General features: G+C 31.3%; 7 protein-coding genes and 2 non-coding genes across 10 annotated transcripts in view; 3 read left to right on the top strand and 6 right to left on the bottom strand.

Annotated features, from left to right (window-relative positions):
* Positions 1-830: 830 nt before the first annotated feature.
* Positions 831-7,495, bottom strand: LOC106771033 (F-box protein At3g58530). 2 transcript variants are annotated; one of them, XM_014656913.2, is made up of 12 exons: positions 7,202-7,493; positions 7,040-7,099; positions 6,444-6,527; positions 5,492-5,622; positions 5,310-5,385; positions 2,400-2,470; positions 2,138-2,224; positions 1,986-2,058; positions 1,835-1,902; positions 1,690-1,758; positions 1,262-1,367; positions 831-1,056 (listed from the first exon to the last, which is right to left on the bottom strand). In XM_014656913.2, exons 1-12 carry the CDS (start codon positions 7,382-7,384, stop codon positions 991-993), a joined length of 1,074 nt encoding a protein of 357 aa, XP_014512399.1. In that variant the 5' UTR covers positions 7,385-7,493; the 3' UTR covers positions 831-990. The 2 variants fall into 2 exon arrangements, with proteins under 2 accessions (XP_014512399.1, XP_014512400.1); XM_014656914.2 differs by lacking the exon at positions 831-1,056 and having other exon boundaries at positions 1,262-1,377; positions 7,202-7,495.
* Positions 7,496-15,440: 7,945 nt separating this feature from the next.
* On the bottom strand, positions 15,441-23,230 carry LOC106772566 (DEAD-box ATP-dependent RNA helicase 37). Its single transcript, XM_014659055.2, has 7 exons — positions 22,960-23,230; positions 21,751-22,622; positions 21,573-21,656; positions 20,944-21,186; positions 19,764-19,931; positions 19,450-19,563; positions 15,441-16,747 (listed from the first exon to the last, which is right to left on the bottom strand). Exons 2-7 carry the CDS (start codon positions 22,477-22,479, stop codon positions 16,253-16,255), a joined length of 1,833 nt encoding a protein of 610 aa, XP_014514541.1. The 5' UTR covers positions 22,480-22,622; positions 22,960-23,230; the 3' UTR covers positions 15,441-16,252.
* Positions 23,231-31,097: 7,867 nt separating this feature from the next.
* LOC106772162 (serine/threonine-protein phosphatase PP2A-4 catalytic subunit-like) lies at positions 31,098-38,302 on the top strand. The gene is made up of 11 exons (XM_014658374.2): positions 31,098-31,433; positions 32,804-32,860; positions 33,213-33,296; positions 33,619-33,690; positions 34,517-34,588; positions 34,826-34,866; positions 36,429-36,495; positions 37,126-37,317; positions 37,430-37,519; positions 37,613-37,720; positions 37,826-38,302. The coding sequence occupies exons 1-11, from the start codon at positions 31,338-31,340 to the stop codon at positions 37,889-37,891; spliced, it is 945 nt and encodes a 314-aa protein (XP_014513860.1). The 5' UTR covers positions 31,098-31,337; the 3' UTR covers positions 37,892-38,302.
* Positions 38,303-42,618: 4,316 nt separating this feature from the next.
* LOC106771543 (fatty acyl-CoA reductase 2) lies at positions 42,619-46,643 on the bottom strand. The gene is made up of 9 exons (XM_014657539.2): positions 45,791-46,643; positions 45,570-45,673; positions 45,064-45,263; positions 44,887-44,987; positions 44,578-44,788; positions 44,098-44,259; positions 43,706-43,787; positions 43,201-43,592; positions 42,619-42,971 (listed from the first exon to the last, which is right to left on the bottom strand). The coding sequence occupies exons 1-9, from the start codon at positions 46,188-46,190 to the stop codon at positions 42,800-42,802; spliced, it is 1,824 nt and encodes a 607-aa protein (XP_014513025.1). The 5' UTR covers positions 46,191-46,643; the 3' UTR covers positions 42,619-42,799.
* Positions 46,644-47,058: 415 nt separating this feature from the next.
* TRNAG-UCC lies at positions 47,059-47,130 on the top strand. The gene has a single exon. It is a non-coding gene; the product is annotated as a tRNA-Gly (tRNA).
* Positions 47,131-58,802: 11,672 nt separating this feature from the next.
* On the top strand, positions 58,803-58,874 carry TRNAG-UCC. The gene has a single exon. It is a non-coding gene; the product is annotated as a tRNA-Gly (tRNA).
* An 872-nt stretch (positions 58,875-59,746) lies between these two features.
* LOC106771211 (histone-lysine N-methyltransferase ATXR4) lies at positions 59,747-64,526 on the bottom strand. Its single transcript, XM_014657148.2, has 7 exons — positions 64,128-64,526; positions 62,436-62,491; positions 61,742-61,868; positions 61,348-61,417; positions 61,077-61,256; positions 60,761-60,832; positions 59,747-60,182 (listed from the first exon to the last, which is right to left on the bottom strand). The coding sequence occupies exons 1-7, from the start codon at positions 64,434-64,436 to the stop codon at positions 60,064-60,066; spliced, it is 933 nt and encodes a 310-aa protein (XP_014512634.1). The 5' UTR covers positions 64,437-64,526; the 3' UTR covers positions 59,747-60,063.
* Positions 64,527-64,762: 236 nt separating this feature from the next.
* On the bottom strand, positions 64,763-67,731 carry LOC106771255. Its single transcript, XM_014657205.2, has 3 exons — positions 67,227-67,731; positions 66,340-66,669; positions 64,763-65,439 (listed from the first exon to the last, which is right to left on the bottom strand). Exons 1-3 carry the CDS (start codon positions 67,443-67,445, stop codon positions 64,918-64,920), a joined length of 1,071 nt encoding a protein of 356 aa, XP_014512691.1. The 5' UTR covers positions 67,446-67,731; the 3' UTR covers positions 64,763-64,917.
* Positions 67,732-71,141: 3,410 nt separating this feature from the next.
* The window catches only part of LOC106770055 (MATH domain and coiled-coil domain-containing protein At3g58250-like), a 1,281-nt gene continuing 838 nt past the window's right edge, over positions 71,142-71,584 (bottom strand). The window contains exon 3 of the mRNA XM_022784553.1: positions 71,142-71,584. This exon is cut by the window's right edge and continues 237 nt beyond it. Coding sequence (XP_022640274.1) covers positions 71,142-71,584 — 443 coding nt within the window.

Genomic DNA, 71,584 nt, shown 5'->3' with positions numbered 1-71,584 from the left:
CCCTTACGTAGGGGAGACAAACATCCTTCAACTGATGTCCTTTTTTTTTTTTCAAATTCTAAACAAAACGAAACACTCTCCAAGTATAAAATAGCAACAAATATAAAAGAACATTAAGAAAAAATATAGAAGAAAACAAAAGTGAGAGTTCAATAGGCTGCATAGTCTGAATCATGGTTCTTGTTTGGTCAGAATTAATTAGAAAATTACGTTGACGCTTAATAACAAGTATTTCAGTGTCTTATATATATATATATATATATATATATATATATATATATATAATATGATAAAATTAATAATTAATAAATAAAATTATTCTTAACAAAAGAAATTATGTAAGTATATATTTATTCCTTCTATCTCTCGTCCGATTTTACTTTTCTTTTTCCTTTCTTTTCCTTTAGTTTCTCATTTTCCATTAGAACATCAAACAAAAGATTTTCTCATCTCCATTACACAATCCAAAGAAAGGATTAGGAAGGACTCAATCATTCCACTACATTTTCAAAAGGTCAAAGTTTTATCTTTATTTCATAATAAACACTTATAGAATAAATAAATCAAATTGTTTCATAAATTAACCTCAACTTTCACTTTTCAATTTTAGGAGAAGTTACATATAAGACTTATAAAAAACGGTTAAAACTCGTAGGTTGATTTATAGGTAGAAAAACTTTTCACTTAATCTTGTCATTTTCTTATCGAGAACTCGGTTTTGTTGTTTGCTTACATTCGGGCTTCTTGTGTTAATATTGTAGCTGTAGAATAAGGCATACTCATTCAAATGAACAAAAATTACTTGTACACGGTTTTTTAACACCCCAAAATACACAAATTTACTACCGTAAATTGATAAACTAAAAAAGGCACCATGAAAAAAGAAATAGCAAAAGAATTGTGATTAAATTTGCAAATTTCAAGGTTAGTATGTCCTAATTGTCCAAAGGACTGTTTCCAGTACCAAATTTTCTTTTCTCTATCACCTCATTAGCTATGCACTTTAAAGCATTTCAAATAGGGAAATAATTGTAGCAAGTATTCACGGCTTCGGTTCTGCAAGGGAATAAAGAAACTGTTAGAAAAAACATTCCAGCAAATAATTGGAATTTTTCACTAGAGGAATGCTACCAATATACTCTTTTGAACAAGCTATCATTGGTTAAAATTTATTGAAAATCGCAATTTTTTATGAGAAATAGTGTGTTAAAGAGTATGTTGCTAGCATTCCTTTTATACAGAAATAGTGCTAGGAATTTGCCTTGATGCCAATACATCCATACACGTCAAGGGTCGTAATTTTGTTAGAACAGGACTTTGAGAGTTCCTCCAGACTTTTGTCAGTCACACCAACTATTCCAAACAAGCTACATATGCCTTTCAACAAATCAGTAAGAGAAGTGATTTTTGGATAACACAAAGCATATTGTGAAAGAAGTAAATCTACACCATATAATAGAAATTTTAGTTGAGATTAATTAAAAAATGTCATGTACAAGTGTTGCAAAAGTGAATGTCATAGTCCTCACTGGAACAAAAAAAAATGAACATTCAAACCCCTTATCCAACCATATATCATGAGAAGTATTTATGTTCATAGTATGACAAGAACAAAAAAATTTCGGAAGTCAAGACTGCACCATCCAGTACTGTATATTCAAGTGCTACAAATTTCTCAAATTAATATACCTTAGAAACTGAAGAGAGGTGCAACCCTTTGCAATGGATATGACCCCTTCATCAGTCACACCTGTGCACCTATCATGCAAAATTATGAATACGAGCATTTTACTTTAATATGACAGATAGATATTCAGATTGAAGATTCATTTACCATGTCAGATTGAGGGATTCAAGGTTCTTGCACTTAGAAATACAGGAGAGTCCTTCATCTGAAAGATTCTGCGAGTCAAAATTGTATCCATTAGTTGTCTGCATCAGATTGGGTTGCCCAGAGATAACAGAAGAAACCCAATACTTTTTACCTGGGCACCACAGAGATCCAAAAACTTCAGACGTGATAGAAGACCTAAGTTCCTGTAAGCTGCATCTGTGAAACTGAATAATAGTAATGATATGAATTAAAGAAATTCCAGGGCAGTACAACTTGAATTTAGCGTCAAGTTTCAATGCCAACCTTGACAGTGCATAGAGATTCAAACTCCGAAGAGAAAGACATTTTGGCAACAAACTCATCAAACCTTCATCTGTTAATTTAACGCACCTAAACATCAAATTATGAGACAAGCATCAGAAGATAGGTTTAATTGACCCCAGTGTTCATCATAATCCTCCCACCCCAAGCTATCACTTTACTGATCCATGATCTGGGAAATAATATTTACAATCTCATAGCATGCAAGATATGTTACAAAATCTGTTATAATTTACTGGCATACCTTGTCAAATTTAGTGACTCTAGTTCTGGATAATTGTCAGCAATAAGTTGTACACCTTGGTCTGAAATATTCTGCAATTATCATAAAAGTGCTTTTTTCAGACATCAGAGGATACAAGTGCCAACTTTCAATAGATAATTTTCAATTTATTATAAACTATAAATCTGAAGTTGCATTAAGGCACTAAATACCATTTCTTATCGAGATAACGCAAAGAGAACAAGGGTTTGTCGTGTTAGAATAATTACATCTATCATTAAGTCTAAGTATAGGGGTTAGAGTGTTGGGAACATCTATCAGTTGTACCTACAGTTCTGCACCTAGGTATCTAGTGTAGTCCCTTACTCTTCCATAGATTCTTGTATATGTTTTTCATTATAAATAGAAGATTGAGAGAGGGGTCTTTTAAAAATCCCTCTAAACATATATCTTCTATCAAGTTGGTATCAGAGCGGGTCAATCATGCTCTAGTGTTTGTCTTGTCTTGTTCATCAACACTAGTCACAACTGTCCGAGGCTGTCCATTCCCATTGTTGTTCACCACTGTCTGCAACTGTCCACCATTGTTCAACATTGTCAACCACTATTCACTATCGATTTGTCACCATCTACACCCGACGACCACCAGATTTGGATAGCCACTCTGAGCAACGAACAACCCCACCGGTCTCGAAGCCTACATCAGTCCCATATGCCACACGCACCATGTCTATCCTCATTGACATTCTGCATGTGAAGCTCACGTGCCACCTTCCTCTCACTGGAGCAAGCAGGTCGCTTTGGTTGTGTTCCTCGACCCTTCCTCAATTGTTCTGGTTCTTGGTTGCCTTTTACAAGCAAGGTTTAAGGGGCTATCTAGGGTTTCCTAGTTAAAACCTTCTTTTGTTCATGAGTGGCTGTTTTGCTACTGTTGTCTCAATCTCTGGAAGTCCTTCCATTTCCTCTTAAAAATTAAATGCAAAAGATTACCTCTCTTGGTCTGCAACTATTCAAATGTGGTTTCTTGACCAAGGTCATCATGACCACCTTGAGCAAGATGGAAACCATGTGCCTCCCAAAAAAGCTGAACAGTGGAAACAAACTAATTTCCAACTGTGTGCTCTATTGCGGCAGTATGTAGAACCAAGACTTCTAATGTCCCTTCTTAGAGCTTTCACAACATGCCACTCCTTTTGGAAGAAAACTCAACATTTATATCAATGATATCCAATGCCTCTATGATTTTGCAAACAAGCTTGCACTCTCAAAATGACCGACCATGATATGGTCTCCTTCTTGACTGACGCCCTATCTACAATGGAAACTAAAGATGTCCTTGGAAGCCAAATCTTTTGAGGAAATCAAGAAGAAACTTAACAAATATTTATATGGTGACAAATATTATAGAGGTAGTTCAATCAAAAGAGGTACACTATTGACATACTACAAGAGACAAGTATGCTTGATTGTAAGCTAGTAGATAGTCCTATGGACCAAAATCATAAACTAATAATGGAAGAAGGTGAATCTTTCCCTGACCCAGAAAGAAATAGGTGGCTGGTTGGAAAGCTAATTTATCTTACTATTAAGAAGCCTGATCTATCTTTTGTAATCTTTTACAGGTGGAGTGGTTAGTCAGTTTATGCAAGCACCATGTATTGGCCATTGGAATGCATCATTAGTAATTTAAGGTACCTCAAAAAGGCTCCAGGACAAGGTTTTCTATATGAAGATAAAGGAAATATTCAAGTCTCTAGGTATTTGATGTGATTGGGCAAGCTCCTCTACTGACAAATGCTCTACTACAAGATAATGTCTTCCTCAAGGAAATATTATCTCAGAAAAATAAGAAACAAAATGTAGTGGTCCGATTAACTGTTGAAGTTGAATATTGAGCAATGGCGTCTCTTACTTGTGAACTTATATGGTAGAAATTTGTCAACCCAACCCAGCTTACTTTTTGGTGAGCCGGAAATTTTATAACCTAGCTCGACCCATCACAAGTTGATGGGTTAGTGAGTTGTCTCATTTAAGAATGTTTCATTTTATCAATTTATTTTATATATTTAATGCAATACAATCAAAGTGGATTGACCCAACTCATTTCTTTATAGCAATACAATCAAAGTCTTCACCTATTTCACCAAACTTATTATAAAAGCAGTGAGTGGAAATTAAAGTGTCAACCTACATAACTTGACAAACAAATAAATTAAACATCCAAACTATTCAAAAATCATTAGATAACATTATAGTATTTAAAAAGATCAAATTGTCAACTAACATGATCAGAAGTAACAAATAATTATAATAAGAAACTTATGAAAAAATGGTAAAAAACTAATAAAGGGTTTTTATTAGTGGGTTATGAGTCAACCAACCTTCAATCCGGCTTGAATACATTTAACACAGGTTAAGTGAGTTGGGTTAAGTTTGATTCCCATTTAAAAAAACTACTTTTTTTCCAGCCGTGGTGAGCAAAACTAATATTTTGACATCTCTACATTTCATCCCTGACCGGGAATAGATATACCCATACCTAGCCCTTTACGGTTTCAAATATTAATTAAATATTTTTTTTTACAAAAAATAAAAATCACAGTAAATGAAACATGATATTATCAAGTTTTCAATATCAAAAGAAAACACATTTTCTTTTCTCCAATATTAAATATCAAGAAAGAAATTATAACTATATAAATATCTAATAAGTGTTTCAAATAACAGTTGGATAAACTTCAACTAATTATATAAATGAGTAAAAATAATAAGATATCTGCCTTAGAAATACGTTACACAACTAAAGACCAAAGAAAAATTAATATAAACTAGCAACAAGAATATAAAATGAAGGAATGCATCAAGTAAATTACATATATGCAAAACTAAATCAATAACACTGAATAAATTAATTACAAAACCAAGGCATACCTTACATCCACTTATGTTCAAGTCAACTATATGTTTGCAGTTCTTCACTATATATTGTAGTCCTAGGTCTGACACCCTGCAATTCGTATTTCAGTACTAATGATAAGGATTGACTTTTGAATGCAAATAAAGATTACCAGCCGCAAACATAAACATCAAGCATTAAGAAAAGTTTAAAGCACCTGATATTCCAGTAGATCGAAAAGCTTTTGAGCTGGGGGCAACAACTGGTTATTGCTTCAATTCCTGTATCTGATATTTTTTGGCAGGCATTCAGATTTAAAGACTCCAAGCTTTGAAGAGAACTAAAACACTAGAAATGCTTCAAAATATTTGGTTAGAAACGCAGACAACATATATTCTATAGCATAAAGTAGATGTTATTATGAGAGGATAATCAGATAAGACTTTTACATTTTAACTGCAACCAGGTAGATTAAGCCCAGCAATAAGCAATCAGTTATTGGTAGCCAATTCACAATCCAGGACACTGGTTTCAGTTCGATGGTACCCATATCTTAATGTTTTTTTTTTCTCTTAGATACAATAAATTCTTATTTCTTCAATCCATGATCTGCACTCCCATTACCAGAATATAGCTGTAAATTTATGCTATCGTCTTTCTATTTATTATCCAACAAATTCACAATGACACAAGTTATATTTGGGACATGTGATATCTCAACATGATATAAAAACCAAAATTTTAAAGAGAAAGAAATACTAAAACTAGACTATACCATATTAGTTTCATCCTTCATGCTCTTTAATTTTATCAAGCTCGATGAGGTTAGAAAATTTTCCACTTTCAAATATATTAGCAACTGTTTGAAGCAAAATTCAGTTGGTGAAGTTAGAAAATATAAGAATACAAGATTTTGCAAATTGATTGGTGGACACTCCGCACTGTAGACACTTTTCGATCTCTATCATATCAAATCACCAAACATTCCCACACGTTTCTCTCTTTCTCTCTTAGTTGAGGCATCACACTAATCAATCTTGCTGTACACAACAGAGTAACAAATTTATATGACGATATTTCGGTTAAACCGGCAGGCTACTTCCATCCTTAACATTCAAAGGTAAACATACAAAAAAGTATAATATAGTAAAAATAAATACACGTGTTACCTTATCCTTAATAAGCATAAGATGCGTGTCTTCAACATCTCTCGCAAACTCAAGGTTAATCTGCTTCACATGGCGATATCTAGGCTACAAGAATTCATCAAGTTCCACCCAAAATAACCACAAAATGTTAAACAAAAAGCCATAAAATAACAAATTTTAAAAACAAGCCTTTATTTTTAAAATTCATCACCCAACATACGTTTTTTCATACATATGGATCAAGGATCAACAAGTTCAATAGAAAATGTTTATTATTGACTCTCACAACCAAGACACACTATACATAATGGTAATAAAGCCTTGTGTTATTGATCTTGACACCTTAACAAACTCTTGCACTCACTTGACATCCATTATTTCGGCCTTACTCCTCTCTATTACTTTACAATTACAAAAGTTTAATTTTTTCGATGACCAGATTACCCTTAAAGCATGTTATCAAGTAGGTATTTCGGCGTCAAAAAAGATCATTTTTTTATTATTACATAGTTAACATACTTCACCATTTAGGTAATTGAACAGAAGAACACTAAAAATTCTTCAACCCAAACCAAACACAAGTTAAACAAATAAAAAAGAAAAGAAAAAGTACTAACCAAAGAAAGAGCAGCTATAAGGCGATTCCCCGCATTCTTTAACTCGCGCAAATTGAGAACCTAATTACAACCGAAAATAAATAAATAAATAAATAATTGATGCCAAGAAATGAAAATATAATTTAATAAAAAAAAAAAAAACAATTGCTTAGAAGTAGATACCTCCCAAAGGGGTTGACAAGAGAGAAGGGTTCGGTGAACTGAAGGCGATGCAAGAAGGAGCGAAACGAGGTCTGTGTTAGAAAGAGGTAATGTGCAGCATACGATTTTGAAAACCTTCGGCACTGTTTCTCTGCACCAAATATTCTCCTTCGATTCTGCCTCTGCTGCGCCGTATTCCTCCATTCGCGTAAACTCAAGTTCCTGCTTCTGCTTTTTCAAATTCGAAACGTTTCATTCCTAATGCACAACTAAACTATGTTTTCTGATAAATCCAGAAACGGTGATACTTTAATCCTTCGTAACTATACATACCACAAATAAAATTTTAAATTTAATTTTATAATTTTATACCTCTCTTAAGTAAATTCGAGCCATGTCCAATAAATTTTTTACTATTAAAATGAGTTAAATTTTAATTTTGTTGTTGAATCATTGAGATTATTTTAAATGGAAGAGAGAAACTGAAACTAAAACCTAATAAATGAATTAATTTTGACGGACATTTTTTTTTATTACAAAACATCTAACCAAATGAATGTTTTTTTTGAGTTTGTATGTTTTGATGAGCTTCTACCCACTTTACTATTTAAAAATGCATATTCTATTATGGCTTTTATGAATTTTATAGGAAATTCAAAATTCATTCCAAAATCTTTATATAATTTCTTTCTTAAACCTTAAATATTTATATTTATCATCTTCGTCCATTAATTCTTCACCATATAATTTTTCATTCATATGATCATCATTTATCGTACAATTTTCATAATTTCGATAATTATATTTGTTTTTTTCTTTTTTATTGATAGTTTATAAATTCAATATTTTTTCTATTCAAAAAATCTCTTTTAATAATTTTTTTTATAATGTATACATAATAATAGTTTGTGATTATTTCATTTTAAATAAACAGACCAATAAAATAGTGATATATAATTTATTATAAAAAATTATTATAAAAATGTTATTAATATGTCAAATCCTTTCTATTTATCTTTTGAGACCTTTTTTCTACATTTCTATAACTTCTGTCTCACACTTTAAAATAAATGAGAATTATGATTGAGTAATAATAGGGTTAATTTTTACCAATGAAATAAATAAACTTGTAAACATATACATGCAGCCTTCATGTTTTTAAATTCACTTGTCCACTTTTGTTTTTCTTACTTCCTTATTCTCTATGTTTCCATAGTGCATTTTGATTGTAGTCCTATTGGTGGTTGTTTCGGATATGAGATCAGAGATTAAACACAACCCCTGCTGCTCCTTCTCCTCTCCTCTCCGAACTTCCCTGCTTCACCACCGATCGGACGTGACCTGCAAGTTAGCATTCCGACGCTCAAGTCAGCAAAGTCACCTTCAGATTAACCACAATACGTATTACTTAAGGAAATTATACCTGGCATATCTCTGTATTTATAGGTCTCAGCCAGTTAAAAGTCATTAACTACCTATAACAACTGATTTATCAATCCCGGATTTCTCGCCAACTAATTAGCGTCGTTACGATCATGGCCGAGAAATCCGCATCCGTGATATATATGAGATCCCTCCAGGTGCTTGCCTTGTCAACTGACACTCCCGTTCGTCCCAACGTCCATACCGACCGGCTTCATAAACTTCCCGGTCGTTTATCTGCATTCCCCACAGGCTACTCACTTACTTTCCTCCCTTTGCCATCCCTTCCTCTTATGGCTTCACTCCCTTCCAAACTTGTCCGACCGACCTTCCCCTTACCTTACATAAGCCCCCCAAGCCCCAAACGTTACGATAAGCGAAGGGGTTTAAGTGCCACCGACCAGCTTTGGCGTATCGAGACCTTACGATTACCTTTCGATCTAACGATCCAGATTAATTCATCAAATCCGAAGGGTGACATGAAACGACACTCTTTCTCCGCCTTAGGATCCAAGGGTAATGGACGGCCACGATGACCTCATGAAACCGTTTTTCAAGGCTATAAATAGATGAAGGGCCCTTGTCATTCTGTGTCTTCCTTCCCGCCTGTGCAGTGCCTTATCGATCGTTCACCACTCACACCCGATCATCCGTAGTGTTTTTCTTTAACAAGGTAATGTCAGTTTCTTCTCGATCGAGTCGTGGATCACGGGATGAAGGTCGGGGGTACAATGACAATGAGGCAGCCGAATTGTCTTCATCAAGGTCTTCTTCGGTGTCTTCGTCTAGCTCGTCCGGCTATTCCATAGAAGTAGAGTTTAACGTTGATAACTCTCGTATGTGGACTTCCCCTGACCCCTCTCCTCTTGTACAAGGATATGAGTGGACCCATTTCGAGGTGCGAAATTGTCTTCCTTACTATGTTTCCACCGCTTCCCTTCGGTACATGCTAGAACAGGTAGGTATTTTACGTAGTTTCAATGATGTTGATGATTATTCTTTTGTCGTATGCCGTTTAAACGAGCGAGCATGCCACGGTCGCGAGGGATATGAACTAGATTTTTTCTATACATATGTCACATTGTTTCGTGATCTAGGGGTAAGACTTCTCTTTTCTGACTTCCAAATGGGTGTGTTGAGAGAGTTAAACATTTGCCCTGCCTAGCTGCATCTGAACGGCTGGGCATTTATGCAGGCCTTCTACATAATATGTGCCGGCCTACAACTAACTCCAACTCCTGCTGCCTTTTTATATTTTTTCCGGGCATTTCCGCATTCTAACCGATCTTGGATATCGTTGCTACCCGTAAAAGATAAGCAATTGTTTACTTCTTTCAACTCCTCGTACAAAGACTTCAAAAACAAATTCTGTAAGATAGCCCTTCTAGAGCTGGCTCGGCCGAAATACTTCTTTGATGATGATACCCCCAAATTCCCTTTCTATTGGACCGAAGAGCCCAATCGGATTGACTCTTGGGCTACAACAGAGATGACCGAAGAGGAATTGGAGGTGGTCCGCCTAATTGACATTCTACCCCGAAAGACCTCATCCCGCCAAATTATAAATTTGCTTGGACAAGACACTCTACCGGACAGAGTGTTTGGTAAGTCTACTTCTCTTCCTTTGGCCATTGTTCAATGAATATTAACATGTCTAAATTTGTGTTTTCTTTTCAGATCTCTTCAACGGGATGGAGCAACATGAAGCATTCTCCAGTTTGATGGCTCGCCGAAAGCTGCTTACTGCCACCGGAATGAGTACCTCCTCCGTCGTTCCCCAACCCAAATCCCCCCTCACGATCGTCCCCCCAGCGTCAACAAAATCTGCCATGAAAATTACTGACAACGTGGAATCTACGATTGACGCTAAGCCGATGGATCCACCGGTTGGCAAAAGTAAACCAAAAAGAAAGACTCAAGAGAAGAGTCCTTCCCCAACCAAAAGACAGAAGGCCAACTATCCCCTTCTCACTGGGCCCCTGGATCCTAATGTTCACGTGGCCGACCGGCTACAATTCAACTTATCTGCTGAAGAGAAAAAACCCTTCAAAGGCATGACGCCTAGTGAATCCTTGAACATGGCTTATGAACTTTTAGCTCGAGCCAGTGTGTGCCTGAACTATACTGCAGGGACAACTAAGCCCCTTCTTGTATCCGAGCTGGAATCTGCCACCAAAAGTCTAGAAGCTATAAAAAAGGAGAACGTTGCTCTCACTCTTTGTATAGAAGAATTAAACAAAGTCGCTGAAGATGCCCGAGCTGTAGCGGACAAGAAACTTAACCAATCCCAGAAGGATGTTTCCTCTCTTAAGCAATCCCAGAAGGATGTTTCGGATATGAGACCAGAGATTAAACACAACCCCTGCTGCTCCTTCTCCTCTCCTCTCCGAACTTCCCTGCTTCACCACCGATCGGACTTGACCTGCAAGTTAGCACTCCGACGCTCAAGTCAGCAAAGTCACCTTCAGATTAACCACAATACATATTACTTAAGGAAATTATACCTAGCATATCTCTGTATTTATAGGCCTCAGCCAGTTAAAAGTCATTAACTACCTGTAACAGTTGATTCGTCAATCCCGGATTTCTCGCCCACTAATTAGCGTCGTTACGATCATGGCCGAGAAATCTGCATCCCTGATATATCTGAGATCCCTCCACGTGCTTGCCTTGTCAACTGACACTCGCGTTCGTCCCAACGTCCATACCAACCGGCTTCATAAACTTCCCGGTCGTTTATCTGCATTCCCCACAAGCTACTCACTTACTTTCCTCCCTATGCCATCCCTTCCCTTTGCCATCCCTTCCTCTTATGGCTTCACTCCCTTCCAAACTTGTCCGACCGACCTTCCCCTTACCTTACAGTGGTAGTTGTCATCATGCTGTAGTTTTTTTGTTTGTGATTGTTTTTCGTTGAGGTTGCCTTTCAAAGTAAGATTTACATTTATAAAACTTTTAATCGGCTTTCGAATTGGTTAAGGGCTTTTCAAATGTCAATTAAAGGCTTGTTAGTTTTTGAAAGTCAACGAGGTCTTAATAGTATTTCGAAGTACTATTAAAATTTATTAGTTACTTAAAATATAGTTAACTAAAAGAATTTAAGTTTATTAATTGAGGATGTACTGTGTAAGGAACAAAAAAAAATTATATTTATAATTTATATTAAAGAAAGGGGGTAAAAATTGAATTAAGTAAAAGGGAGGAACCATTTAATTAAAAGAAGAACCAATTCTTTATTTTCTGTTGGGTTCTTTCTAAAAAGTTAAGTTCAGTTTATTTCTTAAAGAAAGTTTCTCTCTCTAAAAACCCTCATTCCCCTTCTTTACCTTCTTTCTAGCCTCCACCCCCATTGCATGTTTGATTTGGAGGTGCTTAAGTGACCGCGACGTCGAGAGCTTCACAACCATCCGATTAGACTTTCGTTCTTCATCGGTAAGTATGCTCTGCCCTCTTCCTCCGTTGTTTGGAACCTAGGGCAAGTTGAACGTGCTTAGTGTTCCATTACTTCCATTTTTCCTCCGTTCATTCTAGCTCTGAGAGTTGTTTCTGTCACCACTTTGGTGGCCTGTAGGATTTGGCTACACCCGTATAGTGTGAGGTGCTACAGAAAGTGTTACTATAAATTGTGCTGTGAGAAATCCAGGTAAGGGGAACTAATTATTTTTGGTTGAATTTGTTTTCATATTTCATGTATGATTAAATTCAAAATATGATGTTCTGTTGGGACTGTTTTGTTACTGTCTTATGTAATTGGCTTGGTATGAACTTGATTGCGTTAGGAGGAGCTTGTGATTTATTTCCTATGCACTGTTTGATGAATATAATCCGTTTTTGAATGAGTTAGTGACTGTGATTGATCATGTTTTTGGAAAGGCCTCGGGTGAGATTTTAATTAGCATTATTTGGGTAGTATTTGAATGCACAGGCACTGTTTCAGGTCACTGTGAGAAGAAGTGAAATGATAAAAGTGGGCATGTGAGGTCTAGAGAACTGTAAACCAGTTTGGGTAACTTAAATAAATCAATTTTAACTTGTTGAAATTGTTTTGTTGGTAGGATAAAGGAGTCTTAAAAACTTGAGTCAACACATCCCTGATCATAGAGCAGCCCTGGTCTGATCCAGTCAGTTGTGACTAGTCATATGTATTGGCGCCAAAGGTGAGTTCGATGCTTTCAAACATCTGATTCCTCTTCGATGACCAATTGGGATGTAAGGAGGGTTGGGAAGGTAAAATCTCTACTGTAATAACAATTAAATAAACAATTTAGTAATTGGGAAACATTTTAGGTTGGTTAAGAAGAAGTGAGGGAGTGATTTTGAGCATTTGGGGTTTTGAGTGCACTTGGGCGATTGGGGCAGTTTTAGCAAGTGGATTGGGACTTGTTTGAGTCACCAAATTGGTCAAAATAGGTACAAAGTGTTAGAATTGGGTTTGGGGTCCTCTAACTATTGAGTTGGATGTTTTGTAGTAGAATGAGTTGGTTTAGTACATCTAATTCTTATCCAATGACCAATGCAATACTTTACTTTCATCTATAAATATGTTTCATATCAATATTAGTGTTATAGATTTTAAATTGTTCATTTGGATATGTCTCAGATGCACCAAAACTAGAAAAATCAGTTTACTGTTAAAAACTGATAAGAATAATCGATTATCTCACTTGATAATCGATTATTCTAGTCAGAGAGTCGTATTTTTTTCAAAGCTCTCGTAAATAATCGATTATCATACGTAATAATCGATTATTGTCATCGAAAAATCATCTAGGACAATTTTTGATGGTTTTTGGAGTTTCGGGTATCATTTTTGGACGTTCTTTAGGTCGTTTTGGGGGATTTGGACCTTTTCAAAACTGTTGGTGATGGTTTCAAAGTTGTTTTCCTTGTCTAATTATGATTTTTAGGGGTATTGGATTTTTTAGTGGTTCTCCTTGGACTATTATTGTCTGTTAATGTATATGGAATGGTTTCATTCAATTTTTGACGACTTGTTGGGTTGTTTATGGTCTTTTGAAGTATAATTAATATTATATATATGTTTGTATGCAATGTAAAGTGCAAGGGTTATATGTACATGGTTTTATATGGATTCAAATGGTTCACAGTTGGTAAAATGGGTTTCATGGAGGAACCTCTTGGTGTTGATTTTAAGTATGTTTTAGAATGAAAGTAGGAGCTCAGTCTTAGGGGTCTTCCTGACGCTCCAATGGTCTTTCTTCTCACGTAGAGAGGATTGAACCATGTGGTGAGGAGTAGCAGGAGGTCTTAGTCTTTGAGGCTTCCATCATGCTCTAGGGTGCGAAACAGACTAACCTCGTGAGTGTGGCAGGACGGGGGAGCCCAAGGCGGGGGAGCCTAAGTATCACAAGCCACCACGGGTGCATGACCCACCATGGCTCGACTACCATTCTAAAGTCCGAACGAGTCAAGTCTAGAAGATAACATGCTAGGATCTGTGTTGTATATATATTGCCTTGCTTGTATATACTTTACTTGGGTTGAATCCAGTATGTTTGTGTTGGTATAGTTGCATGTTTTTTTATATAATTAGTTCACCCTTGCATTTGCTTGTGTTTGTGCCATGTTTGTGTATGTTTTCTTTTACGATGATCATCCACTTGGATGAGAGCAGATGAGAGGAGGTTACTTTGGAAATAACCTTGGATGGGAATGACGACGCTGCAGTCTAGTCTTCTTAGGACTTTCATTTGTTCTATGTTATTTTGAAGAACTTTGTTATGGTTAAAGTTTTATATTCCTCCCCCTTTCAGGAGGATTCTAGTACTCCAAGCGTTTAAATTCTAGTTTCCCTTCCAATGTTATTTTGAGGATGATTGTAATCCTAATTATTCTCTAACTACTTTCAATTATTACGCATGATGAAGTCTTGATTATGTATGTTTTCCTATATAATTGGGATGTCACATACTGCATGCAAGTTCTTTTAAAATAATTTTAAACACATTTGATTTGGGAAAAAAAAATGTCCAATTTTAGTATATAAAAAATATATCATATCTTTTAGATACAATTTTATTTGCATTATTGTAATTATTTACTTATGTAAAATGCGTGTTAAACGAGGAAAATTAGAAAGTATAATAAGTTCCATTATAATTGCATTAAGTTTATTAAAACGTTTATAATAGACTAAATTATTTCATACTAATTGGTGAAAAAATTATTTTATGAAATTATTAGGAAAACATAGTAAATTTAAAAACATAAATTATAATACAATAAATTCGTCTTTGTAATTTACATGTATAGTGATGTTTGGGTATGTATGTTCCCTGTTTCTGACCCAAGGTAAATATGTTATTATTTTAAGGTATATACTATTCATGTTTATATCTTAATAGACTTGATTAATTATATTTTTATGTGCTTTAATGAGATATAAAATGGAGTTACTTATAAAAAAAATAAGTTTAAGAAAATAGAAAAAAAATAACAATTTAATGTCATATTAACTGTTAGTCTACCTTAAATTTCTTGATGGAATTCATATGGCATGTTCTAAATAAGTAATTTAAGTAATTATATCATAAAGTAATATAAATATTTTCAGATATTATATTATATTTTACATATAAAATGATTATTTAGATTAGACAATAATCACAATACAGTTATTTAATTATTTTAAAGGATTAATGAGATAAAAAAATATCTCATAAGGGTTCAATTAATTAAATATTGGACTGATTGCTCAAACTAAAAACATAGGAATTTATCTCGACTAATTAGTAATCCAAAATCGACTGAAATAGTTAATAGTGTAGCTATCTGAACTATATAAGGTCATGACACATACAATAAATAAAAAGGAGAGTAACAAGAAAATATCGTGTTCTATTTTTGATTGATGTATACAAATGAGTGAATATAAAAGGCGATACAAAGCATGATGACGATTTCCTTTCTCGCCAGACCTAATTCGATCTCAAAAAGTTGGGTTAGGTATTTCATATAAAGGAAAAAAATATATAATTTTAACGAGCTTACAAAATCAGCATATACTAATATCATAAGATGTAGTATACAACCATTAAACTAACATCAACTTAAGGGTAACTTAGTTTTCAGGAAGAATTGTTAGTGAGTGTGTGTACTACTTACTAACTAATAGGGTAGAAGGGTACAGTGAGTAGCAGGAAAATAATTGAATGGACCCTTCTAGTAAGGGAAGACAAAATTAGGTAATTAAAGGCATAGAATAATGAAATCAACAATATGTGCATGCTAATTAAGGATAACTCCTGACTTAAGTGTCAAAGGCTAAGGACCTAACAAAAAAATACATAACACAGCATTACCCACCATTTAAACTCTCTCAGTAATATCAGTCCTTTCGTCCCCATCCAATCTGTTTACACCCTCTCCCTCTTCTTCTACAATACAGATTCAAACAAGTCATCCAGTCAGAAATTTTTGGGTTGCTTACAGATTTTGTCTTCTCCATATGCAGCATTTCCCCCACCTCATTTGCCTAACCAGCAAAACCAAGCCTATGATAAAAGATTCATGCAGTAAGGAATGCATGGGTGCAGGCAAACCATGGTTGAGAAGATACAGCTTTTCACCATTAAAGTCTGAAATTTATATACAATCAACGTGAGAATGAATTAGTGATGTGACACTAATCTAATCCCAAGCACTTGTCACACCTTGACCATACCCTCCTCCTCCACCGTAATTGCCATATCCCCCAGCAGCTCCACCACCGTTTCCACCGCCATAGTACTCTGTTGATTTATTAAATGAGCCTTCCCTCCTAAAATCACGACCACCAAAACGGGATCCCCCTGACCTCCTGTTTCTGTTACCACCACTGTAAGCAGCCCTTGCCGCATAACGGGTGAGCCAGGCAGGAACTTCTTGATTAGCCTCTTGCATCAGATCAGCCAATGGTTTGGCCAAGGATACGTTACTTTCATTGAAAAAGGCCGTTGCTAATCCCATTTTACCAGCTCGCCCCGTTCTTCCTATTCGGTGCACGTAATCATCAATGTCATTCGGAAGATCAAAATTTACCACATGTGCTACCCGAGGGATGTCCAGACCACGTGCTGCAACATCCGTTGCCACTAGAATTGGTGTGTTTCCAGTCTTGAACGACCTCAATGCTAGTTCTCTTTCCTGCAAACAGAACCATTAGTACACATTTATTTTCAGGAGTACACAGAACGAAAGAAATATATACAAAGACAGAGAAATATATACAAGGACAACTACTAGTTCAGAAGTTCTCTGGGAAAGCACTTTCTAAGCTGTAAATTGATTGTAAATAGAATCGTTGGCAAGCCTTTTTGGAAAGAGTTAAAATTACTACGACATTACGATAGATTTTAAGCGATTCAACTAGAAGTTCCCACAATTCAATCTTAAGAAAAAGTGAGAACAACAACATCATGATTGAAAACAATTTGTAACTTCAAAAGCATAAATTATGTTGGATCTTCTGGAAAGAGGACATTATAAGTACTATAAAAGTCGCCTGAGAGCGTAAGTGTCATTCAGTATTATTGAATGAAATGATGACAGCTGATTTTCTCCCCTTTTAAATTTAAAATTGAATGAAGATTTACTTAGCAACTGCAATATAAAAAATATAAATTAAAGATGTTTCTTCAATGTAGTAAGTGGGTAAAAGATAAGCTTTCGTGGTTAATTTGAAAAACCTCCTTTCGATCAAAGTAAAAATAAATTAGTAGATTTTTGTTCAAAGAAAAAATTAGCAAAGGCACGGAGAGCAATCATTATTTCTGCTTTTACACCACAAAATTGGAGGCACTTGCGTAAGAAAAGTAGTAGGAAGATTTCGAGGGGTTAGTACAACGCATTCCATGAGAGGAAAAGATTTTCTTAGGCGGGGCTATAATAGATACGTTGGTAGTGATGTAAGGCAACTGTTAGGAGCTTATATTGATTTTGGTTTTAAAGAACTAAACGAGGAAGGACAAACTATTCAAAATTTCTATGACTCGTGATTTTGGGATTATGAACACTAGTTTCAAAAGGTGAGGATCATCTAATTACTTACAACAGTGGAGGTTTAGGGTCACAAATTGATTTCCTTTAAGCAAAAAGCATTAAAATGATTTGTAAAGATTGTAGGGTTGTTCTTGATACTCATTCGAATATACAAAAATACCAAAAAGTTTCAAATAAAAAAATCAAGTGATGGAGAGTAAGGGATATAAACAATTGAATTTTAAGAAGAAATTGTTGGAGAAAGGCAATTGGAAATTGCATATTAATATTTCAGAGATAATATGTCTAAAAGAAGTCTTAGGAGAACCAAAAATGTTTCAGACCAACAGATAAGGAATCTTAGAGGTGGAATGAACGTGTCCAACAAAAGAGGGTACATTAAATCAATATATGAGTGCAATAATGCCAAGAATTGGGTAAAGCATCATAATGTCAGAAATGGGATAAAAAATTGAGAATGTATATAGCTTGAAGTGTTCTAAAAAGATTTTGGGATGAAAAGGGAGAGTGTATATACAAGCTTGCCAAAAACAGAGAAAGGAAAACGATAGTTTTGGATCATGCAAGATGTATTAAGGATAATAATGGAAAGTTATGATAACAGATCAATATATCAGAGAGACGAGAAAAATGTTTGTAAATTTTTCATTGATGGACAAGAATCGTCATTTAATATGGAAAAACTCGAAATCAAAGATGGGAAAATAAACCCTTAGAAGATGGATAGTGCTAAAGTAATTGGCCTAAACGGTATTCCTATTGAGGTTTGGAAGTGAGTAAGAGAACAAGGTATCCATTTGGCTTACACTACAGTGCTATTTTATAGATTTGAGATTAAAGAAAATGTTACATGAGGAAGGGAACTTTGGTCCGTGTAAGAGAAAAAAAAAGATGATCAAAAGTATATTAGCTACAGAAGCAAAGCAGGGTTCCATACGCTTTTTATTTATTGACCTGGAAAATAAGTATGATTGAGTGCCTCGAGAAGTATTGTAGAAGACTTTGAAAAACAAAGGTGTTTGCATGGCTTACATCCACCCTATACAAGACATGTACGGGGGTAACTGCTAGTGTGAGAACACCAATAGGCAAAAATAAGGACTTTCTATGAAGATTAGATTACATCAAGGCATAGCATTAGTTCTTAATTGTTTAATCTACTCTTAGATGTGCTTACTAGGGATATACAAAAGATTGTCCCTAGTTTAACATTTTTTGCAAATGATATATCTGTGATTGAAGAATCAAGGGAAACAATAAACTTCAAACATGAGCTTTGGAGAGAGAAAAAAAGGGTTTTCACTTTAGTACACGTACCACTATATGCATTGCAATTTTCGTAGGCGGAAAGAGAGATTTGACTTGGAAGTAAATATGAAAAATTTCGTACCAAAATTTTTATGCTTAAATAAATATATTGGACCAATAAAACAAAATGATGAGAAAATTAATGAGAATATCACCACAAGAATACAAGGATGGTTAAAATGGATCTTGTTGTTGTGTTTGTAGAATAATTAGATACATGATATGTCAATCCTTTTTCTATGCGTGGGGATTAAATTGGAGTCTTGGACAGGAAGTCTTAAATTTGATCCTTGCTACTCGTATTTTTTAGCACCTTTAGTCGCATCAGGAAATGTAGAACTTCATAACACAAGTTAAACTCTCGTTACTACATCTATTTGTGGACTAAACCAATTCAATCCCCTGGTTGCTTCACTAAAGAAAACGAGTAACATAAAATAAACAAAGAGAAAAATAAAAAGAAAAAGGCAATTTCAACGTAATAAAAATGTTGGCATGCTTTTCACTTCATACATAAACTGGACTAGGAAAACACTCACTTGTTGTGTTCTGTCACCATGAATGCTAGCTGCAGGAAATCCATTAACACACAAGCAGTGTTCCAATGCATCAGCTCCTTTCTTCGTTTCCACAAAAACTAATGTCAGACCTTGCTGCAAAAAACAACCCAAAAATCCTTTATGAATATGATAAATTAGCAACTCAAATTTACATACTCTTATGGAAACAGTTGTTTCAGTGCAACACAAATGTATAAAAATGGTGATTTTCACTAGCAAAAAAATAACTAATCATGTTATACACAAATACAAGGCTGAAGATCAGCAATATGCACTGGTGACAACAAATTTACCTTGCCGTAAATTCCATTTTCCCTCTGAGCGTGAAGAAGATCCATGAGATGGCTTCTCTTGTCTGACTCAAGAACATATTCTACTCTTTGAGCAATTAGATCAGTACTTGAACCAACCCTTCCAACAGCCAGAAACACATAATTTGAAAGAAAATCTGATGCAAGTCTCTGCATTCAAATGAAAATTACAAAATTTGTTATCTCAAACCCAGATTTTCAAGGTCTTATAAACATTGTTCTATAGTGTAGCTAAGAAAATTACATCTAGATGATTGCTACATGGTTGTCAACAATTCAAGCTTTATAGATTTTTTTATCGCACATACAAGGCATCGGCGTCATCACATTTAGTAAGCAAAACTTAAGTATCTTAGTGACAATTGACAACTAGAAAACATCAGCCTCAACAATTCCCAAAAACTATACCACCATCAATTGTTCAAATAAACTACTGATGCAACCACCATACTACCTCTACAATTAATATTTTATGTCGCCCAGTGACAAACCAGTTTCACTGTTTGATTCTGCCAAACAAATGCAGTTTGGTTATAGGCATCAACACTTCCACCTTAGCAAATCTAGTTCCACTTACAATGATATAAATTTTAAAAGTGAATGGTTATAGAAACATAGGGGTCTACATAATAGACAGTTGCTCAAACACTTACTTTTCTCATTTAAAATTATATATACCCCAACAGTAAAAAACGAAAAGAAATACTAAAAAAATGTTACATTTGAAGTAAATGGTTTTGTTATCTTCATTAAACCTTCGAAGAGGGGAAAGAAATAGTGTGAATGGAAGAGAAAAGAAAAAAGAAATAATTGAGAAATGAGTGAAAAGGTATATTGTTTGGATGGAAAGAAAAACATGGGAACCTTTATAATCAATTACGTTACGTGCCAATAACGTGGGACCCACCTTTATTCACAATTTCCCCTTATTTCCTTTGTTCTAAACCAGGCCCTCTCCCTCCCTTCCCTCCTTTCCTTCCTCCCCCGCTCACTTTCAGAAGTAACAAACAAAATAAAAGGTGTTTCCAGCTTTAAGAAAAAGATAAGAAATTCAACTTCCCCAAAGGTTCGGCACAAGAGAAATTTTTTGAGGGAAGGAAGATAGAGTTCCTAATGCAAAAACATAATTAAGTTATAAATATGAATGCGAGTCACAAGATACCTGTATCTCTTTTGGAAATGTTGCACTAAACAACAGTGTCTGTCTCATGCCCGGAGGAGGCATGTCCATTTGTTCAACTATCTTTCTTATTTGAGGCTCAAAACCCATGTCCAGCATCCGATCTGCCTCATCAAGCGCCAAATACCTTATCATCTGCAGTGACACCCGAGCCCTCTCGAGCAAATCCACCAATCTTCCTGGAGTAGCCACCAGAATATCAACTCCTCTCTCAAGCTCCCGTAACTGAACCATACAACACAATATTAATCGTGGATTTTTCTTGTCAAATGCTAGTAATACTTATAGATTAGAGGAACCAAGCCCAATTATTTAAACACATCTTTGTCCTTGCTAAAAATTTAAAAAAAAAAAAAAGAACATGTTTTTCGTGTCATAAGTTATGTTCCTCATTTAGCAAGAAAAAAGCTATGTTGTTTTTTTCTTTAACAAGTTATATTCTTCACTAAAAAAGAAAAATCAACACATAATTATCGAACGCATCAGCCTAAACCCTAATGTTAAGGAAGTGATGATAAATAAAACAATCAAAACTAAGTATATAGAAACAGGGCATCATAAGGCTAAAATAAGTCAGAGTGATTTGAACAACATCAATGGGTGAAAATAACCTGTTGGGTGATTGGAGCTCCTCCATAAGCAACCACCACTTTCACACCTGTTTGGTAAGAAAACTTTTTGGCCTCATCGTGTATCTGCAAGATAAGGACATTTTCGATTTTGAGGATATAGATACACCGGTATACATAATAAAGCAGTATAAACCGGAATCTAAAATCAGAATAGCACCTGACATGAAAGTTCCCGTGTGGGGGAGAGGATAAGTGCCAGCGGAAAAGCAGTTCTAGCCACACGTGGCCTTTGAACATATTGCTCCCTCATTATTCCACTTATAATAGGGAAGCAAAAGGCAGCTGTCTTTCCTGACCCGGTCTGAGCACAGGCCATCAAGTCTCGCCCAGAAAGGGAAATTGGAATGGCATACCTCTGAACCGGGGTTGGTTTCACATACTTGCATCTCTGTATATTATGATTCAATGCCTCGCCCAAATCTATTTCAGCAAATGTATTCACAGGCGGGGGCACATTGTCCCCACTAGTCTCCACAGGGATATCATCATAAGCCTCGAAGTTAATCCCACTGTTCTCTTGCTCCAGAGATTTATCATCAGCTTCATCATTCTCAAAAGGGTTCACCTCACGCCTCCCACGGTCCCTCCCCGCCCCTCTACCATTCCAGCCACCACCAGTCTGATAACCAGAACCATATCCTTGTTGCCGCCCTTGATCAGCTTTAAAGTAACCACCTCCCTGATGAGGAGCTGCACCACCAGGATTCCCTCTGTCATTCGCCGGTAAAGGAGCCGGCGAGTGTGACACTGCAGGAACCTCCGACGACAATGACCTGTTGCGAAGATGCGGAGGCACATATGCACCTCGGGGAGGGTGAGCCGAGAAATTGCCATTGCCAGAACCAATGGCTGAATTGTCAGCAGAATCTGCCCACGAAGTTCTCATAGTTGCACAAATCGCGACTTTGCTCTTGCAACAAGCAAATGCTGAACAGAACAAAACCAAAAAAAAAAAAACAACAAAACACAAAACTACGATTCCCAATCCACGATCCTCTTATGCACGCTCTGTCACACAACCACGATCAACTACACAGAAAACGAAAAAAAAAATATCAAATCACACAATCAACAAAAAAAAAATAAAGGAGATCGCAGCAAGAAAAACTCAAACTAAAAACTCAATATCAACAAAATCAAAGAACCTCAAATCACGAACACGAAATCCAGCAAAGCAAACCAACAAATCCTCAGATAATTATCCAAAAAACGAACAGTTTCAAATCGATAAACGCTCCTAAATTTTAAAAAAAAAAATACCAATCCGCAAGCAAACAGATCGAGAAGAAAAACGAAAGCACACGATTTCAGAAAACAATGAGCAAATCGATATCAAATGAGAGAAGAAGAAGAAGAAGAAGAGAACCTGAACGAATGAGGAAAGAAAAATAGTTGGATTGAGATTTTGTGTTTCGAATAACACCTTGGCGAGGATATCGGTGAAAGAAAAGGAGATTTTTCTCGGTGTTTTCCGAGTTGAATCAAAAAAATTTCCTAATTTTCTCTTCACGTTTTCTACGCTGCCTGCCAAACACAAAAGTTTTGTGCGCTGAAAATGAGACGAAGGTAAAAATATCTAAGTGAAAGAAAGAAAGAAAGAAATCCACCGGCGGAAATAAAGCCTTTGCGTCTGAATATTCTATTCTATTATAATTGTGACTCTATGCGTTTACATCTCTAACCAAAATAGCATTTTCTTTTTTTCTTTTCTCTCACTTTCATATCCGTTGATATCTTCATGACTTATTTTTACTTCTTTTCTTTTTAGAATATCACTAAACATATAATAATAGATCGTTTTTCTTATAAAGAATATAACCAAAATTAGTTTTTTAGATTTTATTATATATTTTAAATTTCCATTTTTTTAATATTTAAAGGAAGAAAATATTTTCAACATGTCTAAAAGATAAAATAGAATTATAGCAACTCCGTCCAATTAAAATCTTAAATATTAAAATTAAATCGTTGTTAATTACCATCTAGAAAGTAGTCAATAAAGGTTGACATATTTTAGGATACATTGAATTGAGATTATTAAGAAAGAATAATGAGACTTTTAAATATATTTATGATATTCAATCAATAGTATAAAACCTGTTTTTAAACGATAATGAAATATTCAATTAAAAATTATATTTTTGTAATTTATGAAAAAGGTTATACCGTTTAGAAATTTACAAGTTTTAATAAATTAATGAGTTTAATATCAATTTATCAATATTTACATAAATATTAATTTTGTATTATTATTTTCATAAATATGTGAACGGTTGAAGTAGTAATTTTTTTATTCAGTAGTAATTAAAATGTTTTATCTAAATAAAAAAAATTAACAAATCCAAATACATATATAAAAATTCAAATTTAGTATATTTCAGTTGTTAAAAATGGTAAAATTATTTATCCAAACATGTTAATTAGTTATCTCTTTCTTCCTATATTGTACATTGTTCCCTCAAATCATAAATCTTCAACTATCTCTAATATTATCATCTAACGGTTAGGATTTATAGTTATCAATTAAATAAAAACATAATTTTGAATATATTGTTCAGATCTAAAAAAACTAAAAAATAAACAATATTATAGTAGGGAAGTCTTGCATTAACTTTAGATATGTTAAAAATATGTTACTTATAACATTAAGCTGCAATTGTATTTTATTTTTTTCAAATCTTCATATTATTTTACCTTTAACGACTATAATTTTGAATAACTTAAAAAAATCATAAAGTTAGTTCAAATAATTAAAATAAATAAATAAACTCATTATAGACTATACAACTTTAACTTAAAAAAAAGAAAAAATATATTATTTTATTTCTCAACTCTTAATATATGTATTGTCACGATAACTATAAATTTGACTTAAAAGTTATTTTTTAAGTATGTTTTCACATGTTGAGTTTATGAATAAAAGAAAGCAAGAATTAAAATTGTTTTTTTTTAAAACAAAATATTATTATTGATTTGCAGTGTGAAAAAAAATGGAATTCTTTAAATATAATAAATCAGTTGTGAAAAAGGATAATTATTCAAAGCATGTGTTTATTCACATCACGTATATCCAAATTACACTTATTTAAAATTGACCAAAACTTGACTCGTGCAATTCATGGGTTAATTGAAATAAATTTTTATTAAATATTTATAATAAAAAAATCATAAAATTTGTATAATTTATGTCTCTTAGCAATGTGTGTTTTGAATTTGTAATTTTTCTATGTAATTCAAAATAATATTTTCTCTCTAATATGCAATTCAAGTTTGAAAATTTGCAACTTTTCTAAGCAATTTAGAATGCTTGAAAAGCTTTAAATTTTTTAGTTATAGCACATTTACAATCATGGTAAAATATATGCTTATTTTGAAATATAATAGTTATAATGAGGAGTAAAATTTCATAGTATATAATACTTTGATGATGTTCAATTAAAAATAAATCACATTTAGTATTTGGGTTACACGTATAATGCAAGTAAAATTAAGAGTATAACAATTCATATATTAAATGAAAATCCGTGTTTTGTTTTATTTTTAATAAAAAAAAATGTCTATTTGTTTTAGTTTATATTAAATTGAGTGTTTATAATTAAAAATTATAGTTGATAATTATATTAAAAATATTTATTAATATATAATATTTGAAATTTGTCTATTAATTTTTCTAAATATTTTTTTCAAGATTGATTTTTAAAATATATAATTAAAATTATAAAATATGAAATGAACGTTGTTTTCTTAATTATTGATTTCATGCATCCATTGAATTTCTGAATAATAATATATTTGACGTATTTCTTATCATTGATCTTTTGAATAAAAACATATCTTGTTTATTTTTATTTTTCCAATAAATATAATATCTTTTTATATTTTTTTTTAAAAGTATTAACTCAATTTAATTATGCTAATTAAAATATTGATATTATCAAAAATAAAATATTCACGTGAACATTCTCATGGTTTTGAAAACATTATTTTCATGGTGTGTGTACTCATACACATGTAATTTGCTTATACATCAACAATCCCAATAGTAACACTTATTTTCTATAATTCAATCCATAAATAATGTGTATAATTTAACTCGTCAATATTAATACAATGCAACATTTTAATTATCTAGAAGAAAAATAATTATATTAAAAGAATTAAAAGTAACCACCATATTATTAAGAAGATTCTCTGCAGCACGATCGTCTTTCACTAAAAATGTTTCAATACATAAACCTCATCTGTTTATACCAAGGTGATTATTGCAAAATAAGCAAACAACACACCAAAGACAATCAGAAGAGTGAACTTGTGACAACAAAGTGAGTTAGTTTTAGAAGAAAATTTCATAAAGAATTTAATACATCACATATTAGTTCAACATTAAAATCATTTTATAACTCATGTAAACATATAATCATTTGACTCTATACTCAATTATCTGGACATATACTTTGACATAGACTTCACTCAAGGCGTGCACTCGTTGTAACATCCATATTTTGCAAAGGCATAAATACAAATTTATCAACCTACTATTTACAAGGTTAATCTTTTGCTCGTAAGACTCAAAAGTCTATGGTAAAGACCACTTGTCGTTTTTTCCCCTGCCGCATTCATAGTTGAATGGTTGGTAGAATATCATGATATACATCGTTTTTGAAATTTCTCTGTTAAGCACACAATAGCATTTTCTTAAATCACAAAATTTATTTGTTAAACATACATTAACACTTTCTCAAATCACAAAATCTCTCATTGAGATTCTTCTCACATCTTATATCATTCATACTCACAACCATATTTTACACCATCCATAAAGCATTGATAATTGTAAATTTAAGTATACTTTAAATCAATTCAAACAAATAATGAATAAAAAAACATAGAAACATGAAAAGACTTGAACAAGGAGGTGCCTAATGTCAAGTATGGTGCCTAACGAGCCATGACCTTCGCCCATCGAGACAATCTCTCGCTTAGCGAATTAAAGGAAAAAGCAGCCCATACTTATAGTAGAAAAGTAGCGCTCAATGTCCAAAACCACTGCTCAACACCCAGAAAATAGAAAGTTCACCGACTTTGCAGCACTTAACGCCCAAAATGGTTGTTCAGCACCCTAAAACCTATTGACTCTTTGGTTTTGCAATGCTTAGCACCCCTGTTTGGCGCTTAGCATCCTAGAGCTCAATGGCTATCAGGTTTAGTAGCGCTTTGTGTCACACAGGGTCGTTTAGTGTTATACTAAAAGACAACAACTGCTAAAATTGATCTGGATGCACTCGAGACCTAACCAAATGACCAAATTGGAATTCTTGACACTCTAATTGATCTGAAAATATATGTATACCTTAGGTTGAATACCCATTTGCTTATAATTAGCCAAGGACTCGGTCCATTAGATCAAACCAACTACCCAAAAACATTAACATCAGATTTATAATGCATATCAAATTTTAGCAAACTCAAGGGCTAACCAAGTTCTAATTTACACAAAAATAGACCCCAAATATCAACTTGCCCAAAGAACAATCCCTCTAGAATTTGACTTGTCAAAACCCCAAAGCAACCATTATTCTAACATATTATCAAACCATATTATTAAACCAAAGTTCAGCAACAACTTGCACTAACCAAACCGTCAATTCTCAACTTATATACAATTCATACAATTTAATGCAATCATAAGTTAAATCACTCAATCATATTAGAGATTTAAAACACATGTAATTCACAGACCAACTCTAACACTTACAATTAACTCAACAAGTTAAAATTCATTAAACAACCCAATTACTCAAATTAATTGTCATACTCATACAAACATAACTTGAAACTTGTTTTTAAAAATAGGTATAAAAAGTTTTTTAACCGGTATGAAAAGTCTTTTTTAGCATAGTAATTGTAAATATTGTTATTTTTTAATTGAATTATCCCCTTAAAAACGGTTAAATGTAATTATAACTTAACTAAAGAAGATTATAAAGTTTTTGGATTATTGATTAATTATTCAGTGCCCATCTTTGTCAAAAGTTTTAACGATTAAGTAACATCATACTTTTATATGATATCATATTCATAAATTTACATTAGTGTACAACGTGATGTTGCATTCTATAGGTGGCGAAGAACGTCAACAAAATCATATATATATATATATATATATATATATATATATATATATATATATATATATGATAACATGTACCAAACTTTAATGTGATTAATTGGTCGGTGTCATTTTCTTCAATGACATGATGTCTCCGAAAGACGAAAACAAAAAGGTTGCTTCTTTGTTAACTAACTCTTTATGGTTTTTTTATGCGAAAGATATGTAAGTATAGGATTAAGGTTTGGTATATTTCTCCCTTTCTTTCTAATAAAAAAAAGTTATATTTAGTTATGTCTTTAACATTTAATAAACATACAAATTTTCGTATCCTTATTTTATCAAACAATTTTTTTTGAAATCAACCAGAAGTACATAATATAATATACTAAGAATATAATGCATAAAGCTCATACTTTTAACAATAATATTAAATGAACAAAAGATTGTAACAAATATAAAATTTGAAATAAAATAAAAAAATTAAATATCCTAATAATTTAAAATGGAAATAATTATGAGAATACAACTAACTACGTACTTATGTATAATAATTTGAATATTTAAATATTATTTATATTTATATCTGTTCAAATTATATATATATATATATATATATATATAGTTAGTTAGTTAGTTAGTTTTGAATGTGAGGTTTGGGATCGTAATTAAACACTTAACTTAACGATGACAAAAAAATTTACGTCCAGCGGATAAAATCCGTGACAAATAGTTGATACCTGCGAATATTTACTACCCGAAACCTGTGGATAGTGGATATTTTAATACCCGCTTATAAACCGGTCTGGTGCGAGTATTATACTATCCGTACCCGTAGATATCCGTTATCCGCAAAAAATAAAATAAAAATTTAATTTTTATTTTATTAAGTTAAATTTAATTAAAATTAACATTAATTTATATTTTACAAGGTTAAATTTATTTTAAAATCAATCTAGATAATATATTTATTTTAAAATCAATGTAAAGTCTTTGTGCAATACCTTAAGTGATTAATATTGTTTTATAGATTATATTTCCAAAAGTATTTCACTTATTAAGTGAGTTTAATTTTACTTTAATTGCATCTTTCTATTTTACTAATAATTTATTTTGAATGAGAAATTTCGTTTATACACGTTTAACGAAAATAACTTTTGTTTAAACAAAAATTGAGACTTAATTAAAAAATATACATACATGGACTCAATTAAATAATTTCAAAAAAATTTGTAAATAACAAAGTATTTAAGTTTGGAATTTAAATTTCATATTATGCCTAATGATCACTAGGTGACATTCAATTCTAACAAGTTAGTGAGTTCATTGTTTCTTTTACATCCAACGATTCCAAAGTTTTGTCGAATACAATTGAGACAATGATGCACTATCTCGTTAGTGCCCAACGACATTACAAAAACATTTAATACTGTATCAGAAATGTTGAGTTTCTCTACGAGATTTGATTGATAAGATGACTATTTTTTAGTTATTAACCTCTTAATATGTTTCATTCGAATGCATTATAACGTTATTTTAGCTCAAAAACACCATTTTCATCTATTTGATCTCATAAAATTTTCATAAGCAATCAATCAATGCAACATAAACAAATCAATTGCATATTTTTAACTTTTAACACAATATACCAAATTGTCTATCCAATATACTTAAGTGAGACCAATATCTAATCATTTACACCTCTGATTACAACATACCACCTAAAATAAGCAAATACCTAATTATATACATTAGATTAACACACACATACAACCATAAAATCAATTAATTAAATTTCACATCAATCGTAATTTCACAATTTGTTTATCACTATTTAATCTTTAATTGAGCTTCCTTTACCTCGTTAGACGGTCCTAACTTCAAAAGGTGTTCTACATATTTTCAACTCTCACAAACTCCATAGCCTCCACCTCATAGATATTGCTCTACTTGGACATATAAAACTTTGATAAACCATTATAACACACTCTAACAATTATATCCTGAATAATATAGAATCATCTTGAACATTTAATTTCATATACAAACATTTTAACATCTCCATTGAAATAAATCTCTTAAAAAACAAAAAAAATAACGAAATATAAACTTATTCTATTTAAAAGGTTAATAATGTAAAATTATAATCTCGACTCAGAGAATTCTATATCGTATTTTGATTTTTAAATAATAAGATAAAATGATGAGAATATTAGATAAAGGTTATAGAACGATTTTTTTTAAAGAAATAAGGATCTTTTAAAAATGAAATTATAATAACTCATAATTTTATTTATAAGCTCAATTTTTATTAATAAATAATCAAATTCATTTTTTTAAAGATCATTCTTACTGGATACTTATAGATTCTCACAATTATAATTAATTTTATTTTAAGATTTACCATAAATAAAACAATCAAATAACTTATTTTATTAAATAATAAATAAATATTTTTTAGTTAGTCATACTTGTACTTATATAAAAAGGATTCATTTATATAAAATGGATTATTTTTTTGTGTCCACTATTATCTTTTAATTTATTCTCTAAATAAAAGTTTTTTTAATTAAAACAATTATTTTATTAAGGGTTAAATATGTTTTTCGTCCCCCAACTATTGTCATTTTTGTGTTTAATCTCTCTTTCAAATTATAGTACAATTTAGTCCTTCAACTTTAGAAAACTCTGGTTTTAGTCTTTTTTACCAAATTTTTTTAACTTTATTTGCTGTTTCAAACACGTTACATTATAGCATTTGGACTGTTTACACTGTTTGACACATTTTAACTGAGAAACGTGTTTGAAACAGCAAATAAAGTATAAAAAATTTGGTAAAAAAGCCTAAAACCATAATTTTCTAAAGTTGAATGACTAAATTGTACTATAGTTAAGAGGGACTAAACACAAAAATGGTTAATAGTTGGGGGACGAAAAACATATTTAACCCTTTTATTAATTATATCCTTTAAGTAATATATATTTTTTAATTTAATCATTTCTGTTCGATTTGAATTATGTTTTAAATTTAAATTTTTTTATAATTATAAAACTATCTAAAGAATAAATAAAACAATTACAAGTAAAATTATAAAATTATTTATATTTAATTTTATAATTACAATAATGATAATAATTTATTATTTTGTATTAGTTAGAACATAAAATTGTTCAATTAAAGAAATGAAGTTATTAATTATCTCTGATATTTTTAAAAATAAATGAAAAACTAAACTCTTGAAGTTAATGGTCTTAAATTTTTAATTAATGATTAAACTCTTGAAATTAATTGTTTCTATTTCTGTTAAAAGAAATTAATGATTAAACATAAACTCTTTAATCTCTCTATTTTAAAAAACAATTAATGTCACCTTGTTCAAAGAGCATGCAATGATGGTAAACTGCGAATTGGAGAACGCCTGAGAAGGAAGAAAAAACCAAAATAAGAAAGAAACAAACAAAAACAGCGTTATATTGAGAGCACATAGTTTGTGCAAATCAAACCGCCATTAGGTAGCACTCCATTATTTTCACTCACTCCTCACTCTGCTCTCTCCCCATACCGGAGAAAACCAAACCGCTTTCTCCGTTAGGGTTAGGGTTTCCTTTTTCCCCTAATCCAATCCAGCAGCGACATGGGCGCCAATTCGTTGCCATCGGCGGAATCAAACTTTGATCTGGATGAGCAGATCTCGCAGCTCATGCAATGCAAGCCGCTATCCGAGCACCAGGTTTGTTTTCCCCTCGTCAGTCACGATCCGTTTTGCGTCGATGCGGAATTCACTGTTTTGGCAAGATTTGAAAATTTTCGGTGGTTATTTTTTTCGTTTTGCCTTTGTTGCGCTTTCTTTTCGGTTTTGGAATCTCCGCGAATGAGAGAATTGGTAGGATCGAGATGAAAGTCGCTTTTATAAGATGTGCGGATATGAACTTTCTTTTTTATAGAAATGGAAATTGTTTGAAAAATGAACAGAAAAACGATTTTCCTTTTCGGCAATTTTGAGTGTAGTTCCTATAGTCCTGATTGGATTTGGATGTAGTCGGACAGTTGGATAGGGAAATTAAGTGATCACTTTCGTGGGTTTTGAAGGAAATTTTGATTATGGTTGTTTGGTTATGGTATGTGGATGTTACGAATTGCTTCCATAAGTTAGGATTTAGGAATATGTTGTTATGAGTCGTTTCCAGTTTGGCATGTATGATATTTTGAAAATCTAGTTTAGGATTTTGTGATTTTGAAACGCTGGCAGGGCTTGCGTTGGACTGAGGTGCAGAAAACAGTGAAAATCAGAAGCTATATGGAATAGCTTCTACTTTGGATGTGGGAATTTGACGAGAGTATTGTTTAAACCGGTGCGAACCAAACAGCCTGTTTTAGGCATGTCCCTTGTGATGGTGTAATAGGGTGGTTGTAAGGGTGGTTGCACAGCCTCTTCACTTTGTAAGGGTGATGTTGCTTTAGTCTGACCCTTGTCCCAAATTTTCGTGATTGTTGTGCCCTGTCTGTTGTCTTTTGAAGGGTATTTGATTCTGGGTTCAGAATTCTCACGTAGTATTGCTAGTTGTGTAATGTACTTGGTGAGATGAAGTAATTTTGTTTCTTGTCATAACTTAGTAAGAGTTATTTGCTTAAGGTTGTCACAGCTTTGTTGGCATCATGGCTGACAGTACTTATGGACATCTGTGGGTTTTCTCACTAACCTGTACATTGAATCGCAAGACTGCTACATCTGTGATCTCGTCTACTTTTTATAATAATTTTGTGCTTTACTACTCTTTTGGATGAGGCAGTGTTGCTTTTTGTTTCGCCCTGCAAAAGAGATCTTGTCTCTCAAAGTTTGTATTTGAAAAATGAAAATTGACTTAAATGAGGAAATGAATAGCTTCCATTGCTTCTTTTGTGACTTATTTGCTCCTTGACACTTGTTTTGCTTTAGGCTAATGTTGGTTTTTGTTTCTTTCTTTTTGTGGATTGTTTTAACGACACAATCATGGCTCTTATTTTTTGGATGTTGTCTCCAAAATCTTTTCCTCCTCCAACTAATGTTGTCTTTGTATAAATAAACATAAAAATAAATAGTTGCTCTTGTTTCTGCTGTAGGTAAGAGTTTTATGTGAGAAGGCTAAGGAAATTTTGATGGATGAAAGTAATGTCCAGGTGCAACCCTTTCTTCCTTTTATTATCTGTCAATTTTTCTCTAGATATTGTTTTTACTTTTCAACGCTTCGTCATCTGTTCCATGCTCAGTATGAAAAGTAATCATTTGTAGCAGAAATGAGTTGTTGCCTGTTGGACATCATTTGTTTTAGTTTCTCGCCTTATCTGGCATTATTTGTCTGATATTATTTCTTTCATTGTTACTTTTATCTGGGTTCATTCTCAAGCTTTATGACTTGTTTTGGTGCCCATACATCTCAAAGTTTCTGTGCAACTTCTAATTGCATGTTTTTTCCTTCTCTTGAAGAAAGAAAGCATTAATTTCTCTCTCTCTCTCTCTCTCGTATCACAGCCTGTGAAAAGCCCCGTGACAATTTGTGGTGATATTCACGGGCAGTTTCATGATCTTGCAGAACTATTTCGAATTGGAGGGAAGGTATCAGTTCTGACTATCACTTTCCTTTTGTATTCAACTCTCTGTTTCAGCTGGGGAATGTCTTAACTAACTAATTGATACCTGCCAAAGAAAAGGCTTTTGAAGATTGAAGTGCTTCAGAGGTATTGCGGAGTAGATTGTATAACCAGGAAACTACTCCTTGAATTCACTTCAACCCTAATATTACCACGTTAAAGTTTACTAACATGTATCACTGGTGCAAAATGAACCTTTTTGTGATAAGGTTTCTGTTTTTGTTTTTTATATTATACTTTGCTGATTTTTTAGATATGGAATCTAAGAATTTTTGTTCTTTTTACAGTGTCCAGATACTAATTACTTGTTTATGGGTGATTATGTGGACCGGGGTTATTATTCAGTCGAAACTGTAACAGTAAGTGCATTGAAGATAAACTTCTTGAGTATTCTGCACCTATTAATAATTGTTGCTTTGTGATTTATCTGTTTGTCCCCACTCCTTTTCACCTCAAAAGGAAAAAAAGGGATAAAAAACCTCTCTGGGAGTTTGCATGTTATGTTTTTCACATTTTTTGGCTTATGAGATCTATATGAAAGTATGGGTATGCATTGAAGTTGCTTCTTGTTATTAGTGTGAAATAGAATATTGGATTATCCCCAAATGGCAAGTAGCTCGTTTCAAGTTTCAAGTTTACTTATTACATAATAAGAAGGCAATATAATTATAATTTGCACCATGCAGCATTATTGATGCCTTTTCAACAAAGTTAGATTTAGAAAGGCTTGTAGTTGATAATAAATGTTATAAATAAGTATGCACTATATTAGGTGGAGGTATTGCTGAGATTTTTAGGTATTTTGGGGGTTTAAGAAATTAATATTCTGATGAAACCTCAAATCTGAAATTAATATATTTGAAGCTATGGTTGTATATTTGATTTCTGGTTTGAAATTGACATTTTTTATTTGAGATCATTGAAGGTTGTAATATCTAAGTGTACTGGATTTTAATCATCAGTTGAAGTTATTTCTTTTCCTTTAATGTCAGCATGTTTATGTACATGACTACATCTAAAAGATTGCAAATATTTTTTCTGGATATTATTTATGCTGCGATTGTCCCTTGGATAACTTAATAATGATGAAGTTGCTGCATGTTTATTTATTTTAACGTATCTTGGTATCTTTGCTTCTTATTGTTGTATTGTGTGATAGAGGTACTGATTAATTATTCTATCCAGCTTCTTGTGTCACTGAAAGTGCGATATCCTCAGCGAATTACTATTCTTAGAGGAAATCATGAAAGTCGTCAGGTATGCATTCACAATCTTCCATTCGAAGTTATATATTATATTTTCTGAGATAATTTTTCTGACTTTTTTATGGAGTTACTGTGTAGCTTGTATTCTTTAAAGCTTCAAAAATTAACTCGTCTTGGAGGGTTTTCTAGTTGCATAATGTGTTGTTGTTGGCTTTGATTTTAAGACAAGTATTAGTTGTTGAGCTAATTCTTCCTTAATCTTTTTTAATTTTAATTTTTTTTTGCACAGATCACTCAAGTATATGGTTTTTATGACGAGTGCCTCAGAAAGTGAGTTTCAACACCTTCATTTAGAGTTCAATTTGGTGGGAAGGGAATAATTCTTTTTAGAGGGCAATGTATATATTTATAATTTGCAGACTATCTTATTTTCATGAACTTATGTTAAAAACTTAACGCATGTACTGTATAGGCTGTTTGGGAAATCCTTTGTATTTGTCTCCTGCAATTTTCATTGGTGTACTCTTAGAATTAGATTTCATTTGCAAGTATCTTTACACACACAGAACTGGAGTGATCGTCTGAGCTGTTCCAGAGATTTAACACTGTATACAACCATTTTCATTCCCGATCCTCCATTTGGAGATGTTCAGTTTTTTATTTTGATTGATATATGACAACATCTGACCAGGGTTGTGGAAGTTGTGTGGTACACACTCTTGCTGGTATACAATGTCTTGTTCTTGTTAACATGGGTAAAGAATATATATAGTTCTACTGCATTTTGTCTAAATTGAAAGTAGGACAAAGATATAATAAGCTATTAGAATAATTTGTGGGATCCAATTTTTGCAGACTAGATGACCTAGACAAAGTGATAACATCAATGTGTCTGTCCACTTGCATTTGCTAAAAGCAAATTTAAACGAGTTATCCTTCAGAAAGGAATGCTGAATGCTTCTTTTTGAGGGAGGATTGAGGCTGCATATGATGTTATCTCTGCAAATCTTTCTTTAATGACTCTTGGTCTCATTTTGTGTTTTTATTATTAGTATTATTAAATATATAAATGGAAACAACTATTAGGAATTTTTTGGTTTTGAATATATCCTTTGTCAAGTTACTTCCTTTATGTAAAGTGATTTTCATGATGCTGGTTCTGGTACACCTGGTGGTGTATTTTGTTTAAAAAAGGAAGTAAAGTATATGTACAATGAAGGCTTTAATACTTAAGAGATTTGGGATTGGATTTTCGTTTGGATTGGAGAAAAGAAAATTTTGAATTGAATTGGATAGAAAATTTGACATTTTTGTTTTGTTGAACTCAGCTTTCTCTTTATCTTTTCTTCCAACCAAACAAGAGAAATCAAATTTTTAAAATTTTCTTCCCTATTCTCTTTTCCTATCCGAACATAGGGTAAAGGTAACCCATGCATTCATGAGTGTGAACTGTAAGAGGTAATAAATATGGTTTGGTAAAAATTTGTAGAAATATCTTAGGATTATTAGTCTTAATGTCAATAGGCTTGAGCTCATCATGACTGATACCCCTAATAAATTTTAACAAGTATTATATGTTATTGGATTTGGTGTTGTGAATGGAGGAAGGCCAAAATTATTCCACATAAACACATTATTGCACCCTATGATGCTGCCATAGTGAGCCACCCTTCACTGTTGTCTGTGGCAGTTGACAAGAAATCTGCCAAGCCATTTAACAACATTGACTGGATTTAAGGTCGACATTCAACTTGAGTTGATCTGGATTTAATTGTACTTTATGTTCATTTTTATGAGACTATGAATTGATAATAAAATGTTATCTTATAGATTTATCTAATTCCATATTTCCTTTAGTGCACAATAATAATTCATATGATTTTTATTTGCAGGTATGGTAATGCTAATGTTTGGAAGACCTTTACAGACCTTTTTGATTTCTTTCCGTTGACTGCATTGGTTAGTTTATTTTTTTTTTCCTAGTTTGTGATTTTAACTTGCGGAAAGAACAATAAATTTGAGAATAAACTTCATATCAGTTTTATGTAAATTTAAAATATATTCTTTGTCCTAGATTAATCAAAGTTATCAACATTTCCCCTTTTTTGGTCAATTGAGAGTTGGAGGAACCCATTTTTCTCGAGCAGTACCCATTTATTCAAATTTAAAACTAAAAATTTAAATGTTCTTTTGAGAAAATAAAACGTTGGAGGGATGAGTGTGATACTGGACGAAGTCATGATTTCGGAAATTTTAACAAATTCACAAAGTTGTGCAAATCATAGAGAGGGTTTGTACTTGATTATTTTTCCAGATTAGTTAGTTTTTTGAAATTTCTGCCTTTTAAAGGTGATTGATCTATGTGGTCTTTTAAGCAAAAAACGATGATCATGAAACTACACTGGATTTCTGTGTTAGTGAATTTAAATGCTCAAGTTTGTTCCGTTAGTTTGTAATGGGAAACTATTTCAATTGCCATTCATTTTCATTATAATGATTGTTTCTTGCCATAATGGTAGAAAATTGGTGGTTGAAGGTCACAGTATGGGTTTTGATCATTCAGCTTCTAATTTAATATGGCCCTTCCAGGTTGAGTCCGAAATATTCTGTTTGCATGGCGGGCTTTCACCTTCAATTGAGACTCTTGATAACATAAGGAACTTTGATCGTGTTCAAGAAGTTCCTCATGAAGGGCCGATGTGTGATCTGTTATGGTCTGACCCGGATGATAGGTGTGGCTGGGGAATTTCTCCTCGTGGTGCAGGATATACCTTTGGTCAGGTAGCTAAAGATATAGTTTCTCGATTCTATACCTTGTTAGATGTTAGTTTTAAAGCATTGAGAGAGTGCTACTGTATTTTATTTTCTAATTCAAGTTCACACTCTCTTTCAGGATATATCCGAACAATTTAATCACTCCAACAAGCTTAAGTTAATCGCTAGAGCTCATCAGCTGGTTATGGATGGATTTAACTGGGCTCACGTAATTGACCTTCTCACGGAATAATCTTTTTTGTCTGTTGCCTTTTGGAATTAAAGGAGTGAAGTTTAGACGTCCAATGTTTTGTTGAAACAGGAACAGAAGGTGGTTACCATTTTTAGTGCACCTAACTACTGTTACCGATGTGGGAACATGGCTTCAATTTTGGAGGTTGACGATTCCAAGGGCCACACCTTTATCCAGGTTTCCCTTCCTTTCTTGTTTTAACATAAATTTTCTTCAACACTGCAGGGTAAATATTTTCATGTGCGCTGAATCGCTGGGCCTAAATTTGGAATGTTCTTGCAGTTTGACCCTGCTCCCAGAAGAGGAGAACCTGATGTTACCCGTAGAACGCCTGATTACTTCCTATGATGTTGCTGCGGCATATCGGACCGGTGTCATAGTTACAACTCATTCTGCACAAATTGCGTGTAGTTTGTTCATCCTCGTCCTCATTGATGAGATTGCTGTAAGCACTTAATCTATGGGTACGCACTCCAAACATTTTCGGTGACTGCCCAATACTGCTTTGATGTAAAATAGGCAGGTAAAATTCCAGTTTTTTTTTGTGACGCACAAGAACTTGTTGCACATCCTATTGGAGAAATCTCCTAGATGATGGCGGTGTCAGAATGTATTATTCCGGCGAAATGTGGATATTTTTTTTTTGTTTGTGTTTCCCTGTCTTTAGTAGCAGTGGATTTTATATCTGTTGATTTGCATTGCTATGTGCCATTGATTTTCAGTTAAAGCTGCATGATGATAGTGATTCAGTTTTGTTCATACTAATTACTTTAAATTTCATTACATTATCGGTGTTTATGATTTTGGTCTGAGATAGGCAGTACAAAAAATACACACTCGTCAAACATGTCCCCTCTCCTCACCATGTTGCTTAGTCAATAACCGAGTAAAGCCAAACAACTTTTAGAATCAAATACACAACAGAAATTTCAAGACAAAAAGTGGCAAATTTATGCTGAACTCTTGCATTTTAGTGGTGGGACTGGGTTAGATTAGCAACATGATTTGGGCATAAACAACTAAAAAATATTTTAGTTAGGAAACGAAAATGTTTATATTTTTATATTTTATTTATATGTAATACACTTAGTTTTTGCTTAATACTTTCATAAAATAATGATTATCATATGGTGTTGTTGGAAGATATAATCTTGCTTTTGTCCTAAGTTTTTTATGATATATTTAACTTATTTCAATGAACTATTATATTTTAACATTTTAATTGATTTTATTTATTTATTGATATTATGATATTATGAGGATGTTCTTAATAAACATGTTCAAATCAACCAAGACGGAAGATGTACATGATAAACTTTACCAATTATTTTTGAAGTACAAAATTTATTTTAATGGGCATCGTGTAGGTGTACTACTATAGTTTTAATGAATAGCTAAGCCCTGCATAGCGAAAGGTAATGTAACGTAATTTAAATGGCATATATTTAACTGTGTTTAGCAAGAATTTTTTAAACGTGTATATAATATTTTGATAATATATTTAGACAACATTTTTTTGACAACATTTGAACATTGATTACGTGTTAATATGTGATATGTTAAATGTTATTTCACAATAATGTTTATGATTATTATTATTGATTGTGAAGTAATTTTTGATCAATCACATCACAGATTGACACACAATCAATATTGTCAAAAAATGTTATCTAAATGTCATTGTCCATAATATTTTCTCCTTATTTGAAAATGAAAGTTGAATGATTATTTTGTACAAACAAAAGTAATAGATATTGATTTCCTCGTGGATGTGTTGGATTTCCTCGTGTATATATTGCAGATTACACAGCTTTAAGTAATAATACTTTTTCTTTGTAAGTACTAATACTTGTTGGCTTGGTGCATGTTTTTGATATAAATGTCAAGTGATTGCAAAAGATAATAAACTATTATACAAAATTGAAAGTTTGTGAAAACTATAACATCATTTTCTAAATATTAAAAGAAAAAATATTTTGGAGATTTGAGTGACATTGGTGGATATTGAATGAGTTAAACGGTCGAAGAAGAAAATTGTATAATAAAAGAAATGTTTTCAAATGAAGTGAAATCATTCTTTTTTTAAATTACGAAATAAGCTAAGAGTATGCGTGGTTGAAAATTTTAAAATGATACATCTTATGTAAAAAAAAAAAATCAACAATTTTTTTTTTTTGAAAAGAATGAAAATGATTTATTTTGATGAAGTTCAGAAATGTGTTTTTCAGAATCGCTAGAATGAAGTTATGGCTATTTTTTATTTATAAAAACAGTATCTTAATAAGATAGTTAAAATGGAAGATTTTGAAAATAAAGATTAGAATGTTAAAAATGGTAGACATTGAAGATTAAGGCTCTATGATGTTAAAAATTAATGGTTGTAATTGGTTCTATCAAATTATATAATTTGGTTTTAGTTCATAAGAAATTTTATGAGTCAAAACTAATCAATAACTTTTTTTATAAGAAAATTATAATAATAAACTACAAATATGAAAATAATTAAATATAAATATAGAGTACGATAAAACTCATAATCACAGAATTAATTTGAAACTCATCTAAATCACATATTTGTAAGGTAGTGTTACATTATTTGAAGATTTTTTTTATAAGAGAATCTGGAGTTAAGTCATGTCAAAAGAGACTAATGAAGATGGAGCAAGATAGCTGAAAAACGATCAAAAGAGTTGAGGTACTTTTCTTCAGCAATGATAAACACAAGAATTGCTTGATGACAGTCAAAATCAATGCAATCATCAGTAGTGTTTTTTTATCATCCTACGAGATAATTTTACATTTCATTAACAAAACCTTAAAATGTCTTCAAATGGAAAAGAAATATAAAAACAAAATTCAAAAGACAGTATAGTAATTAAAAATAGCAACAGAGTAATAGTTCATCTTGTGAAAATATATATATATTAAACAACATTAATCTCATGAATTAATTAATGGACAAATTTTTTATATAATCTGATAGGTTACTCTAATTCCTTATTAATTAAATATTATGAAGACAAGAGAAAATTTTAGTATATATCACGTCTAAAAATAATTCATGCAGAGAATGTTGGATTGAATTTTTCTTTTAATGCACTCAATTCAACAATAATTGGTCTATTTTTACATATTGAAGAAAAAAAACTCAGAAATCTATATCATTTAAAAATTAATATAAAATTGTATAAATTATATAATAGAATATGAAGAAGTATTATTGTTGGCTTTCACCATCTTCATCTTCAATACAGATTTATGATTATCATGATCAAAAATAGCTTCAACTATCTCATCTATCACACCAATTAAAATACAATCAAATAATTAGTATATAAAGTGATTTAAAAAATAACAACATATAAACTCACTTTTAGAAAATTTAAAAAAAACTCCATATAGTCGATTGAATACAAATAAACATTTACACATAATCAGAAATAATGGAGTTTTTATATTTTAAAGTACACGTCCACCTTTACTAAAAACGAATTATGATATCATTCTAAGTAATGAGAATACTAAATATATCTCGAGCCATTATAAATAATATAACAATTTTTTTCTCATTAGTCTTCTAATATTTGAGCACATCAAAATCTTGATTGTCTTTATCATCATCATCATTTATTGCTGGTTCATCTAAATAAGCATTTATTTTGTTTTTGCCAATGATAGATTTTGATTATAATACATTTTAAAATCCTACAACCCATTACATATTAATTATCAAAATGAAACTAGAAAAAATGAAAACAATGAACATTAGGTATAAAATGACACCCAAATAAGCATCAAATGCACGTCAAAATCTTCATTGTTTTCATCATCATCATCATCTATTGTTGGTTCATTTAACTAAGCGTCTATCTCGTATTCGTCAATGATAGATTTTGATTCATTCTGATACATTTTAAAATCCTACAATGCATTACATATTAATTATCAAAACGAAATTAGAAAAAATGAAAACAATGAACATTATGTATAAAATGATACCTAAATAATTTGATTGCACTTTCAAGTATTAAATAGGTCAAATTCCATCTTGTAGTCACATCTAATTCAAAACAATGCTCATATTTATACTACTAACACATTCTTTGGATTTGAGAATTCTTCCATCCAATGATTTAACATACTTAATGCTGTCTCTAATACTATGAAGTGCTTTGTTGATCTCTTTTAAACTATCTTGAACTATCAAATTAAGAATGTGAGCACAATATCCTACATGAAAAAACTTACCATCATATAAATCTTACTTGTGTGCAGTTGGGCAAATATATCCCTTAGAAATAATTGCAGTCTAAACATCATATATTTCTTCAATGTATTTCCTTTTCTATATGTGAAACAATAGTGCTCCTATTTTATGTTAACATTAAGATTAATATATTTTATTGATTCTCTAATTCTTTCATATTCAACAACAAATTTATAAAAATAATATCTTAATAAGATAGCTAAATATGGAAGATTTTGAAAATAAAGAATAGAATGGCATCAATAGACATTGAAGATCAAGGCTCTATGATGTTAAAAATTAATGGTTGTAATGGGTAGTTAGAATTTATGCTTTATAAATATTAGACTTGTATTTTTATTAAGGATTGAAACTTGAAAAAGTTCTACTTAAATCCTAAGTGTCGACACACTTACACATCTAGGAGTTATTTTCAACCATTTTATTATAATAATTTACATTCAATAATCACAATGTTTTATCCCTTCTTTTTTGAATTTTTTTCTGCATCACTAATTTACTTTAGGAAGGAACTTTATTATCTTCTTTTACTTTTCTATAGTTTATCTACTTTAATCATTTACTCTAAGCAATTTGTCCATTTCTTTTATTATTTTCTCTTACAGTCTCTTGAATAAATTCTTTTTGAAGTAATATTTCACTTTTAGTAGACATTCATTTTATATCATAGTAAATGATAGATTATGGAGAATTAAATGCTTCTAAGTAAAGTACATAAAAAACTTATGGAATCATGTTTTTTAAAGTTCTCCTAAATGAATTTCAGAGATAAAATACGAACCAAAGATGTAAATAAGTGAAACTGGGGAGTAGTCAATTACAGAGATTCCATTATTCTTACTATTAAATTACAGTATAAATAATGAAGCATGTCCTTGTTGTAGTTTTTGCCACACCCTAATGGATTCAATGAAAGAAGGAAATGCACATATTAGTACAGTTTGTTCAAGCATAAATAAAAGGATTGATTTCATTGCAGAACTTGTAAGTTACTGGTTGTTGCTCATTCCTCTTCCCTTCATCACATGTCTCCTTAGTCCTGGTATATGAACATTGGTGATATACTCTTTCCAATCAATGCTCTTTACATCAAACCCAAATTCCTTCTTTTCTTCTTCAGACATACTTTCCATCAATCTTTGTATGTTACTGTTATCAAACCTGCATCATAGTTCTTGCTTTAAAATCAGTAAAGTATTTTACACTGCTATTTATTGTAACATTTTTTGCAGTATCATGTAATCAGAAACTGTTATGTATTGTAAGATGCTTTAGTTTCTAATATGTGCAAAAAGTTTGCATGAAAATTGATGTTTTTTTTCTTTCTGCATATCTGAGTACTAGTGCTGCTACCAGTTGAAGAGTGGGAAATGAAATGAGTATATCTAACCTTCCACCATAAAATGTGTATGGTTCATAAATGTTGGCCAAGTACTTGGCTTGCTCCACTGATTTTCTGCATATGTTTTCAAGTTTTTGAGACATTTTCTTCCCCTTTGAGGGTGTGAGACCTCTTTTCTGAATTGCATCTCTCCACAGGTGACCAGAGAATTCTTCTGTAGAACTAAACAACTTCATCAATGGAACTTGAATTGGCCTACCCTTTGAGTCAATGCATGGTGAGGAACTGTAATGTTCATACAGAAGCTTTGCCAGGTCTTGGAAGACTAGGGGGTTCACCACTGATGAAGCAATTTGGTACACATTGATATCTGGCTTCTGGGTCACTCCATGCCTTGCCATTGCTGCTAAGGTTGCATTCACAACCATGTCAGCTGGAACCTATGATGAGAGCAAATGAAGCACTGTTTATTTAGTCTGAGAATTGTGAATTATCCATCAATCTATGGAGTTTAAGAATAGTTTAAATAATCTAATTCTTTAATGTCCCTTACTACATCCAGCACTCCATTTGGATCCACCAAGAAACCTGTTAGCTGACCCTTCCCATAGCATAGAACTATTGGATCCATCATCCTGGTGGGTTGAAAGAAAAAAGTTTTAGTTATATCAGACAATTTTACAGTACAGTTTGTTCAGATTCTTCTTCTCAGAAGTGTCACTTTTGAAACATGTTGAAAGGATTTGGCAAGCATTTAAAAGAATTAGAATTTGAAGAAAGAAATCAGATTTTAGTTTCTTTTGAGAAGTTATGAAACAGTAACTTCTGAAAAGTTGTTCTCTAAAAGAAAATTACTTTCTGATATCTTACAATCACTTTTTTTAAGCTTAAACAAATGTTCTCAAGTTCTTTCACTTTTCTTTGATGCAAGAGGCAATAACTCACCTATTTCCTTCCATCCACCCAGGAAATGGTTCACTGAAAGTGCTCTCAATGACACTTGGTCTCATTACAACAACTGGAATATCCCCTCTCAATTTGTCAATCATCATTTCTCCCATAGCCTTGGTGAACACATAAGTATCCTGCCACCCATATCTTCTGGCCCTGTGTTGGAAATAACTCAACAGTCAAACCAGATTCTGAATTTTAAGATCAAAATCTAAATAGGAGAGTGAACCCTTCTGTTTCTTTCTACTGTTTTTCTTGATCTTATCACAAAATAATAAAAATTGCAAAGGTAAGACAAAAGTTGTTAATAAACTGTCTGCCACCATAGTTGAGTTTGTAATTTTAAGGTTTTTGGAATATCCTCAACAGTAGTTGTAGTTGCATCAATCACATTTATCTGTAACTTTTTGTAGCATACATGATTGCAATGAAACCACAATAACAATTTAAAACCTTCATAAGGACACTGAATACCTCTCTAGACCAATCTCCTTCATCTTCTGAGCTAGTAAGTTGTCTTGAACATCCCCTTTGTAATTTGAAACCAGATTTATTTCTCCTTCAACGTCCAGTGTGGGAATGTACGTTGGTGAAACTTCAGATATGGATTTTTCTTTTGCTATGCACTGTCCAATGCTAAATGGTCTTTCCATGATCCTACCTTGCCTTTGTCCATTGACATATGCTGTAACATTACAAGAAAGATTTTTTCATTTTGGTATATACATGTAAATCATACACAGCACATGCATTTGATTTTTAAGCTCTTTGTTGTATTTTTACCTGTCGAAACATGGAGAAAGAGCTTAAGCTTCTTGCACTTTTTGGCAATGTTCATAAGACGGCATGGTCCTATGGTGTTTATGTTGATAGCAGTGTCATATCTGATCACATCAGTCAATGATTAGACAAAGAACTTATCATTGGTGGAGAAGCTTAAGGAGAGTTATAGAGGGTAACCTTTCATCAAATGTTGTATTAGCTGCAGAATTTACAATGACATCTACCTCCTCTTCAATAACGTTGGATATATCTTCATCTAGTCCAAGATTGTGCTCACAAATGTTGCCTACAACAGGAACTAGCTTGCTCAACATAAAAGCTTGGTACGATTTTCCATGGACTTGTTGAAGGCATCTGAAAAGGTCTGTATTTATGATCTAAACCACACGAACAAAATATCAATGAGATCATGAAATGAAGACATGTACTTTGACAGATGAAAGCTGAAGAAACAAGAGCTTGTTGGCACGACAACATTTTCTACTCATTCCTATGTTCAAAACTACAAAAAACATCCTCTTATTTTCTGCTTGTTCTGTATTTCCAAAGAATCATATAGAAACAGCAAAAACATGACTGTGTCATGTACAAATCTTGAAACAAAGCGAAATTAAAATACCCTTTTTGTAACTATGTGTGAAAATAGTTTTTTCTTTTTTCTCTGAATTTCTAAAAAACCTTACTTCATTTTGCAGTCTATCCATAGCAGCTTGCTTATTCTTCGCCTTGATCAGAAGGTACATTTTTCCCACGTCTGGTTCTGTCCTTAAAATCTTCTCAATAAAAACTGAATTAAAGCAAACACAATGTCACTATATATCATAGTCAAAGCAATTAAACCACTGAAGACTCTAAAGATCCTTAGCATATTATCTCCACAAATGATTATATTTGACATATATACCTTTGGCTAGAAAACCAGTTGCCCCAGTAATGAAAAACTTCTTCCCTCTCAGAAATTTGACAATGCCTATTTCATCTTCCAACCCTATCAATGTTGTTGGTGCACCATAAGGCATCAAATCCTTCACAACAATCTCTGCCTGATTTTTCACATTTTGTGACAAGACCAAGCTCCCTGCCTCCATCAGAGTTGCAGCAGTGTTATTATCTGTGCCAAGCAATGATGATCTTTCTGTCAACACAGAAGAAAAGCCAGAGGACTTGATGACATTCCCTTCCCCCTGACAGTACACAACACTTGTTTTCCTCCTTGAAGAGTACCACACAGTGTTTTGTGGCACTTCAATGAGTTTACTGAGCAAACTTGATGAATAAGAATAGCCTATGGACAAGACCCCCATGACTAGCAGGGAAAACAAGAATCAGAGTCCAGAGGAAAAAAGGAAGTGATTTCTAGATGTTGTGCAGTTAAAAGTGGTTGACTTGAACTGAACCAAAAAGAAAAGCTAGTAAACAAACTGAAGTGTATAAGATAACAGAAGGGTTTGGTTGGTTTGGTGCACAAAAAGAATGAATGCAGGAAAAAGAAAGGTAGGGTGGATTTAAGGATGAAGAAGATGAGAGTTAGGTGCTTATAATATTGTTTTTTGTGAAATGAAAGAGATGAAAAAACTCTCTTTTTGCCTCACATCACATGCAGGCACCTAAAGCTTAGAAGAAGGAAACACTCTTTGTTTCACATGTTTGATTTTTTCTCTTCTTGGAAACTGCTGGTTTTCTGTGATCTATGCTTTGGTAGAAAATTTAGCAGAAGAAAGGGTGTGAGAGTGTGTGAGACACTCGTTTTCCTTTTGTTTTTGCTTCTTCTGTTTTTTCACATATGTAATCTTTTATAGACAATCATGTTGGGTCATATTCTAAATATTAAACTTTTTTGCATCATTTGGTACTTTAGATTTTTACTTTTTTCAAATTTCATCCTTTTCAAATTAAATATTGATTATTAATGGATGATATAATAAATAAAAAAACAAATTGAAGCTTTAAAATGGGTAAGATTTGACGTGCCATCTTGGAAAAATGCTTTTGATGAGAACTAAGATGTACCATTTTTGTAATATGTTTTATAATCTCCAAATTTGTAATATTTCAACCATTTCTACAGTATTTACCAAATTCTACCTTAATGCAAGAACAACATGTTTATGCTTTATTACTAAACCGAAAATTAATAGATAATATACGTAAAATATTACAGTAAGCAAAAGCGCGTTTGTAGTCCAACGGTTAGGATAATTGCCTTCCAAGCAATAGACCCGGGTTCGACTCCCGGCAAACGCAATATTTCAAAACGCTTTTTAAAGTGGTTTAAATAATGTATATTTAATTTAATTTTTTATTTATTTTTTTCTTTCTAAATTGTATGATTCAATACAATTAAGAAAACTATAAAACCATGAAATCTATTTGATAGTTGATATTTAATGGATTATAATGAATTTTATGTTTATTTATCTTGAATTATAATTTCTATAACGGAAATTTGCTTTTATGTGAGTTTTACAATTTTAAACAAGAAAAAGTAAATAACACATTAAATTACATATCTACTCTCTAAAAAATTAATAAAGTTTTATCTAGTATACGACTCTATTCAATGTTTGATAGGCTGAATTATCAATTATATAAATTGGATTATACGAGTTAATGGTTAAAGTATGTTTTAGTTCGTTAATTTTTTTTAATTCCTCAAATTGGAAATTAATCAAGAACTAACGAGTATGACTAACGGACGTGTACTTCACAAATTATATGTGTGACTAAAATAATATGAGAACTTTTGTTTTTTTAATTTTATTTGTCTAAAGTACTTTTTAATCCTTCAAATTTAGGTTAAATTTTGTTTTAATCTTCTAAATTTAAAAATTGTACTTTTAGTTCCATAGATTTAAAATTTACTTCATTACTTTCTCAATTTGAAAAAGTACATTAACATGCTTAATTTAAGATTTAATATGAAACTTTTGTTTTATAAAGAAAAAATAATATATTGAATGTTTGAAATGATGGAAATTGGTTGAATGATGTAGTGTACTTTACTTTTTCATTTGTTTGATTATATCAATTTGGTTAGGAATTTGAGAAAAAGTAATTTAGACTAAGTTATAAGTCGTTTTTTTATAGTAAAATTGGAGGTTTGATAGGAGAATTTTAGAATTAATAGTCTAAGGTGAGAATTGATGGCTAGAACATGTTATTTTGGTCATTTATATCTTGTTTGATATGAGAATTAGTTAATATGTGTGTTAGAATGGAGTCATAGTCATTTTGGAGTATTTGCAGAGTTGTTTAAGTGTATTTTGGAGATTTGAACTAGTGAAAATTTGAATTTTAAGTTCTGTGTCAAAATGGTAATTTTTTAGGGTATTGGTAAGTCATTTCTGACTTTTTAGAGTCCTTAAGTTGATAAAAAATGTGCTAGAACTTGTAGAATTAAATTTTGGTCTCCAAAGTGAGGTTTAGGTTAATTTCATATTAAAATCTTGTGGTAAAACAATTTAAAACGACTTTAAGTTGGTTTATATACTTTTGGTTAGGTCCATTTTAGTTTAGAATACAATTTAGGAGTGTTAGAAGTTAACAAAGATATACATAGAATAAGACATGAGTGGTGGAGGGGTGTAAATTCTACAGTTTCGATGCTGAAGAATTATGCAGTCTAGCTGAGTGAGCAGAACACTTATAGTTGAGCAAGTGTAGCCGCTAAGCAAGCGAAATCCATTGTTTCTGTATTCACAGAGCGAGTCATGGTGGCTGAGTGAAAATATCATATTTTTAATTAAATTTTTATATATTTTCTTAAAGTGTGTTCAATGTATGTGAGTTTGAATGATTGGTTTATACTACTTATTGTGGAGTATGAATTGATTTATAATATGAATTGGAAACAAAAATATGTATGTAAGACCCTAGAAGGTAATTAGGAAATAATGTGGTTATGAGACTTGTATATTATTGTTTGATAATTGGTGTTTGATGATTAATTGTTTTATGAAATTATAGTCAATATTTTTATTATTTAATGTTATTAGGTTTAAACCCTCAGATGGTCCTCATATTTGCAGAGGAATCTCAAATGGATCCTCTTGTTGAAACGATCTCAATTTGGTCCTAAATTTTGTAAATTTGTAACCATTAAGCTCTTTCCGTTAAGTGGTCAAAAACAATGTTAAAATGTGATGACGTGGTGCACAATAAATATGTTGATGTAGATTATTTTATTACGTGAAAATAATTAAATTATGACATGGAATTTAGTAAAGTAAAAAAAATTTAGAAAGATTATGGAAATTTCAACCCAACATCATTGAACAGGATTCTCTCGTCCAAAATCTTAACACCCTGCCCCTCCCTCACTACCTTTCCCCCGCCGCCGCTTCTCTGTTCAAGCTAAGATATGCGAAATCTTCATGCTCGCCCTCAGGTCCACCATGACCGAAAGCAAAATTGTCTCCTGGATCAAATCTGAGGGCGACAAGCTCTCAAAGGGTGAAAGCCAAAGTCGTCATTGGCCTTTTCATTGATTCTCCCTCCGTTGTTTCTCCTTCTACTGTTAGGTCGCGAGATCCAATTCGTTTCATTGGATTACTCCTACAGATATGGAGGTTGCGTTGCGAATCGCGCTTCTGGTTCGAAGGAGATTTCTGGTTCTTTTGGTTTCTTCTTGCAGGTTTCAAAGATGAAGATTAGGACACGAATTACAACAGCGAAATTGGGTTTTGTTGTTGTGTTGGCTTTGTGCATGGAGGTGCTCACTGTTGTGCGTTAATGGAAGAAAGGTTTCGCGATTTCTAGGTGGTTTCTGGCTCTCACGAAGAAGAATGATGGAGAAAGTTGCCATGGTCGTCGTGTCGTGATGGTGTTGGACAAAGATTCATAGTGTTAACGACGACGGCGAAAAGGGAGAGGATGCATGAAGAAGCTTCGCGATTTGGGTCTAGGTGTTGTGCATTTTTTGGGTTTGCCTCTTTGCAAGTTTCCGATGATCTCTACGGCAGTGGTTGTGCCGTGACAGCAAGGGCGACGCAATTTGCTCCATTTGGGTTTCGTGCAGGTTTTTGGTGCGGTGGTTGCCATGGTTGATGGCGACGCATGAGTTAGGTGGAATGTGGTTGAAGTTTGTGGTGTGGTGGTTTCTACGATGGCTAGCGGTGCCCACGAGGGTGGCGACACAAGGAAGGAGAAAGATTTTTGTTTGGAGAATATGTTGCTAACGTGAGAATTGTTGTGACATGGGCGATGAGTTGACATGTTCTAAATTTAATACACAATGACACATCCTCTAACAAAAATTACAGTTAAACATCTACTAACGCTATCTGTCAACACTTAACGGAAAAGGCTTAATTGTTATGATTTTTCAAAATTTAGAACTCAATTAAGATCATTTTCAACAAGAGGACCCACTTGAGATTCCTCTACAAATATAAGGACAATCCAAAAGTTTAAACCATGTTATTATTAATTAAATAGAACTTATAATTATTATATTGTTTAAAGAGAAAGAGTAATTCATTATGATTTTAATTTACTTTATTTTGTTTAAAATTGTAAAACATCCTGAAAATAATTTTTTTAGTGTTCTATATTAAAAGTTTCTTTTAAGTTTTTAAATTTTATAAAACCATTTTCATGATTTTTTTTGGGTTAAATTCAACTACACATATAAAATACAACAATTTTATTTTAGACCTTCAATAATTTGATTTTTAACTATTTTGTTAGTTGATATAAGTAACATTATCTTATCATAGCTTGAATTTATTTATTGATAAGATTACAATTTACTTTGAATTATTTGTTTAAATTAAACATTATTGGTTATCTCAATAAAAGTGTCTATTTGAGTTAAGAAAAATATATTTTATCTTCGGAGGTAAAATATCTCAATTACTATATATANATATATATATATATACATACATACATATATATATATATATATATATATATATATAATTACTAGAAAAGTTAAATTCATTGTCATTAAAAAAAATCAGACGAACACCAATTTGTTAGAATTAGGTTGTTTTTTTCAATTTTTGTGACGGGAGTTTGGTAGTGGTTTTATGTACTCTTCTTAATTTGAAGGTAACTGTTTTATAAAGTAAAAGATATTTCTCCATGATAATAAATAATTGTTTGAACTTTTAATTATTTCTTATTTAATATTTGGTTTAAGTTGTAATTTCTAGCCTACTTCCATCATAAATTATTATTATTATACGGTATAAAATTATTATTATTATTATTATAATTATAGTGAACATACATGCGTGTGATGCATTCTTATTTTTTACAATAATAAAAATTAATAATTATTATTATTTTTATTATCATAATTATAAAATTAAGTATAAATAATTTTATAATTTTATTGTAAGTAATTTTTATTTATTTTAGATAATTTTTTAATTAAAATAATTAAATTTAAATAATATCAAATAAGAAACAGATAGATTTAAATAAATAATTATTTTAATTTTGACAAGTTATTTAAATGATAAAATTAGAAAAAGAATGTGAAAACAAAAATCCTATATCTAGATAGATAGATGAATAGAATTATCATTTTATTATTTACCAATTTTATCTTCCAGAAAATTATTAATTAAAATTTTTCATCTTAAGTATAAAATAAATTTATTATATTTCCTTCCATTTTTTCTTAAACATAATTTTGATAGAATAATTACTACTGTAAAATTAAAATAAAGAATGATACAAAATATTTTTGTAAGCTATTTAACTAGTCTCCTAATAATATTGATGATATTATATTTTAGGAGAAGGACATAAAAAAAAATCTTTATTGTATAATAAAATTAAAAAAGTGATTTCTTTTCAAAATAATTAGATCTTACTGCACTGTATTCTAAATGGAAAAAAAAATCCTTGTAAATTTAAATATGTATTTATGTGATCTATAAACTTATCTATAAACATATATTTTAATGTTCTTAGAATGAAAATCAACCTATATAACTAAATATTAAAAAAAATCATGCCTAATTTGACTATTTAAGAATTGATATGATTTATTTTTACAGAAATAATTAATATGATTCACGTTTTGATAAGACTTTTTACTAAAAGCAATAAGGAGAGTTTGGTACGTGAACATTTTTTAACTCATCTCTACTAAATATCCACCCATAAAATAAATAAAGTTAATGGTACCATTTTCTTTCGTGTGTGTACATATAATTATAATAATAATAATAATAATAATAATAATAATAATAATAATAATAATAATAAAGTATATATAGTATTAAATTATACGGTTACATAATTTTAAATTATAGTAAAACGATGCTTAAATTCTATAGAATCACAAGAGTGTTATAGAATTCAATGGTTATTGATAAAAAAAATCAATAATTGAAAATTGGATCGATTTATTGATTAAGCATTATACAATCGTTATTCCTATAACAAAAACTTCATACCCAATTTAACCTAGTTTTTTTAAGTTAAATAATTATCAATAAAAAATGACCTAATTAATCACTCTTTGACTACCAATGAGTTTTTTCTTTGTAATTAATGATGTGTCAAAGTCATTGCAGAGAGCAGATGAGATTTGCAATCTCATAATGGTAAATGAGATTGCAATTTCAAATAGGAGACTTATTATGACTTTAAACTTTAGTTAACTTGTAACTTTGGTGAAAATGTTCATTTTTGTTATTTTTTTTATAAGAGATAATTAGTTTTAAATTTATGTCTTGATGTTTCGTATGTATTTTTTTGTTAATAAATATATATTATATTAAAATATGTTTAAATATATATTATATGAAAAGATATTTACAAGTTGAGAAAAAAAAATGATAATCCTTTTAAGTCCTTATATATATAAAAATATAAAAGGTAAATTTTGGAAAAATACAAAAGATATAACATCTGAAAAAATATAGAATAAACTTCCTAAAAATACAAAGAATAAATTCTACAAAAATACATTGAGTATATTTGTTATCAATACAAATTAGTGTGTAAACATATTGGTTTAATGTATATTACTAGATTCGTATGATTAATATATTGAAAAATTCATCTAATATCTAATGTTAAACTCGTCTAATTAGTATATGAACACATATAAGATCCGAGAAAATGTAAAACTTGTAAATAAGACTTGAGTATGTTTTATTAGAATTTGCATGAGTTCACAATATGTGGTGTAGCTCAGTTGGTGAGAGTTCTTTGATGGATTAAGTGGTCAGGTGTGCAAATCTTGAGTAGAATATAAAGTTTTATGTTATTTATTTATTTTGTTAATATAAGTGCAACACATCTTATTGTATGGTTGTAAATTATTGATGTCTAATATTTTTAATTTGATGTGTTGACTTGTTGGTAGAGATGTCAATTTAGGATCGAATGGATGTGAATTCAAATCTTAGGGAGGAAGGTTTATGGGAAACCTTTGTTTTTATTCAAGTTATATTTTTGCCTAAGGGAAATAATGTTTTTTTTTCCTATGTATTGAGGTGCAAAAATTATAAATAAGGAGGTAGGAAGTAAAGATAAGTACTTCAGATAATAGAAGTTGAAAATTAGAAAATATAGCATGAAATCTAATAATTATGTTTTTAAAACCAATTGAGATATTATATAGGAAGCACTAAATAATTGGTTTCTTTTAGTTATAGTATAATTTATTTTAAAAGAAAAAAAAAGGTTTTATTGAATTGGAAATAAAAAGAGAGGTAGCATAAAAAGAGAAATGTAAAAATTGAGAGAAAGAGAAAGAAAGCATTGTAGAGGGATGAAAGAGGAGAAATAAATTTTTAAATAAGATAGCATAAGAGTAAGAGTTTATAGTTGATTAATGTGGTATTATTAAAGTCCTAAAATTGACTTGGGAAGTTGACCTTATTTAATTAGTGTATTTAGTCTCGTCTTATGTGTATTGCTATATTCGTGTAATATTTGTTACAATACTCGTCTATTAAGTATATGAAAAAACTTGTTTGATGTGTATTCTTAAACTCATCTAATTAATGATTTACAAATTCTTCTAATATGTATTGTTAGACTTGTCTAATAAGTATATGGACATACTTGTATAGTGTATACTACTAGATTCATCTAATCAGTGTATGTTCAAACTCGTCTAATGTGTATTGTAAGACTCATCTAATTAGTGAGTGGACAGACTCATCTAATGTGTAATAATGGACTTGTATAATCTACGTATGAAAGGACTTGTTTTTCTAAACTCGTCTGATGTGTATTAATGTGTATTGTTATGCATCGATAGACCCACTTATTCGTATAATTTGTTTGTTATACTCGTCTAATTAGTACATGAATGTCTCGTTTAATATATATTGTTAAACTTGTCTAATGCTTTTTGTTATACTAATCTAATTAGTATATTGATAGATTGATACGATAATAATTTTTGTTATATTCATTTAATTAATGAATAAAATGACTCATTTAATTTTTTTTGTTACACTCATCTAATTAATGTATAGATAAATTTCTTAACTTGTGTAAGTTTTTTTTTTTTTTTTTTTATACTTGTTTAATTAGTTATGGACAACATTATACCATGTGTATTATTAAACTCAATCTAATTTTTTCTTATAATCATCTAATGTATGTTTATAAACTCATTTAATCAATGTAGGTTTAATGTATGTTTTTATATTTATTTAATGACAATATAAATACATAAGTGGGATATTTTAAAACAATAAGTTTGTTATTAAAAAAATTTAAAACAAAAGTTATAATATTAAGAAATATGATTTTTTATTACAAATTTATTTTTTTAAACATTTGAAATAAAGTATTAAGTAAACTAAAAACCATAATATTAAGTAATGTAACTTTTTAATTACACATATATATTTTAAACCTTTAAATAAATGATTAAATACAATATTTAATTTATTCTATTTTAAATATAATTATTTAAAATCTTATATGGAGTTTTATATACATATATAATTAATGCTAATTTTTATTAGATAAAACTAATCTAATTTTTACATACTAAAAAGAAAAATAGTGTTTATATTCTTTTTTAATATAAAATATAAATATATCTTTTTATTGGTAAGTTTTTTATGATAAAATTATTTCATCAGTTTCTTTTATATTTTATTATCAATTAACATATCCTATTTTAAGAAATAAAAATTAAATATATTTTTATAAATTTAATTTTATTAAATGATTAAGTAATTATAAATCATAAAAAATATATAAAAAGTAATATTTTAAATATGAATTATTCTTTAACGTAATAAATATATTGAAAATATATAAGAAAAAATTTTTAGTAATAGTTAAAATGTGTGGAAGCATACACGTTAAAAAAGTTATTTATATGTTTATTTTAAAAATCAATTTACTGTAAAAATACTTTTTAAGAATGCAAGAGGGATTAAAGTGTATATTTTCAATTTATTATTTGAAAGAAATTGATGTAATATCCCAATAAATATATAACAGAAGCTATAATTTATTTTAGGAGTTAACATGAATAATAAGTGAGAACAGTAATGAGATAAACAGATGAATGAAAGAGGTAGGAAAAATATCATCAGGTATTTAAAAACTGTACAACAGTCAGACTGAATACAACATTTACAAAATAGACCGAACGGTCTATTATAGAGTTCATTGACCTAACGGCCAATCATCAAAGGTTCCTTATACAGAATGGTTTTACAAACTACTAACCGGACGATTAACTAGCCACCTAAACATTTAAAAAAAAAACTATACTAAAGACCGGAAGGTCCTGCATAGCTCTCAGGCACGGCTTCCACGGCATCCTCCAGAGCATCCTCTAATGTGTCCTCCAAGACGTCATCTGCTCTCATCCAAAAGGATGATCATTGCATTGAAGAGAATAACCGGACGGCCAAATACCGAACGACAACATACACAGACATGACAGATAAGGGTAAGCTTATGTGTATTCAATTAATCATATTCATGTATTTAAAAAAAATATAAACACATCTCCCAAACATAATCATAATTATAGATTTTTAACACCAAAATCAACATATGCACATCTTTAAACTCGGTCTAGACGGTATGACTATGTATGCTCGCCGCTCTTTGCACCCGGGTGGACCTGGCTGGGATACACTCAACAGACCGCCACCCGAGGTTAGTCTAGTGGAACCACCTCGGTATAGAAATACCCTGAGGCTAAAGGACCTCCTGCCATTCCCACGCATGAGTTACCCTTCTCTACTTGAGAAGGTGTAATCACGAAATATCAGGATAGAGTCAGAACTTGAGCCTTAGCCATGGTCATACTACACCAATCTTCATCAATTATGAGACATTCCTCCATTGGAATTCCCTTACTTAACCAAATTCAATCAATGTTCATTCTCACGTTCACAAAAGAAGGAAGTTAAGAAAGTGACCGGATGGTCAAAGGATAGGATAAGAGACTTGGTTAACAAGAAGATTTGACCGGATGGTTACGACAAGAAATAGAACTGGATACCATAGAACAAATATAAATAGTGGACCGGCTGATCCGGCAATGAATAGAACTGAATACCAAGGCTGCAGTATAACAAGAAATGATCGGATGGTCCGGCAAGGAATAAGATCGGACACCAAAGGATGAACTATAAGTGATAGTCATCTGGACGGTTTGGTGAAGAATGTTTATAAAACGAGCACTAACATGGTCGAAGGCTGGTCTATGACCGAACACTTCTCAAACCGGACAGACTATGAAATGAAAAATTCTTCAAAGAAGTAAAGGGGCTTTAGTCAAGTAACACCAGACATTTCAATAAACAAAGGCTCACTATACCGAACAGTCATTACATGACCGGACGATTTCAAAAGGAAGAATATCTGATTTGCAAGTTTTAAAATTTTAAGTGTCAGCCTAAGGCCGAACACTTGTAAATCTGAACGCTTGGTTTATGACCGGCATCCTTAAGTGATTATCAACAATAATACTAAATGGGATCAACTGCGTTTAGAAACTCACTATGCCGAACAGTAGAGGGAGGATCGAACGGTCTTAATGACCTTCGATCACAGATTCATATTTTCTCTAAGTTTCATACATATCATATAATTCATACAGCAACATATCACATTTTATCATACCATTTAAATCATACAATCATACTATAATTTAATACATTCCAAGCTATACAAAGAAATTATAATTAAATATTATAAGCTTCACTTACCTCTAATCCAGCTAAACTTCTAAAATACGTGGATGGCAATTGTTTCTTCAAAGGTTTCCCAAAGCTCTAGTGCCAAATACCAAAGTAGGTTCAGAGAAAGTTCACATGCAAGCTTTTAAAGGTACATGCATGCAGGAAAACTAATGAACTTCAAGGGTTCGGACACTTACCAGTTCCGGATGTGAATCTGGTTGGAACAGGTTGAAGGCCTTGGTGCCGGCAGCAATAATCCTGAATGGATGCAAGTAATCGAACAAGAATTGGAGGTTAGAAATCTAGAGATAAGGTTGGGAGGTTTAGAGAGAAGGAGGAGGATTTGAGTTTTCAAAAAGTTGAAGCTTTGAGGAAGAAGAAGATTGCATGGGAAAAGTGGCGTCAGGCTCCCAATCCCACCTTAAATACTGCCTCCACTAAGAATGTCCGAACCACTCCTAGCTTGCCACCTGACTTCCACTTCCTAGGAGTTCACAGTTCTTCTGCTGCTACACGGATCACGGAGAAAGAAATTAAAAGTTTGGCAGAATTGGTCTCCCACTATCCAGAGAAGACCGGACGGCTTGACACATGTACTCCACTAAGGAGGGATATTAAATGGGGTGTGACAATTGACGTCAGAAATTCTATTTGTTTTATAAGGATAAACAATATTGATTGACAAAATAATTTTAAATTTAGATAACAGTAAGTTGTGTAGAAGATTAAACTGTCAAATATAAAAAATATCAAATAAAGCAAACAACTTAAATTGTGTTAGTTATATGACTAAATTACTATCTTTGTACATAAAATTTGTAATATTAAAAATAGTTCTGAGTTTTTGATTTGGTATATTTAAGTGCTAAATTTAATTGTTCATCTTGACGTTGCAGATATTGATTTAAAGATTTTAAATTTCATAAAATAATTACATTACTTAAATGAATTAAAAAAATATAGAAAAAATTTACAATATTACGGAGTGTGTTATTTTTATATTACAAATATATATACTTTAACTCTTTGAAATGAATTATTAAATATAGCCTTTATACATAATTTTATGTAGACATTATTGGTGTAATTATTTATTAGGTAATATCAATTTAAATTTTACATACTAAAATATATGAGAATATTCAATAATAAAAAAAAAATATATATATATATATATATTATAATTTAATATAAATATGTTTTATTATTGATAGTTTTAAAAAATTAAATTATTATTATTTTTAAATGATAATATTTGACAAAATAAAATTAAAATATATGTATGAAATTTAATTTTATTGTGACTAAGTAATGAAATATCAGAAAAGAAAAGAAAGTAGTGTAGAAAAAATAATTAGTATGACAAAATATTAAATGACAAAAAAATTGGCAATGGAGATTCTTATTATGAGAATAAACATAAATAAGTAGGAAAATTTTCTAATATCATCTTTTATTATATTATAATAGATAATAAATATTAGTTTAATTTTTACATAATAAATAATAAATAATTTATTAACAAAAATTGTTTTCTCTTTAAATAATTAATTGAGTACAAACATGTGATTCCAATTCATTACTTGATACGTTGAATCAGTGAGTTATCTAAAATAGATAATGAATTAAAGCAAATAAATTTATTTTCTTCTTCTTAAGATATAAATGCATGATTATTAATACACAAAATATTTTAAAATATTAGTATTTTATCTACAATTTTATATATACATAACTATTTTGTAATTATTTAAGACAGATCAGTATTATCATGTAGCGTTTGTAGTCCAACGGTTAGGATAATTGCCTTCCAAGCAATAGACCCGGGTTCGACTCCCGGCAAACGCATTAAATTTTAATTGTTTTATGTATTATTTTATCTAATTGCAAAAAATTTCCTTTACTATATGTTGGTGATAAGTGACTCCTAAAACATTCTTATGTAAGTACTTATTAATATATTTCAAACTAATAATAACCATCTTTTAATAAATTTATTATATCTCAAAATCAATCTTCTTAATTTTGTTTAAATTTTAATTATTTTTATCTGATTGAAAAAATATTCCCTTTACCATATATTTATTATTATCTTTGGGTTAAATATGTTTTTAGTCCCTGAAATTTTTCTGATTTTTAGTTTTAGTCCTTGCATGAAACATTGATGGCATTTAGTCCTCCCATCTCTTCTATTTCAGATATTTCTCTCCTTTCACTTCGGTTGGTATATGTCTCCTTCACAATGTTTCTCAAACTAATGATAACCATCTTTTAATAAATTTATTATATTATAGGTTAGTGTTTCTCCAACCACCAACATATATTTATACGAAAAAAAATCATTGAACGAAAGATATTTGAATACTAAAACTTATTTTAGTTCATTTTAAAATATAAAAAGAAATATGCTTCATTTAATCGTAATCCCACTAAGCAAACATTTTTTTTAACGTTTATATATGCTCTAGCTAAGCTATAATATTTAAGTTTAGTATTAGTTTAATCAAGATCTTTGTTAATATTTTTTAGAAAAGTGACAGGATCCAACTTGAATAATTTTTTAATGAGTTTTTCCTTCACCTTCGTAACTTTCTTCCTGCATTCCATAATTATTTTTCCATTTTACATTTTTTTAGATTGTATAATTTAAGTTATTTTTACATAATTCAAAAGATAACTTTAAAATTGGCTAATCCAAAAATAAAAAAGAAAAGATTATATAATCTAAAAAACCTTTTCATTTGACAAGATCAGTGTACAAGGTTTCTGCAGCAGTTTATGGAACACTCCACTAAATAAAACATGTTGTAAAATGAGAATGCGATTCCTAGAAAATGTTTCAGACTTCACTGATGCAGGAAGCATAATGGAATATGCCTAACTCAAATCCGTAAATCGAAAATGAAATCCTTAGAACTTGTTCTAACCCACCCTTCTCCCCCAAAAATTGCACCTCATATAACTTGGTGAATTTTTCAATGTCAGAACACAACCACTACAATTGCAGAGTTCAGGAGAAACCTTAAGAGAAGAATGATTAATCGCCATGTAAGCACCTACTACAATTGCATTGAAAACCAAAACCTTGAAACAGAAGCTCTCTTCTGGCATCACGATCCAGGCTGGCATCAATATAGCAGATTCTGAGTTCTTCACCTGCAGTTTACCAAAAGAGAATATTAGTGCATCAATGCAAATTCAGCAAAAGTATTTCAGATAAGTGGGGAGTAATAAGTTGCTATTTGCCAAGAAGACTAATGTTTTATTCTAATAATAATATACATTCTTAACACTTGCTTTGACCTAATTAAATCCCATATTTTATTTACTTATGGTATGGGAAACTGATTATGAATGATACATAAATTTCGATGGACCACCAAGAATGACAAAAGTGGAAGTACAACAATGGAACTAATTTTTCTAAGAATGATCACATTATATATCAGAACAATAAACTGTTTGTTCATGGATCAGTCAATACGATGTGTCCACTATCAAAAAGCCTTATACAACCATTCATAGCAGAGTCTTTATTTGATGATTTCGCCTAAAGTTTTCTATCAAAAGAAATGATTTCACAATGGATTGTGTTGATTGGAGATTGCCAACTACTGTCAGAAAAAGCCCATGAGCACATTTTTTTCCAAGATCACCAAACAGACTAGTTGCAACCTATAGAATTACAAGAGAAAAGACATTCAGTTAAATAAAGTACACATCCTAGAACAAACCTTCATCAATGTCACGGAGTGCCTTCAATTTTGCATGAGCGTTATCTATCCATATGATGTGTGCATTAGGATCTGTAAACAAATTGACTTAGATTGCCCCTTTCTCAAGGTGGAAAACAAGATTTATGGTCTAGGAGGTGAACACTGTGTGTCACGCGTGTGTGTCACATTTTAGTAACAACTTCTCCTAAACATGGAATGCAAATATTTTTTTTTTTCAGTTGGAAATCTTGAGAAAGCAATCAAAGATAGGAAAAGAGAAAAGTCGTAGATGAATGAATACAAGAAATTGAGGGAAAAATAAAACTGTATTCACCACAATCATGATTGTAGAAGGACGGAAGTATATAGACAGCATTTCCAACAGCAGCCTCAGCTTCGACAGATGCAACAGCTAATGAAAGAAGATCTTCATACAGTCCTCCGACCAACTCAATGCGAAATGCATTGATTCGAATTCGAGCCAAAACATTAATGTACCATTGCTTGGTTAAAACTTTTTGAATGTTAAGAAAAATACTCTCAACTTACATCTCTTGTGTTTGTGCAGTACTTCGTACAAAATGTTCTTGACAAAAGAAGGATACAGGCAATATGATCATCTCCAATAAGTGCCTCCGCAAAGGCATTCCTTAGCAAGACAAACTCCTCTTCCATCTGAAAAATGACGCTATGCATAAACAGATCACAGGAGCAAAAAACTGTTGCCACATTAGATTCCAATTTAAACAACAATAATTGTATCCTCATGCAGTAGTGAATAATTTATATAAAAGGTGACCACTTATAGCAGAAAGCTGTGCTAGGAACAAGTGAAAAAGAGAACAATTATCAAAAGCTGTTGTGCATCTATCATTCAGATGTTCACAAGAAAACTAATCGACTTTCAGAATCGGGTTATCACTGTTTTTAGAAGAAACCAGCTATCTAAAATAACCAACATTTGAATTTTGTAGTCATCTAAACTTCTAATTGTCTCACCTTTGATACCATCTCAGGAGTAAAATTGGCAGGCTGGAGTATGTCAAGACTGTCACTTCTGGCATCTCCTGCTATGACCATGCAAGCCAATCGCTTTACCAGAAAGGGATACTTCAAACCACGAGACCTTTGTGAGAAGATTAGGAAATTGTCACTTATATATTTTAGATACAGTAAAATACTAAATGATAAGCTAAGATGTTAAGTTTTAACAGACACCAAAACTGTTTCAAAAATTTTATCAACAGCTGACAAAAGCATTTGTTGAAAGGATTGGTGACAAAACCAGTCACGGAGGATGGTACGCCTTTGGAACCATTGTGAGAAGATAGAAGTCGAGAAAGAATATAATGAATAGAATGTGTCACGTACATGCATAATCATTTATATTTAGTATAATATGGTAAGATATTTCTGCCATCATATCTCCCTATTGACTGCAATTAAATCATATCTCTAGTCACATTCAATAAGGTTAAGAAAGGATGAATATATACAACTTTTTTTTTGCGAGGGTTGAAGAATTGTAGTGCATAAAACCTAATAAGCTTACTTAGGAAATCAAAGAGAAAAATTAATTCCAAAAACAATGAATAAAAAATTGTTATAAATCTGTCCAAAATGTTGAAGAGATTGTTGAAACTCGTCAACTGAAGATGCCAAAAATCTGATGCTAGAGAAGGAAATCTCATACCCACAATAGTCATCAAAAGCCACCCAATTTGCTTTCATCTCAACATCGTAATATCCCTAAGTAACATAACAAATCTAAAAATAAGTACACATCTACAGACAAGCAAAAACTTAAATATGTTCACTGCAAAACTACTTCATTGCATTTTAAAATTCGGGTTAATTGTTGAAGCTGATCATGCAACACACGAGACCTTACAAATTCCTTATGGCATATAAGCACAAAGTCAGATACTAATTCACTATACAAGACCTTACAAGTAGTTAGCCCTTACAAGTGTATAAAAGTTAAATTTGGCACATGCAGCTAACTAAAGAACATATTTTGACAATGTAGGTATTAAGTTAAAAGATGTTTTATATGTCTCACAACTAACCAATAGCCTAGAGACCCTAAACGATGTTTAGGCCTGGTGATGTTTAGACCAGTAGAACAACCTAAGTAAACAGACCCTATCCACAAGACCTCCAGTTATTCAGGGCCTTCAGATTTTGAAGAAAGTACAATATACAAGACCTCCAGTTATTCAGGGCCTTCAGATTTTGAAGAAAGTACAATATACAAGACCTCCAAATTATTCAGGGCCTTCAGATTTTGGAGAAGGTACAATATACAAGAACTCCGATCATTCAAATTTGGTGGACAAATTTACTTCAAAAAGAACTAGAAGGATAACCTTTTTTTTTTTTTTTTTTTTTATGTAGCAGGTTGAGTTAGTTTGATACTCTGTTTGGATATTATTATCAACATAAATAAAGAAGTCCAAAATTTTTGTGTTTTATTAAGTAAAAATATAATCATATTACAACATTTTGAAATATTAAAATTGAGCTTTTATTTTTAAATATTAGGGGATCCAATTTTCATGGTGGTTAGAACAAGATCATCAAAAAGTTTAAGATAATCACGATGATGCTCTCTGATCAGAATTGGAGCTTCTCCTTTGTAATCAATCCAATAAACAACATTAATGATGTATTTGGTTTTGAGCAAAGAGATAGAGAGAGCTGAAATATAAAAGAAATAAGTTGAGAAAAAAAAAACCTGGATATGTAATTATTGGGTAGAGTAGAAATATGAGAAACAGAACAGAAGCATTTTGAAAGTAGTATAACTTAATTAATTTAATACAAAATATAAAATTATACAAAAATAGTTATGAAATAGTAGAATGACTCCCAACATATTTAGAAAATAAATGCTCGTTCTCTTCTCCAACCAAACTAACCAAATTATTTCTCTTATTGGCGCGCTCTCTCTCTCTCTCTCAATGCTCTATACCAAAGAAATCCGAAGTGCTATCCTATAAAATGAGATGAAACTCATGATGAGGGAAGATGGAAATGCGAAAAGTTACCTTTTAATTCACTTCTAACTTTAATTTCAACTCATTGTTTACTCAATTACTTTAAATTTTAAAAATAGCTTAAAAATGTTCAATTTTTTAACTGAACACATTTTTAAATAATCAAATATCAATTGGTACAAAATATTCACCAAAATTGTTTATAACCCACGAAATAAAATTCTGCATAACAAGTTCTTCTATAATTGTTATTGCGAAACAAAACTCCTCTGAATAAGAATGTTACTGACAATGCCTCTAACACAGTATCCAAATATTCACTATTTTGAAGGAGATTTTGCGCATAATGCATGAGCATAAAATGTGAAAAGACAGAGATAAAGAACCTTGGATCGTTGGTGGCAATGTTGGCTGCAAAAGGGCGCGCGGAGAGGTTGGGAGTGGGGGAGCGCGGCGAGACAGGAGTAGCAGGAGGCGCGGCCGGAGTAGGGATGGCAAACGGCGGGACTGGCGGTGTGGATGAGGTCAGCGGCGGCGATGGGGCGCGTGGCGAAGACCGCGCGGCCGACGGACTCGGTGAGCGCGACTCGGATCGGAGGCGGAGATGGCGAAGCGGTGGAGAATGAGAAATAGAAAGAGAAGAGGGGAAACGGTTTTATGAACAAGCGGCGTGAGAATGAAGAGGCCACTGCCATTTCTTATTCTTCCAATGACAGACACTGCTCTGAACTTGTTCACTCTGTCTAGTTTAATAATAACCGTAAATTATTCATAGTTTTTAAATTGCCTTTATTACAGTCGTTAGGGTTATTTATACCATAAAAGCTTTTGTTTTAATATAATTTTTTTACACTATCTTTCAAATCAATTACTTTAAAAATTAATAATAATAATGTAAAAAAAAAAAATTCTTTTGATTTTTTCAATTTTAAGATTAGTACAGTAACCACCCTACATTACACAAACAAATTTGACTTCATACAAGACAACATCATATCTTATCAATACAACACTCAAAACAAACTAAAAAAAAAACTTCATATGAACATCCAATAGCTAGGATCTAAAACTCTCCAGAATGTGTGATACAATTACAGAAGCATTATTATACATGTTAAGTAACAATTAGCATCATCATGAAGCATTAGTTTGGCTGAAAATAAAAGGAGTAAAGAGTTACAAGTTTGCATAGAAAACATCATCATCTGAACTAGAATCTGTGTGCAGTTCCTGAGGTGGTATGAAACAGTCCAAGGACAAGCCTGGAACATTGAATGCAACATCATCAATGGTCCATGACTCCTCCAACCTTGTGATGGCTGGTCCAGTTTTCAGGTTGTCACCAAACCTGGTGATAAGTGCAGTTGATGAGCCAGCATGTGCAATCATCACACCATCCACAATTCTGTAGTCTTCAATTTTTGTTGACATTGTGGTTTCCCAGTATGTGGGATGAGAGCCTGGTGCTTGAATCCTGGTCAGATAAGAGTCCTCCAGAAACACCAAAAGTCCACTTCTTTGGCTGAAGTAACCAAATATGGCATGCTTTATCATCTCAGCTGTGTTGTCACTGCGTTCAACAAGGTCCTTTTGATCAGCTGAGAGTTTTAGCACAAAACACTCCATGCCTGAGATTTGTTTCTCCCCCATGTATTGTGCTGCACAGAATACACCTGACACTGCCAAAGGGTCTAGTCCCTTAAGAACACAACCACTCAAATCAGTGCCAAAAAGTACAGATACCAAGAGACAGTTATTCATGATGCTGACTTCAGAAATTTAGATTTTCTGATGAATTTTTCTGTGTTGTTCCTATGAAGTGTTTTAAAATACACCCATATGGATACTGATTTTGATGTGGACTATGAATTCAGTCTCACTGCAGAGTGGACCCAGAAGCTAGAAAATCAGATTACATTCAACTCTTATTTAAGGACTCTTAATTGAAAAGTTAAGTCAAAATAATCACATGTCATGGTTAGATGGAATAAATGAATGAAATAATGAAAAGGAAACACAGGAATGTAGTTAGATGGAATAAATGAATGAAATTTAGTAGGTAATCAAAGATTCATTAAATTGGCCGGTGGCATATATTGAAAGCTCTGCATTAATTAAAATTGAACAATAGTGTTAATTGGCATTTATGGCTATTAAAACAAATAAAAAGTTTTTGATTTGATTAGATTGCAGTACACTTGTATTATATGTGTCAAAAAACAGATATGTTTATATGTTACAAATCAAGAATCGTTTTTCTATGATTTTTTCTCAAAATAAGTTCCAAACACCATGTTAAAACAAAAGGGGTTCTTCCCTTATACTTTATGTTATGCTATAACAATGTATCCCACCAATTCAAAAGGAGCCAAGGATTAGGTCATAAGTCATACCAGCAATTTTTTACAATGAGAAAACTGACATAATATTTTCAAATTATCATCATTATGTCCTTAAATTAACAGTTACCAATGCATAACATTATACCAACCACCATAACCAGTAACAAACACAACACCAAATCTGTTGGAAAATTTAAAACAAGACATCTTTGGCGGAGTGACTTGGTGATGATGATGAAGGTGAAGAAGAACTTGCCTGAAGTGCACGGCGGAGTGGCCGGACGCCGCCTTTGGCGGCGTGCACGCCGAGCCAAGGGGTGTGGCGCCAAGCAATGGCACCATTGCTACCAGCCAGAACCTTTTGACCACCCAAAACCAGCTCTATCTGCCACTTATCTGGAACCATCTGCCACATCACAAAACACCCTTTCTCCAAATTATTACCACCATTGGTGGATCCAAGATCATCCACCACATCCATTGTCACTTTCCCCGTTGTGAACACATTTTTCACTGTCCCCTCCAGCTTCTTACACCCTGTTGCAGCCCTGAAGTGTTGTATAATGTACTGTGCCGAAGATGACACCTATTATTACACGACAAAACAAGAAAAATATTTATTGTAATGCCTCTTCCTTTCTCCTTTAGACAATACATCAACCTTGCATATTTAACCACACACCCTTTACAGCAATCACATGGTAACATGATGAAATCGGTGGCATACACACAAAGATTAAAGATGCTCCTTCCAGGTATAAAGAAAGTGGTTAGAAAGTAACACTTTCAACTAACTTTCTAATCTCGATCAACAAAGCAAATTACCGTGCTTTTTTAAAACACCTACCAAAAAATCCTTCATTTTTCACGGACAAACAAAACCCATCAAGAGAAAAAGAAGATATGGTGTAATTTTTTCTAGTAATTATCTGGGTTCATATAAAGTTTTCTTTTTTCTTGGTTTCAACAAGGCATTCTTCTTGGAGATAATATTCTTGTTTTAGATATACCAAAAAGTGAACACTTGTTTCAACAAAGATTGATGCTGATAACAGAAGTTCTTGGAATGACAGCAATACCAGCACCTTCTCTTGCATGGTGCATTAGAATTCAGAAGAAAAGAGAAAGAAGAAAAGGGCTTGCCTGATTGAGGGGTGATAAGGGATGGACAGGAAGAGGAAAAAGAGGACAACCCAAGACACTGAGAAGGATCTTGAGATTAGACTTCTTGTTGAAGACAAGGGAAAAGTGAGTCTTGATCCAGTTCCAGTTTCTCCATGATTGAAGACATTTCTTTGAGTTGTTGTTTCCTTCATTTTCTTCATCGATGGGTTCTTCAGATAATGGTGCAAGTCTACCCATCAGAGCTTCTTCTGGTTGTTGAAACGTGAGACACACAACACAGAAAGAGGAAAATGCGTGGGAAGACTTAAGACAATGCTTCAAAGGAACAAGACACTGTTAGCAGTTGTTGTTGTTGTGTTGTGTAGGGGGTTGATGACGCGCAGGATGAGAAGGTGGGGTGCACGTGGAGAAAAAGAAAGTTTGAGAAAAAAAAAAAAAGTGAAAAGGTTTCACCATAGTTAAGTGGGAGATTGAATGTTATGATGTGACAGAAAGGATGAAGTTATAAAGAGAGTGAAAAGAAAGAAGTGAGAAAGATGAGATAAAATAGAAGTTTGATTGAGCTTTTGGTCTGCATTATTATATGGTTAGTGTGATCTGATGCACATCTTTTCAGCTTTAACTTTTCATTACTTGTTCAAATCAGAATCAGTAATATCATAATCTGTTTATGAATGCTTAGAGGAAATTTATCATGCATGGAATAATCGATACTTGAATCATAAAACTAAAATAAAAATACATTTAAGTTGTGTTTGGATTAATGTTATATTTGAATTGGAGTAAAGTGTAGAAAAAAAGAAAATGATGAAAATAGATAGGGTATCAAGTGAAATTTATTAAATTAAGAAAAAGTGTTAAGATTTAATTGATGTATAATATTATGGTTTAATTTAAAAGTAGATATAAATTATAATTAAGAGATGGTTTAATATTATGGTTTATCTAATTATTTTTATATAATATTTAACTATGTTATTTCTAATGTAAAATTTATAGATTCGCACTTTATTACATCAGAATGGACTAAAACAGTAACCAAAAATTTTCTGAAAAATTTATTAAAAAGATGTTTTATTTTATATATATGACTTTAATTACATAAAATATTAATATTCATGACATTAAATTTATGATTATTTATCCTATACAGTGTTTAATGTTTTTATTTCTACTCAATATAAAACTTAAATAAAATGAAAGATATTTTAAGTATTCAATTATAATGATAGTCTAATTTTAAAATATAAAACTAAAACTTAATTTTTAATGTAAGGCTTTAATTAGTATTCAAAAAGTGATAGAGAAGTTGACTCCATATGTGGACAACTCTAAAGGAACTGAAAAATATAAAACTATGTTAATTTGAAATTTGAGAATTCACATCAAACTTTGTTTTCCAAAAAGCTTCACTTTATTAGCTAATAACTTTACCAGTTGTTCATGCTTTCTTCATCTTTTTAGATTAGAAATAAAAAATAATTGTCAAGAGGTTCTTCTCTAACTTCCATCATTATTTCTTAGATTGTTATCTTTTTCAACTACATTGAGAAAAAAAAAAAAAAAAACTGAAAACTGAAATGAATAAATTATACCACAAGAATTCTCTTATTTTGTCATTTTTATTTTCAAATCTTTTACATAATTTCGTAAAAAGTAAATTTTGTCGTTAAATATTAACATAAATATCTCACAGAATTTAAAAATTTTAAAAGTTATTATAAATAAAATATAAAAAATAAACATGCAAATTAAAATAATAGTATTTTATTAATAATCATCACATACATCATAAACCTTAATCTCATTGAATCAAGCCTATTGGAACAACTTTGCATGTCACGTGCTCTGCGTATTTTCTCAACAAAAAAAAAATGTCCCAAAGCATGAAAAGTTGAGCATGACGTAAAACATAAAAATGCAAAATTATTTAAAAACTATGTTTAACACTTTTACATATGATATAATTTTGGTTTAGAGTTTACGATTGAAATTTTCCTTTCAATTGAATTTTTGTGTTTGTATTTTTAATTTTTGTGTTTGTATTTTTTATGTTAATAATGAAAAGTTTAGAGATTTAATTAAAAAATATTGAAATATATGTCGAAAATATGTGACTCATAAATTAATTGTTATAAAATTTTAGATTAAAGATAATGTTATTTTTTTTTTGGAGGATTGAATATACATATTATTAATAATATTGTATATCAGTAGTTATTATGGAAGTTCAGACAAATGTGTTCTGATTTATCTTGTTGAATTAATATTTTCATTAGTATTATGCGTTTTTCTTAAAATTAAATTAAATTTTTTTAAATAGTTGTAAATTTACTAATTTAGAAGTAAATTAAGAATGAAAGAAATTATTGGATTCAAAAGCAGTATCTAGATATTAAAGAAAAAATATTTTCTGAAAGATAAAAAGGAATTTGAGAATTACTTAGTATAGTTAATAAATCACATATTGAAAAGTATATTAGTATATCTCTATTTTATCCACATAATGTCGTAAATTTAATACTTGAAATTTCATAATATCTTCTTAATGAAGAATATCCTAAAAAAAAACATTAATTAGAATATGAGTATATAAAGCATTTCCATTAAAGTAAAAGTTAAAAAAAAATAAAATTAAGTGGCATATAATAATAGAACTCACCAAAATAAATTAAAATTTCATAGAACAACCCTTATAATCAATGGAGATTACTTTAGTTTGTTAAATTTACAACAATATTTATTTTAGTCATTTAAATTTAAAAATATTGTTTTAGTTCCTCTAAATTAAGAAAAAGAAATATATTTAAAGTTAAAAAAATGTTAGAAAATAGTAATATTGGAATTAAGTGCTTTATTTGGAATATATATATTTTATGTACACATAATATAAATAGAAGAAGGAGCTTTTTGATGCAATGCAGGTGAAGTGTCCCCATCTCCTTCTATTTGCAATAATGTTTTTTCTGGTAGTTTGGTACAAAACATTGGAACATAGAATTTGTTTCTATTGTTTAGTTCAAAATTTTAGTTCATCACAAAAATATAACAGTTAGGGAAATTGCAAATAAAAACAAAAAATAAATATTTGATCGTGGTTGATTCAACAAAATTTGCACATAATACGAATTTCATATCAAATTAACCAAATTTATTTACTAGGGTATTCAATTAATTTTAAGAGATGGAAAGATAAAAATAGTTCTTAATGGAAAAACTTGTTATTGTGGGTGTTTTTATATTGTTTTTAAGAGATTAATTAATATACCACATTAACTAATAAAAACTAGTTTTTATCATTTTGAATTAATTAATATAAAAGTTAGGGTTTAATATGTTTTTAGTCCGCGATTTTAGTTTTAGTCCATTTTCAAACTATGATACAATTTAGTCCTTCAACTCTACAAAACTCTGGTTTTAATCTTTTTTATCAATTTTTTTTAACTTTATTTGTTGTTTCAAGCACGTTTCTCAGTTAACATTAAATAAAAATGTGTCAAACAATGTAAACAATCCAAATGCTATAATGAAACGTGTTTGAAACAACCAATAAAGTTTAAAAAAATTGGTATCTAAAGTTGAAGGACTAAATTCTACCATAGTTTGAAAATAGACCAAAATCACTCCAAAGTATAGGGACTAAAAACATATTTAACCTAAAAGTTAAATATGTTTATTATTCATAATAATTTATGATTAGATAGTAAAATAAAACTATTTATCCCAACTTTTTAAAGAATTTTTTATAATTAGATAGGATCTTGTATCTCTAATTAGTTTTGTCTAACTCTAAAATATTGATTTGATACTCTGATTTCTGTTTAATGAAAATTAATAGCTATTCATCACACAATGTACAATATACTAAGAACAAAATTATCATATTCAATTCAAATCATAAAAAAATCATAAACAAAAAAACATAATCATGAATCATAGTTTACCATATCCAAGTTCAGCATCCAAATCAAATTGTTCAAAACTTTCTTCTAAGTCTATTCTTGCTGCCACAAGATCTACCTTTGCTTCAATCATCTCAGAGTCTTTGCTTTCCATCTCTAAGATAGCCAATTTCTGAGTCACATTCTCCTCCAACCTTTTCATAGCAAGAACTTTCTCAACACGAGTTTCCATGTCCAATGCAGATTGTACATGAGGCTTCAACCATGACAAATCAAATCCAAATATCTCAACTTCTTCCCATAAACTTTGGAGATAACGGCAAGCATTATGGTCCATGTCTCTTACCTTTTTAGTGTTGAGAAAATGGAGAACTCTACCAAGAGCGGTAAAAGCCCATTCAATAAATTCTTGACTTTTTCTTTTCTTGTTCTTAATAAGTGAAGGATATCGTGAACAAACCTCTTCCAATAAAG

The sequence above is a fragment of the Vigna radiata genome, chromosome 8 (genome assembly GCF_000741045.1).
Source record: "Vigna radiata var. radiata cultivar VC1973A chromosome 8, Vradiata_ver6, whole genome shotgun sequence".
In the NCBI taxonomy this organism is placed as follows: Eukaryota; Viridiplantae; Streptophyta; class Magnoliopsida; order Fabales; family Fabaceae; genus Vigna; species Vigna radiata.
The sequence above is the reverse complement of the archived record's forward strand: the minus strand, read 5'-3'. Positions and strand labels throughout refer to the sequence as shown.

Coding starts and splice junctions, on each gene's coding strand:
- LOC106771033 (XM_014656913.2), bottom strand. CDS start 7,384: ATGGAGGAATACGGCGCAGCAGAGGCAGAATCGAAGGAGAATATTTGG. Junction 6,528..7,039: donor TTATAGCTGCTCTTTCTTTG/GTTAGTACTTTT, acceptor GAATTCTTGTAG/CCTAGATATCGCCATGTGAA. Junction 5,623..6,443: donor TTATGCTTATTAAGGATAAG/GTAACACGTGTA, acceptor AAGCATTTCTAG/TGTTTTAGTTCTCTTCAAAG.
- LOC106772566 (XM_014659055.2), bottom strand. CDS start 22,479: ATGAGAACTTCGTGGGCAGATTCTGCTGACAATTCAGCCATTGGTTCT. Junction 21,657..21,750: donor CACGGGAACTTTCATGTCAG/GTGCTATTCTGA, acceptor CTTATCTTGCAG/ATACACGATGAGGCCAAAAA. Junction 19,932..20,943: donor CATTTCCAAAAGAGATACAG/GTATCTTGTGAC, acceptor ATTTGAATGCAG/AGACTTGCATCAGATTTTCT.
- LOC106772162 (XM_014658374.2), top strand. CDS start 31,338: ATGGGCGCCAATTCGTTGCCATCGGCGGAATCAAACTTTGATCTGGAT. Junction 31,434..32,803: donor AGCCGCTATCCGAGCACCAG/GTTTGTTTTCCC, acceptor TTTCTGCTGTAG/GTAAGAGTTTTATGTGAGAA. Junction 34,867..36,428: donor TATGACGAGTGCCTCAGAAA/GTGAGTTTCAAC, acceptor TTTTATTTGCAG/GTATGGTAATGCTAATGTTT.
- LOC106771543 (XM_014657539.2), bottom strand. CDS start 46,190: ATGGGGGTCTTGTCCATAGGCTATTCTTATTCATCAAGTTTGCTCAGT. Junction 44,988..45,063: donor AATACAACATTTGATGAAAG/GTTACCCTCTAT, acceptor TGATGTGATCAG/ATATGACACTGCTATCAACA. Junction 44,789..44,886: donor CTTTCTCCATGTTTCGACAG/GTAAAAATACAA, acceptor GTAATGTTACAG/CATATGTCAATGGACAAAGG.
- LOC106771211 (XM_014657148.2), bottom strand. CDS start 64,436: ATGGCAGTGGCCTCTTCATTCTCACGCCGCTTGTTCATAAAACCGTTT. Junction 61,418..61,741: donor CTCCTGAGATGGTATCAAAG/GTGAGACAATTA, acceptor GTCATTTTTCAG/ATGGAAGAGGAGTTTGTCTT. Junction 60,183..60,760: donor ACTCCGTGACATTGATGAAG/GTTTGTTCTAGG, acceptor GGTAAACTGCAG/GTGAAGAACTCAGAATCTGC.
- LOC106771255 (XM_014657205.2), bottom strand. CDS start 67,445: ATGGGTAGACTTGCACCATTATCTGAAGAACCCATCGATGAAGAAAAT. Junction 66,670..67,226: donor CCTTATCACCCCTCAATCAG/GCAAGCCCTTTT, acceptor GTGTAATAATAG/GTGTCATCTTCGGCACAGTA. Junction 65,440..66,339: donor CACTCCGCCGTGCACTTCAG/GCAAGTTCTTCT, acceptor TGTGTTCTTAAG/GGACTAGACCCTTTGGCAGT.